Source organism: Xenopus laevis, chromosome 4S (genome assembly GCF_017654675.1).
Source record: "Xenopus laevis strain J_2021 chromosome 4S, Xenopus_laevis_v10.1, whole genome shotgun sequence".
Classification (NCBI taxonomy): Eukaryota; Metazoa; Chordata; class Amphibia; order Anura; family Pipidae; genus Xenopus; species Xenopus laevis.
Window position 1 is genome coordinate 49,039,538 of NC_054378.1, and position 72,089 is coordinate 49,111,626.

Consider the following 72,089-nt stretch of genomic DNA (forward strand, 5'->3'; position numbering starts at 1 on the left):
AGTTCCTAGTCGAATATCGAGGGTTAATTAACCCTCGATATTCGACCCTTCATACATCTGCCCCTAGGTATCTTACCATGGTTCTACTAAAAGGTGTTAATGTGGAAACCATAAGCAGCTTGCCAACCTTAATCCAGGCTTTGGGCAGTTTATAAAATAGTTACACCATAAAGCTTTTCTAAAAACAAACATTCTCTTCTAATGTAGTTCTTGATGTCATTTATTTTAAAATATAGATTTCGTTGCCCACTTGTCAAGCAACTGGCTGGGTCAGCACAGTTTAAACAAGTATATGCTCTATTAAATAAGCCTCAAACAAATATTTGTACAAGGCAAAACACTATCCAAAAATGGAATCTTATAAATGGAAATTTACTTGAAAGAAGAGTGGAAAAACCATGAATTGTCCTGTGGTTTATCTGATCACTTGGTGGTCTACATATTTACTGATGATGGGTTTTCCCATGGAAAATTTAGCAATTTTACTGCATAATTTTGTATTGTCGGAAAAAGGCTATTAGTGGAATTTTACATAGTAATCCATTTATACCCAGCAGAGTGCTTAATTAATAGCAGTCTCCTGAAAAACAATTCACTGCTACTGGCTCCTACCAATTATATTTATTTACAACCTAGAGTAAAATGTAAATGGTACGGTACAAACAAATGTGAGCCTAGTGGCTGCATGTAAAGTCAAGCGGCACTTAGTCCTATCATTTCTTATATCAATTTAAAACTATCATAAATAAGAACAAATATTCACATTTTGCAACTATTGAATTTAATTTTCTAAGTATTTTTTTTTTTCTAGAAGCAAAAATAAAAACCTTTTCAGTAAGAAGTTATATTCAATACACTGCACCCTGGTATGAACTATAGAACCATACCACACATGGATAAGGCACTTCAGTTTTCTAAAGCTTATATAAAATACATACATAGGAAAAAATGTTTGAACTGCACATATTTTTTTCTATTTATGACTTTTATTACATTCTTTACAGAGCAATGTTTACAAGGCACATGAATCCTCACGCTTAATCAGTACTGGTGGCCATATTTTATGGCCATGTCTAAACACTTCAAAATCGTTCACTGTGCGTGTGTTAATAATTGCATTAGAAGTCAGATTCACAAAGATGGCCCTTAGTACTTACCAACAATTCTGATGGCAATAATAGGTTTGCACGGTGCTGAACATTTTTTATGTGATAGTCGGGGATTTTTATGGATTGAAAAAGATATGTTAGAAGTTAAGCATGTACTGCATTTGTTAGCTAAGTACACTGACAGAGGTGTTAGAATCTGGTAGAATTTGTTAGCATAAAACGTGTTTGAAGGAGAACTACAGCCTAACTAAAGAAGTCTGCTAGAAATGTTGTACATTATGTTTTGGGCTTCTGTACCAGCCCAAAGAAACCACAGCCCTTTAGCAATAAAAATCTGTCTCTCCAAAGATGCCCCGTTAGCTCCCCATCTTCTTTTCTGCTGATTCACTGCACTTGCTCTGTGCTGCTATCACTTACTGAGCTTAGGGTCCCACTCACAATATACTGTATATGCTGCATAGAAATGTCACTATATAAGCCTAATTAGTACTTAATACAGTAATTACTACATATCAGCTCAGAAACCAGTGCAATTAGCATCCTAATTTAATAATCAGTCTTGTAGCATCAGTTTATATTACAGGCCAACCTAATTTTCTGCTTGTATACAGTATTTGTGACCCCTTAGCTTCTCAGAGCACATAGAGCATGTGAGTGCACTTTCCAAGATGGTGACCTCCTGTGACAAGTTTGTAAACCTTGATCATTGCCGCTAATAAGATGCTGAAACTTTAGGCCGGTACAATAAGTTCATATATAAAATATGATCATATTTTAGCCATATTCATTTTTAGGATTAGTTCTTCTTTAAAGAAAATTTGTAGAAAATTCTACTTGGTCAACTTTTTTTTTTCTTTTTAGAGCTAATTCATTTACACATTTTCTAATGAATACAGAATGAAATGTTCCTAGGAAGAAAATATTAAACAGCGAGGCCTTCAAAAGAAATGTTGCTGTCGTATCAGTTATAAAGATGTTGATACAATTTTACGTATATCGATTTCTGATTTTTTTTTGCAAATATCTTGTTTATTTTGAGACAAGCATTATATAGCCTTTCTGAGCTCAGTAACAGATATATGAATACATTCCTATATTCAGACAAGTATCCAAGGGTATCTAGGGCCAAATCACACCCTAAATTCACCTTTCGCCTTGGTTTCGGGAGCCTTCGGGAGCCTTCAACAGCCACTAGGGGGCCAGACCCACGATCTCTGTATAACTGGCTTAGCAACTATAATTAGTGATGGGCGAATTTATTCGCCAGGCGCGAATTTGCGGAGAATTTGTGTGATTCGCCACTGACGAATAAATAATAAATTCGTCAGTGAATGTGCGCCAGCGTCCAAAAAAACAGACGCCAGCGTCAAAAAACGCCGGTGCCGGTTCGCAAATTTTTTCCTGGCGCAAATTTGCCCATCACTAACTATAATAATTATGACTTTTTCATATCTGCTTATTATTATTATTATTGTTGTTAATATTATTATTAAAGGGTTCAAGTTAATTTTTAGTATGTGGTAGAATAGCTAATTCTAAGCAACCTTTCATTTGACTCTTTCCAGCTTTCAAATGGGGGTCACTGACCCCATGTAAAAAACAAATGTTCTACTTTTCATTACTCCTCTTTCTATTCCTCTCCTATTTATATTCCAATCTCTTATTCAAATAAGCGCATGGTTGCAAGAGAACTTTGTACCCTAGCAACCAGATTGCTGAAACTAGAGAGCTGCTGAATAAAAACGATCTCAAAAACTACAAATAATAAATGAATAAAAAATGAAAACCAATACCATTCTCTACATTATCCTAAAAGCTAATTTAAAGTTGAACAACCCCCTTTAAAAAAATCTGTTTGGTCATACAAGGAAATCGCAGTGAATCTGTATAGTAGTTACAATTTTAAGAAAGGGTAGGAAGCTTTGTTGAAAGCTTTAAAAGAAAGCAACTTGAACACAAATCACATGAAATAAAGAGGTATGGGGATTTGCCTGTTAAATTATGCAAGGGAGTTTCTTTGGGTCAAAATAATAATCTTTAGTTTTTATATTCTCAAAATGTTCTTGCAGTATGCATATTGATGGATGTGGAATGATGATCCCATAACCCAAAAGTAATTTAATTAGAAACTGTCATGGAAATGATAAGGCTTACCAGAGATATATTACTATAAACACAACATTTAATTTGGTAATTTTAAGGAAATTAAATTGAGATTATTTTAGGTAAAATGTTCAAATTACACCCTACTGGCTAAATAAGAGTTATTGGAATCTTATTGAACTGAGGTCCCTGTTTTGGAGATATTTAGCAAAGGAACTTATATGATGCACAATCTGAACTCTTAAAGCACAAAAAAAACAAGATGCTTTGATCTTGACAGCCAAATTTGGTCAAATTGCTTTACAGATTTTACACGCTTCTTTCTCTTCGAGCGATAGACATTAAACAGTGTCATATTTTCTAGACTTCTTGCTGGGGGTTCCAAGGGACATATGTGTGAAGATTATAAATAAGAAAAGAACTAAAAAACACAAATGGTTATTACAATAACTCAACAACAACATTTTTGAACAATGTCACAACAGTGTAGCAAGCTGACTTATTTGATTTCTAAAAATGGGCTAGGTCTGGACCCATAATGCTAAAAAAAAAATATTAAATGAGGTTTTGGATGTCAAAAGCAAATACCAGCTCAATAAGTAACAATTAAAAAGTGTCTGGCCAACCTACTTAAATCATTTACATTAAAAAAAACATCCTTTGCATCCTAACCTCATATGCAATATAGTACTTTTCTACAATATGTAGTAAATAATCTTAGTAGGATGTCCAGTCACTTTTTCATTGTAATTTATTGAACTGGTGTTTGCTTTTACAACCCAAAACCTCATTTAGTTTATTTTTTATTTTGGGTCCAGACCTAATCTAATGATTTATGTATACATGGAAGGGTTGTGGACTTTCCAGTTTTCACCTGAACAGTCCAGTTATTGTAAGGGCTGTCTGGGTGAAAATTGCATTGTGGATTTTTATTACACAGCTTTTTATGTGTGAGTGACAGGTCCCCTTTAACTGCTGTATCTTAAATTGAATAGCAGATAACATTGTTGGCATGCTTTCCATCTTTTCCACTTCTATCTTGCAGAACCCCCTGGTGCTGCAACGGCAATAGTCACTGGCAACAGGAAAGAATAACAACTACAAGTCTGTAGTTTATAACATAAATGCAATGCTATAGACAGTCAGTTCTACTCCAAAAGAAGATTAAGGAACATTTAATTATATGAATCTGAGATGTTAATGTGTCATATGAGACAGAAGACCTAATCTTGCTTCATGCTGCCTTTCTATTGAGGGAATGATTTCTCGTTTACTCATTTTACCACTGAAACTATCTCTAATGGGAATGACTGCAGGTTAAATGCTATACAGGTAAGGGATCTGTAATCTGGACATCTGTTATCCAGAAAGCTCTGAATTACGCGAAGGCTGTCACCCATAGACTCCATTTTATCCAAATTTTTAAAAATGATTTCCTTTTTCTCTGTAATAATAAAACAGTATATTGTACTTGATCCAAAATTAGATATAATTAATCCTTATTGGAAGCAAAACCAGTTTATTGGTTTTATTTAATGTTTAAATTATTTTCTAGTAGACTTAAGGTACGAAAATCCAAATTTCATAAATATTCGGAAAAACCCCAAAGTCCCGAGCATTCTGGATAACAGGTCCCACACCCATACTAGTAAAAGTACATTATGCACAATTACGTGACACAAATGTGCAGGATGAAGTATGACTATAAAACCGCCATACAAGCCAAGGGCACTCCTTGAGAGTCCATCAGAATAAATCAGTGTCAGAGGCACTGCTCTGTAGTTTGGGCAAAGTTGCCCATGCAAAAGCAAAGTATATACACTGTCACTGTCATATTATTTTTAAACATTTACATTAAATAAGATGTATTGCAGTTACAATGCCACTGCAATGAAAACATGTCTTGTCAGTACAGTTAAGGGTGGAATTCTTTATTGGATTTCTCAGATGAGAAGTGCTGAGATTAATACGTTACCAAGAGGTCTCAGATTAGAACTGTGCATGCTACATAGTAAAGCAGTCATAAATAGCCTTGTTGCCTTTAATTAAATCAGTTGTTAGTAAAGGTTAATGAAATGGAATGGAGCTTGGAGAGAGAAGTGCAGTGTCTAGTGCAGTGATCCTCAACCAGTGGCTCTCAAGCAACATACTATATTGCTCACCAGTCCCTTGAATGTTGCTCCCAGTATCTTAAATTTTGGTGCTTATTATCGAAGTGCTGGTTTGGAGGCAAGTTTTGTTGCATAAAACCAGGGGTACTGCCAAACAGAACCTCCTTTAGGCTGCCAGTCCACACAGGTGATATCAAGTTGGAAATCACAGCCCTTATTAGACACCTCCTGGAACTTGTTCATGCTTGTATTGCTCCCCAACTCTTTTAACATTTAGATGTGGCTCATGGGTAATAATGTTTGGGGGCCCTGGTCTATTGTATAGTAACTGTAAAGCAGGTTAACTCTGTGCTTTGCTTGTCTGAGGGACAAAGTTCATCTGCCGGGGCAACCCAGCACAAAATCACATTTTTATGCAGTGTAATCCAAGTCTACTGATAGAACAGACAAATTAAAATGTGCAATGGTTTACTGAGAATTTCAGTGCTAAGCCCATCAGCACATACAGTAGCTGATATGATATCACAAGAGATGCCTCACAGCAATGTGTTACTGCAGTCATCACTGGTTATCACAAGCCTGCACCTTACTCTTCACCTCCAACAACAGTCTATGGGAGTTACAGCTTGATACACTCCCAAATGACTGAAAGATGAAACACAATCTGCCAATCACTTCAGTGTCGGACTGGCCCACCGGGAACCAGGAAAACTGCCGGTGGGCCCAGGTGTCAGTGGGCCACTTGCTTCTAATGATTTGGCCTATTTCATGGTCATTACCTATTTCTTTATGGGAACAAAGAGGCTTAATAATGGAAGAATAGATTATAGTATGTAGAGAAAAGACACTAAGAGAATAAAGAGGTTGAGTGAGGAGAGGAAGAAGTTTGAAAAGTGGGCCCTCAGCCTAAGGTTTTCTGGTGGGCCCCTGGCATCCCAGTCCGACACTGAATCATTACACAAATACTGTATATCATAGTTTTTACTTGCTAGCAATGTAGTTCCTTTTGACAGACTGTTGCATAAATATTATCAATCCAATGGTGCTGACCATGTAGTTCAGCTCTTGCAGAGAGGCACACTCAGGCATATTCACCAACTGTGTACATTTTCACCTAGGCAGCAAAACATGGCATTATTCTATAGTAGAACAACAATAGTAATAAAATGTTTAGCAGTGTTTAAATCAAAAAGCTTTTACCACAGGTTTGTCAAAAGAGGTTCAGGTGGTAACACAGATAAGCCTTTCGCTTGCGAAAGGTTAAGACATAATTAGGAATCAGAAGGCTGCTGAAAGATTAGCTTAAATGCCAAAAAAATATGATTATTTTGTTATTGTTGAACTTAGTTCCTTGCAAGGATTACAATCCATTTGTGTTGTGTGATCCAAAATGTCAAGGCACTACTGGAAATTAAGTGTGGTCTCTATTATAATGAAAAGCAAAGTGCTGATGTTAAACACTTAGCTTTGCAATTATGGCCATATTAAAATTTCCACTTTGTGCAGAACTGCTTTTGTACATAGAAGGAATTGTATACAGAAGTCTACAACTGGACAAATGTTTTTTTTTTTCTTGGGAGATGGATTTAGGCAAGTAAGTGGTGCCATTGTTTTCATATCTACGGGGCTCCAACTTTCCTGCAGGAACACAATTCTTTTGCGATATTATAAAAATGATTACCCAAATAGGAAACACAATAGAAAATGTTCTGCCACAAAAACTATTGACATGCTTGTAACAATGCCTTAGTATAATTCTGTTCAACATGAGGTTCTGAGTTCATAATACTCTAATTCAGTGTTACATCTAAATCAACCACTGTTTTTCAAAATACTTAGGCTGGAACTACACGATGCATGTAATGTAATGAAATTCCCTTACAATCAAGGGAAACACTTTAATGAAAAGTCAGACAGGCATATTTCTAAAGTGGGGGTCAAAAACCTTTTTCTTACCTGTGAGCCCCATTCAGATGTAAAGAAAAATGGGGAGCAACACAAGCATGAAAAATGTTTCTGGGTGGTGCAAAATAAGGACTGTGATTGGCTATTTGATAACTCCTATGTGGACTGGTAGCCTACAGGAGACTCTGTTTGGTAGTACCTCTGGTTTTATGCAACTAAAACTTGCCTCCAAACCTGAAATTCCAAAATAAGCACCTGCTTTGAGACCACTGGAAGCAACATCCAAGGGCTTGGTGAGAAACATGTTGATTAGGAGTCACTGGTTGGTGATCACTATTCTAAAGGGTGGCCTTTGAAGACATTGTGATGTAAATTGGCAACTCTACTATATTACAGGTGAGGATGCTGTGTACTCTGTTTGGAGTCATTTGAGAAATTCACAAAAGAACGCAAAGCACTTTGAAGGACTTAGTTAGTTTCACAATGTTTCCACTGCTTTTCATAACCATGTAGAGACAATTATTCTCTGTAACAACATTCCTAATGCTTGCATATATATCTGACACAGCTTTCCATTATCCAGAAAGCTTGGAATTACAGGAAGGTTGTCAGCCATAGATTCCATTTTAATGAAATACATTTTAAAACAGATTTCTTTTTTCTCTGTAACAAAATCAGTATCTTATACTTGATCCCAAATAAGATATAATTAATCCTTCTTGGTGTGAAAACATTCCTATTGAATTTATGTAATGTGTAAATGACCTTTAACAGACTTTAGGTATCAGCCTCCTACCTAGCCTACACCAGGATCTATTGCGTTGCCCTTGGTGCAGACTCATGCATCAGATTTTGGTACAAAATCCAAACTTGCAAGCTTCAGTGAAGAAAACTGCTGCCTCTGGACACAATATATCCAGGGGCAGGCTAGGTAGGAGGCAAGCTGATGCCAGCTTATTCATATTTCATGATTAAAGGGATCCTGTCATCTGAAAACATGTTTTTTTCAAAACACATCAGTTAATAGTGCTACTCCAGCAGAATTCTGCACTGAAATCCGTTTCTCAAAAGAGCAAACAGATTTTCTTATATTCAAATTTGAAATCTGACATGGGGCTAGACATTTTGTCAATTTCCCAGCTGCCTCTGGTCATTTGACTCATGCCTGCACTTTAGGAGAGAAATGCTTTCTGGCAGGCTGCTGTTTTTCCTTCTCAATGTAACTGAATGTGTCTCAGTGGGACATGGGTTTTTACTATTGAGTGCTGTTCTTACCAGGCAGCTCTTATCTTGTGTTAGGGAGCTGCTATCTGGTTACCTTCCCATTGTTCTGTTGTTAGGCTGCTGGGGGGGGGAAGGGAGGGGGGTGATATCACTCCAATTTGCAGTACAGCAGCAAAGAGTGATTGAAGTTTATCAGAGCACAAGTCACATGACTTGGGGCAGCTGGGAAATTGACAATATGTCTAGCCCCATGTCAGATTTCAAAATTGAATGTTTGCCCTTTTGAAAAATGGATTTCAGTGCAGAATTCTGCTGGAGCAGCACTATTAACTGATTCATTTTGAAAAATATTTTTTTTCCCATGACAGTATCCCTTTAACATAATTCCATACAGGAGCTGCATCTGAATCAGCCCCAATGCTGGTCAGGAACTATTGCATCAGCCCAGGTATAGACACACTTGGCAGATTTCGGTGTGGAAATGCTCGACTTTGCATTTTCATTCTGAAATGTGTGGGAATATTTTGTTTTTAAAGATAAGCTAGCAATTGAGAAAAAAAGTGTCACAAGATTTGACTGATTTTTTTTTTTTCCCCTCGTTCCAGTTTTTATTTTTCACAAACTCGCATTTTGCTAAATCTGCCCTTTAAAGTATAATTTAAATGGAAAGAAATGGACATGCTATATTTCAATATGTTCTTGGGTTATGTTATAAATAAAGTAATTGTGGTTGTGGATATAATTTGGTGAAGTAATATATATATAGTAAATTTCTTTTCTCAATACAGAGACCACATAAAATTATATTTTGTCCATTGTACAAATCAGGGTAAAAAACACTGAAGGGTCTTCTTGTAATTAAAGCTGTCAGCCAGTATGTATAACATTAAATTACATTATGTATGGAGCATAAGTATGACTTCCCAATTTAATTGAAAAAAAAAAAGCTTCTTCATGGCTTGATCACCCAGCTAAACCTCAGTGAAAGGTCATAACATAGGACACAAGGGGATCCCCCTGTGATTAGAAGAACGGTCTCATGTTCAGCAGTGAAGGTTGTTTTTGTACAGTGAAAGTAGGAAAGCTATGGAATTTTCTCCCAGAGGAGCGCTATTTGTGGATAAGGATGATAGATTCAAGAAATGGCTAAGTGCCTTTTGTTATAAAAACAAAAACAGAAGATGCAAGGGTAATGTTATTAATTATAACATATTATAGGAAACCCGTGCTTCTATTTTTAGCTCTATTAGTGTCTCTTTTTTAACATATACAATGTGAAGATGGGAATTGATAAAGACACATACATCTGAAAGTATAAAGTGAATGACTTAATTGCATAGATGTCAATTACAATGATTACTATGAATTTTACTAGAAATAGAATTCAGAAAAAAATCGGCACCTAGCTAAGAAAACACTAAATTACTGTATGTTTTATGTACGTATACAAAGGAAATGAACTCTGTTGATTGCATTAATATTACATCAATAATCCCTGGTTAAGAAAGTCCTTTCATTTAACTTTCTTTCTTATTAAAGTTCACACTTTTTATTGAATGCATCTAAAGCTATAAAGATGTAAATATATGTTTCTGTTGCCTGGATTTAGTATAGTGAGTATGTTAACAAAACCCCTTTGAATATCATGAATATATTTGTTCAGTATTACACATGGAATTCCATGTTACAGGAGTATTGCAGTTAATAAAAATATATAGTGTCCTCATTTGTGAAACCTTTCCTCCATGCTGTTTTCTGCATTCTGTTGGTATTGACGTGGGAAGTTCCCCGTGTGAAGGAAACTGAAGTACTGAGAGGAAACTGTAACTTTCGGCACCCTAAATCCAGAACCAGTGCTAGGCTCCCTGTTCTCGGCTCTTTCTTCTGCCTTTAACAGCCACCTTTCACCACGGGTGAAGCCCTCAGCTAATTGGATGCCGCCAGGCAAGAGAGAGGAGCAAAGCAAAAGGTTCTGGACGAGCAAAGGGGCATGATCGTTTCACCAAGGATACTGGATGGCAGAACACAGGTTGGAAGACAGGCCAGAAAATATAAGGTGGACGGGCAGGACGGACAGACAGGGCCAGCACAAGTGGAGTAGAGAATAGACAGGCCGGGTCGGTACAGTCAGAGTTCAAGGAATGGTCAGACAGGCTAGGATGAGCTTGGAGAGGTCAGAATGAACAAGCAGGCTAGGGTCAGGATACAGAGTTCAGAATAGTCAGGCAGCAGGCAAGGTCAAAACCAGAGGATTAAAACAGGATTCACGTAGAATAAACACCTAGGACCTACCAAATGGAACCTATCAATGGGCAATGGGTTCAACACAGAATCCCCTTAAATACTATTTGAATTTAATGCCATTGTGCCGTGACGTCATCACGCAGGCAAATAAACCCAGAAGGGGAACCGGCACAGGAGGGTCAAGGTTGCACGAGGAGGGTGTCCCTACTGGAGGCGGGCATCCCCGCCGGCCACTAGACCACCGGGGAGAGCTATCATTGTTACAGTAACCCATGTAGACATGGGGAGAACATACATACAAATTTGCAAAAGAATGCACAATCTGGAGTGGAACTCAAAGTCCCAATGTTTCAAGGTAATAGTGCAAAACACAGTCAGTCTAAGTTGATACATTTACATTATTTACATTATCCCAGTATAGCCCTGTGTGTTTAAATATACAAATAAAATGGCCAATATGCATTATATGCTATTATATAGATAAGAAGATGTAAATAAAAGTGTTATTGCTAGAAGAACTGCAACATATAGGAAACAATATTCTAATTATTATTTATTCGAATTATTAATTATTATTTACCAAATATATACTGTGTGTGTATATATGTATATGTGTATATATATATATATATATATATATATATATATATATATATATATATATATATATATACACAGATACAGTATATAGCCATCAGTAAAGAAAATGTACTTACCAGGAATGTGCACGTGCTGACTTTGAGGAGGTGTCCCACTATCTGTTATGATGATTAGAACATAATGTACCCTAGGCTCCAGGTAACTAATTCCCATTGATAAATATGTCCCTAAATTAAATAAACAGTATTTTTACTACTGATACACAGGTTTCTGTTATTCATATTTTACATATGTGTAATAGATTGGACAATATTGTTATGGGTGAATATTTGATCAAGACATTTTCTCACAACAGACAATCTCCAGCTTTTGTTCTAAATCTCAGGTAATACAGGTTTTTACTTGTCTGCAGTTTGAGTATTACTGAGCGACATCAAACTCAGTGGTTGTCAGGAATATTCTTGTGCCATGATCATCTCCATGGCTGAGGTTGGTGGAGAGGGTCTTGACAAATTATGTTGCAGCATGGAGTAAATTTAAGTTCTCCACTTGGAGGAACCAAACAAAATACATAATTATGATACTTAACCAAATAATTAAACCGTAGCTCCAAACCAATCCATACCATTAAGTGCCTTTATTCTCCATCATGACTGAAGCGTTGGCTCATTTGAAAAGGTGAAGGTAAACAGGGCACTGTTTTCCACTGAGTCCAGGTGAAATGCCCTGATGATGATTCTCAGATTGTCTCTCCTTGGAGAGCAGAAATATTCTTCAGAATAGTCTCCCACCAAAATTGGGATATTATCGTTGACGTCCTGGATGTGGATGACAACTTCAGCTGTAGCTGATAGGCTGTGGTTTCCTAGAAATAGGCATCAGTAAACATTTATATTGTGGCAAGAATTAAAGGCACATTTATACATTTTTGCCGAACCTGGGGACAATAAATAGGACTTATATTGAAAATAAATTCAGCCTATTAATTTAAGTACTGATGTAAAATTGTTTTGTTTTTCCCTGAACAACGTTCCCTTCTCTCCCCTGTAAACAGGTTTGAATGGAGATAATGAACAGGATGATAATGATAAGGAACAGTTTGTTTTTAAAATGGGTTATCTGTGTATTAACAATTATTATAATTACCTTCTTTTCCTAAAACAGTGACTTGGACGTAATAACAAACACAATACATAAATAAGACAATTGGCTGAAAAGTCTGGTGTATATTCAGCACAAACCATATTCATTGAGTAATACGTTGAAAATGGGTGTATATTACCTCTATCAACATTTACAAAAGAACATACAGTAATACTTAAACTAGCTAAATCTCCTTTATTCATATCACACACACACACCGTTTGCATATATTTTGCCTGAGCTCTATAATTATCTGTGGGTGTTGCCCTCCTCCCTAAAAAAAAAATTAAAAACCTGCTTCAGAAAGCTGCAATAGTGCTGTCCCTCACTTTTGCTGCATGTGCATTATTGTCCTGTTTTGGGTTGTGGCCAGTTAGGAAAGATCCCGAGTGTGGCCAGGATTATAGCAATATCTGTAAGATTACAGATATATAATTATACTGTTTGTATGAAGGTTCCTAGAGCAATGGTAAAATATGGATATGTTGAATAAAAACAAAAAACTATAAGCATATGTACTTTGCCCAATAACTGAATAAAATGCATTTTCTGCTTGCACACCTCTGAGGACTCTGAGCAACTAGTAGCGTGTCATTCGGGCGTGAATACAGTCATCCCTATTGAGGTAATAACTTCAAGCTGTACATTGTAAGCAATCACAGACTGACTCATTGCTGCAATTATAATATGCATTGTCAGTAAGAAGAGAGACCATTTCAAGGCCCTCTGGTTTGCAAAACAGATGTTTATGGGCACAAAAACAGGGAGCTCTTGGTAGTAGACAGCAGTCTGGAGAGATTAATTGTACAACGATCTGCATTTAAACTCCTCTGTGATTATCTCAATTGTCTTTAATATCACAAACCACAATGAGTAACAGTGTGATTCGTTTGTGTTTTAACTTGCTGCAGCAATAACATTGGACAATAGCTGTTAGCAATTAGAGCTCTTTTATGAATGCATGCACAAGGAAAAAACTATTTATAAATGTACTGTAAATGTACCTCTACATGTCCTTGCAATGTGTGCCAAACTCCAGTCCTTGCAATGAATGCCTAGTCAGTTCAGCTTTGATGTATTGCATGCAATTGTGTGCAAGGTGCAAAGCACAGGGCACAATGATGCAAGGAAGCCCTGGAGTTAACATTTCAAGTGCTTTGACTGGCAGCCCCGAAAGTTAATTTATAGCTTATTTATTTAAACAAATTTAGATTTGATTTTTTGATTTTGAAACACACACAGTTGTTGCCACCACAGGGCTATGGTGCATTATATAATGACTATTTATTGGTATTACTGGCCCTTTAAAACTGTTTATTAATTAAACACAAAAAAAAAGTTGTTTTAAGAAAACCTTGAATGTACTGTATTTCTGTTATTTGGGAAATCTTTTTAAGCTTCTCGGACTTCTTATCTGGCAGGCTACCAACAGACTAGAGGAAAGCCAGGGTAATTTTAGTGCTCAAAAGTTTATATAGTTCACAAAGGGCAACATGGAGATAAAGACAATCCATAGATTACATCAATAAAGGCACTGTAGGATCTTGTTTATTTAGAACAGTGATCCCAACCAGTGGCTCGTGAGTAACATACCCAATCAAATGGGCATGATTAAGGGATTGAATCCCGAAACACGTAAGGCGTAAGATCCTTGCAGGAGTTGGCAATAAACCTGCTATTTGTTTGATCGGAGTGCCGTCCATCTTTTTGGCTTTTGATGTGGATTTTAGCAGTGGGGACGCTGCGGACTGAGCACCCGACAAGGAGCAAAAGGAACAGCTTATGGGAAGGTGAGCTTAGAGCAGTCCTTTTGGTTTGAGTGAGGTGTTTAAATCAGGAGACTCCAGAAAAATACAGGGCAGTTGACATATTTGTGAACCAGTACTGACCAGAATGTAATTTTAAATTCAACACAAAAGTTTTAAAACACAAAATGGTCTGTCAAGGAAATCACTTGCTTTCATTGTTCTAACTGCATAAATTATACATACTAACAGGTTGTTTTAGGTTAGAAGAGAGGGTTCCAAAACACAGTTTCCCAGGATGCCACCCTTTATCCAGGTGATTAATGGCAATGTTGCAAGGGGCAGGGGCCAAAAGAGGGGGTGAGGCTGTGATTTAAAGAGACAGGGCCATGAAGTAAAGAGTCAGGACATGGCATGGAGTGGCAGAGATTTGGTGAGTAGACAGGGGTATAGGAACATTGGGGAAATAGAGGGGGAAGGGATGAGGACAGATCAGAGGCAGGATGGTGGCAGAACAACTAGGGATTAAAATAAATACATTTGAAATATGGGCCCTAACCTTGGCTGGTATTTCACCTGCCAGGTGGCAACCCTATCCCAGGATCAACCCCCTTTTTTGAGACAAGTGTCCTGCTTCTTTCCCAACAGTTTGTTGTTAGGTCCTTTGTGTTTCAGTTATGATCCAAGGGTCCCATTTTGAAGTTTTATATACTTTCTCATTTTATTAATAAGTGGGGTTGGCAGGTGCAGTTTATTAGTCACTGCTTAGGAACATCTTTTCTTTTCACATTAAATTGATGCAGGCTTTCTCTTTGACAGCTCCAAATTTGCCATGTTGTGGATGTTTGCTGCTAATTAATTATTACCAAAAATAACATCTTATTGAATTTATATTCCTTAAATAGGAGCTGCTGTGGCTTAGTCAGCCTGTATCCTGCGTCACTCTTGAACCTCTTCCAAATGAGAAATGACCCCGATTCATAAAATGCACTGCCTAAGAGAATAGAGCATCTGGCTAGTTCTCTGTGAAACACATCTTTTTTCACTAAGAAGAAATCTTGAGAAAGAAAGACATCCCTGCAGAGGTATGAAGCTACATTGTTGCCCCATCTATTGTTATAATAAACAAATCTTTATTAGTCTTTAGTGCATTTCCAGGGGGAGGTTTGAAATTCATGCACAATGGTCTCATGTCTTTAAATGTTCTGAGTATGTTTCTAATAAACAATGCTATAAACTGCTATTCTCACCAGCTATTTCAAACCTAAAACTGGAAGAATTTTTTTTTAAAAAAAATGTAAAAGGCTTCTGATTAGACATAAGCCAAATTGCCTTAAATACTATTTCTTTGTAATATGTTCTCTTGCTGTCATGTAATGCAATCCTCATTTGGTTTAATTCAGTAACTAACAATATAAAAATCAAACATGATTGCAGCTGGTTTGCCTGCAGTAAAAACTGGTTTAAAAATATGCGGATCTAGTTGGGGATAAAAATACTGGCTGTATGCTTAGGCAAACATGATTATGATGAGAAATCACAAATTCCACTTAAATATTATTCATCAACCGTTGTGAAGTCTTTCATTTTAGTCCGACCCTGAATAAAAAACCTATAATAGTACTGGAACAATTTATTTTAATTCAGCAGAATCACATGAAAACAGTTGTCCTTTATTAACTGTTACTAGTGATGGGCGAATTTCTCCCGAATTTTGACGGACAATTTTGACGGCGACAATTCTGATGCGCATTAAAGTCAATGGGTGCCTTTAACTTTCGCCGGCGTTAGAATTGTCACTGGCGTCAAAGAAATTTTGACAACGGCGAATTTTCGCGCCAATCTTGTAAATTTATTCGCCAGAATCTAAACTCGGAAGTCCACTGCGAATTCGCAGCTGGTGAATACATTCGCCCATCATACGTAGCACTAAATGCCTGTTTATTTTTAGTACTCCTTTTTTTCTTATTTTTATTTTTTTTAGTAAAGCCATAAAGGCCCTGATCGACCAGGAGGACTTATTGAAGAACCTTCAATACGTGCAACTATTTCTACCTGCCAGTCTACCTAAAGCTGGCCATAGACGCACAGATCCTATTGTATGAATCCTCGGATCGTGTGTGGAGAGTGCCGACATCTTTCGTCCGGCAGAGATCCCGCTGCAGCCCATTGCGCATACGGCCGAACGTTCAGATTACCCCCGATATAGCCATGCTCGTTAATGGCATATCGGGGAAAGATCTTTGTGTCTATGGCCACCTTAAGTCTCATGAAAGAGAACATCAAGTTTATTCATCATACAATCTGTGGGGTTGATACTCCTGGCGGGGGGGGCTGCACTGGTGGCTGAGGGGTTCAACCTTAAGGCCAATTTTAATAATATTTAGAGAGAACACCAATCTTCTATATACTCATGAAAGCTTAGCATTAAGGTCAAACCGAAAGAGTATATTTATTATTGTACCTATGGCTGATTGGTTGACAGAGCAATGATTTCATATAGGTAACCTTGCTATGGGCTATAGGGTATCTTACCAACGCTTCAATCTCAAAGGGCAGCTTAAACCAATACAATAGTACTGTAACTCTGTTCTTGCAACATGAGGTTATTGGGTGGTTAAATCAAACCTAAGACACTCAATGTGATGAAATAGAAGGCCTAGTGCTGTATAGGACCCAGGCATAAAGGCAGCTTAGTGGAGGCCCTGGCTGACTAAAGTTTGAACTATATTTTAACATTTTCAGTGTATTTGTGCAAAACAGTTCACTATCCAAAAGACATGTGAGGGGGCCCAAATGAAAGTCTGGCAAGGGGTCCAATTCTGCCTAATGAAAAGTAAGCATAATAATTCTAAGCAACTCTCCATTATATATTCATTAACAATATTCAGTAGCTTTAAAGTTATGCGTAACTGTTAAAAGCAGCATCAATCTGGTGATTGCACAGTGACAGGGGGTTTGACTATTACAGTAGTTTAAAGTAAAAGATGTTCATTCATTTTCATACACACTCTGGATGACATCAGTGTTTGTGAATCAGCCTCCAAGTCACCGTCAGCTTGATGATCCATGCTAAATTATTTCAGATTTATAGCATGGGCTGTATACAAGGACAGTCTACTTACAAAGTTGTTTCCTTTTAAGAGAAAAAAACGGCATACTTCTGTGCAGCTATCACTGGCAATGAATAAGCTGAATGAGAGACATTTGAGTCTGAAACTCATCTAGCAAAATGAATCAGACTGAGGTCTGGAAAAAAATAATAAAAAATAATACTATGGAAAAATATACCCATATCTTTGAGTACTGTGTTGTAGAGTAAAGTGCTGTTGCCTTAAAGGAACAGTAAAATCCAAAAATAAAAATGTTTTAAAGTAATAAAAATACAATGCAGTGTTGCCCTATGTGTGTTTGATTCAGAAACACTACTATTGTTTATGTAAATAAGCTGCTGTGTAACAACGGGGGCAGCCATTCAAAGGAGAAAAGGTTTAGGTTACACAGCAGATAGCAGATAAACTCTGTAGAACATAATGATGTTATCTGTTATCCACTATTCAACCTGTCCTGTGCCATATATCCTTTTTTTAGTTTCCGCCATTGCTACACAGCAGCTTGTTTTATTTTGAATTATAGTAGTGTAGAAGAATACAGCCATTTACAAAAAAATAAATAATTCTTCCCTTTATGTACCATACACGAACATTCCCAGGGCAATTAAAGGAAATGGCTAACAAGGAAACCAATCTACAGATTTGAAGAATCACAGGAAAATAAAACAGGAATAAAAACATATCCCTAGAAAATAAAAGCTGCCATTTGACAATAGTAAATGTCAATCAATTAAGAGATACAATTTCCGGCATGAATCTCATGTAAATCAAGAATTTTAAATCACTGAAACTGCAGCAGGGCTGGGCCAGGCCGACCGAGCACCTGATTGACCACATAACCACCCATCCCCCATGTAGAAGACGGCTTTCTTCCGGGTTAATTTGCAGAATTACTTACCAAACTGAGGAGATTGGTGTATACTTTACATTGATATTGTTAACATGCAGAGAAAAAAGCACTATCCGAATACTACAGCCTCTGGAAAATTATCCTCTATGACAGGGTCACCAGCATTGTGTAAGTGATGTAGCATAGTATGAACTGTTCATCCTAGAATCCTGATAGGTTTTCCCTGTATCCTGCTCTTTTCTGCCTTCCCTATGCCCTATGTGTGTGCCATACTCTGCCTGCCCTATGCTCCCTGTGTGTGCCATGCTCTGCCTGCCCTATGCTCCCTGTGTTTGCCATACCCTGCCTGCCCTATGCTCCCTGTGTGTACCATACTCTGCCTATGCTCCCTGTGTGTGTCATACTCTGCCTGCCCTATGATCCCTGTTAGTACAAATTTGCGGACTCGGTGGACCCGCATAAATCTTTGGTGCAGAGAGCAAGAATTTTCTGTGTGATTTGGACTGAGCGCAGCACTCACACCAACTAGATAAATTGTACCATACTCTGCCTTCCCTATACTTCCTGTGTGTGCCATACTCTGCCTGCCCTATGCTTCCTGTGTGTGCCATACTCTGCCTGTTCTATGCTCCCTATATGTGCCATACTCTGCCTGCCATATGCTCCTTGTGTGTGCCATACTCTACCTGCCCTATGCTTCCTGTGTGTGCCATACGTTGGGTTTGTTAGCATTTGGAAATTGATGTTAGAGGTCCCTAAGGTGTTTAATCATATGTTGTGTTTTCCACAGGAGAGGATGTAGGGGAGGGTATGTTTATGGTATATTTTACACATATGAGATGAGTGATATCGCTGCAGTGAACACCAACCATTTGTTGTTTTTTTTGGTGTGTTACAACCATTAACATGGACATGGTCTTAAAAGTACTTGAGATAACATGGGTGTGGTTTAGAAGGGGTGTGGTACAGACTAAACAATTTGCTTTTCAGATACAGGGTTCAGTTCCATATCAGGTCCATCCAGCTGCTGGTTGGTTTCTATCCTACAGTAAAGGTGCTGAGTGCCACTGGCTCCCCTGCACAGCCTGGAAAAGGAGGCTGCAGGAAGTGGAACAGATAGATAAGACTAGTACGGGTTTTGGAGAAATCCAAGACACATTTTTAAGCACATTCCTTCTGTATTTAAAAGAGTTTAATGTACTGCCATATTCTTGTTTTTAACACAATATATCTCAATCAAATACCACATTTAATATAACAAATTTTATATATGCATAAGCAACAACAAAATAGCAAGTCTTTTTTAAGTTTTTGTGCTAATGTGATTTGGACATTACCTTCAACAATTTCTTTTTGATGTGTACCTTTATCATGATACAATATAGTATAGTGAATACATGGGAACTGGTGTTTAGGGGGGGGCAGAGGGATATACAGTCATATGAAAAAGTTTGGGAACCCCTCTCGTCTTAATAATAATTTACTCGACTTCCAACAAAAAAGATAACAGTGGTATGTCTTTCATTCTCCAGGAACATCTGGGATGTTTTCTGAACAAAGATTTTTAGTGAAGCAGTATTCAGTTGTATGAAATTAAATCACACGTGAAAAACTGGCTGTGCAAAAATTTGGGTGCCCTTGTAATTTTGCTAATTTGAATGCATGTGTCACGGTCGGCACCCTAAACCAGAACTAGTTCCTTGGTCTCGTCTCGGCTTCACCAGTAGTGTGACCGCCTTTGGCTTCGGGAGGAGCCCTCAGCTGGACTTTTCGAGAGGAGCAAGGCGAGGAGTTCTGGCATGCAAAGGGGCACGACAGTTGTTAAAGTCAGTTAGGCCGAAGGTCGCGGTACAACAGGATAAGACAGATTCATGGTCAGACTGGCCGGGTCGAGGCAGGCAGATAGCTAGAATCGTCAGGCAGGCAAAGGTCAAAACCGGGTAATCAATCAGATGGGATGTGGCAGAATTGGAGTCAAATAACAGGCAGAGGTCAAACCAGAACATCAATCAGGTGGGTTATCAGAATCGAGGTCGGTTTCAGGCAAGGGTCAGTTTCCAGAGATCAGAGTAGTCAAACAGCCAGGCAGGGTCAAACACAGAAATCAAACAGACTAGAAGCTTTTCAGCACAAGGTATAAGGCACGAGGAACAAAACCTGTCACGGGCAATCACTAAAGAAAAAATGTCCCTTTAAATACTATTTGAATTTCGCGCCATTGCGTGCTGACATAATCACGCCAGCGCGCATGCGCCTATAAAATACGGAAGTCCGCGTGCAGCGAACACTAGGAAGCCGGTATGGAAGGAGCTGGACGGCGCGGCGGGCGTCCCCGCCGCACCACCACTAGACCACCAGGGTGAGGATTTGTTACAGCATGTAACTGCTCAAAACTGATTACTGGTAACACCAAATTGGTTGGATTAGCTCATTAAGCCTTGAACTTTATAGGCAGGTGTGTCCAATCATGAGAAAAGGTACAGTATTTACAGTAAGGTGGCCCGTTTCAACTGTAAGGAATGTAATCAGGAAATGGAAGGCCACAGGCACAGTTGCTGTAAAACCCAGGTCTGGCAGGCCAAGAAAAATACAGGAGCGGCATATGCGGAGGATTGTGAGAATGGTTACAGACAAACCAAAGATCATCTCCAAAGACCTGCTGTGTGGCCAGTTCTGGGACTGGGGTCCTTGTTAAAGTCGAGGGTCGGATGAATTCAACCCAATATCAACAAATTCTTCAGGGTAATGTTCAAGCATCAGTCACAAAGTTGAAGTTACTCAGGGGTTGGATATTACAACAATTCCATCCCAGGATAGAACTGCTTTCTGGCAGGCTGTTGCTTCTCCTACTCAATGTAACAGAAGGAGTCGAAGTGGCTTTTTACTACTGAGTGCTGTTCTTAGTTCTACCAGGCAGCTGTTATCTTGTGTTAGCGAGCTGTTATCTGGTTACCTTCCCATTATTCTGTTGTTAAGCTGGCCATAGACGCAAAGATCTGATCGTACGAATCGAGGATTCGTACGATTTTCGGAACGTGTGTGGAGAGTCCCGACATTTTTCGTCCGGCGGAGATCGGTCGTTTGGTCGATCGGACAGGTTAGAAAATTTCTGTCGGCTGCCGATAATATCTCTGCGTGTATTGCCGATCGTACGATTTTCAGTGGGAGACTGTCACTAGCTTTGGTTGGACATAGATATCGTACGATTGCTGTCAGGGGCAGAACATTGCTGATCTGTTCTTTAACTAATCTGACTGGTAAGACTTTGATCTGAATGGTTAGTGGCGGGTCGGGAGATGGGAAAGTCCGATCGTACGATGATTCGTACGATCGGATCTTTGCATCTATGGCCAGCTTTAGGCTGCTGGGGGGTGATATTACTCCAACTTGCCGTGCAGCAGAAATGAGTGACTGAAGTTTATCAGAGCACAAGTCATATGACTTGGGGTTGCTCTTTTGAGAAATAGCTTTCAGCACAGAATTCTGCTGGAGCAGCTCTATTAACTGATGTGTTTTGAAAAAAACATGTTTTCCCATGACAGATCCCTTTAAGATAAAGACATACCTTTTTCCTGCACCATACCCTGCACAGTGTATGTGTCTTCAAGGACTTCTCTGTCCAAAGAATAAAGAAGCTGGATCTTCCCAGAATGCTCTTGGATGGACAGCCATTTCTTGAAATAATTCCTGATGCTGTAACTATATAAGTAACAAGGATATTGCTTTTATATTGCATAAATGTAGAGAGAGAACAACATGTGCTGGAGCACTAGGTTCTGTTCTAGACAGGGCACCATTTGCAAGAAGCTTGTTTGAGTTCCTCTAATTAATTCCTCAATTTAATTTAAATCAAATAATTCAGCATTCTAAACAATACCTTGTACATGATCCCAACTGAGATATACAGTAATAAATCCTTACTAGAAGTAAAACAATCCTACCGGTTTTAGTTAATGTTTTAAAGCTATTTTAGTAGAGTAAAGTATGGAGATCCAAAAAACAGAAAGACCCCTTATACGAAAACCCCCAGGTCCCATACTTGGATATAAACGAAAATGTACTGTGCACAGTCTAACATTTCCTTTGGCCAGGGCCGGAACTAGGGGTAGGCAGAGTAGGCACGTGCCTAGGGCACAAAGCTTGGAGGGCGCCAGGCACGTACCTTTCTTCGCTTCCTACCCCTAGTGGCTGAGTGCGCTCCTCTTCAGTCCTGCGTACTGTTTGTGCGCCTGTGCATGCGTGCGCGTACAGGAGGAGAGCTTACCAGAAGGGGGTGGCGGTCAGTCAGCGCACATGCGCAGGTACTTCCAGCACGCACGGTGGAAGGGGCGCCACGGCTGGCTGGGTTGCCTGGGGCGCCTGGCCGGCGTGGCCCGGCCCTGCCTTTGGCAACTGCCCTCATGCAATTTAATACCTACATTCATTAATGAGTCCTAAAATGTATTAAACATTCATCCAGTTATAAGCTCTGATCTGAATGTATAATAAAGATAAAAAATTAGGGGAAAGGTGTCTAGTCCTTCTTGTGATCACCATCTTCTACACAGTGTGGATAATAGATAATAAAAATGGGATGTTTCATGGAGATATCGGATGGTTCAAACATAAAATTACCCTTTTCATCTCCATACCTGGATTAGTTGTCAGACATACAGTAGTATATGCTTAGCCTCACAAGCACACCCATATTGTGTATTTCAAAATCACATGAACATTTAACTTCTTCATTCTTCTGTGACTTGTATTTTTTAGCTAATAGCTGTGCATTAGCATCGAATGACTCCAAGTTCCTGCAGTTTAAGCTTTTGTGTTTTTGTTCTGGCGCGTGGGAAATTATCAGCATTTCAATTTTATCCATGTGCTTTCTATTAAAGGGTTGTTCAACTTCCAAACACTTTGTCAGTTGAGTTGTTTTTTGATTGTTCACCCTAAACAAAGATTTTTTTCAATTACATTCCATGTTTTATTTTTTGCTGTTTTCCCAAAAATTAAGTTTAATGTTTAATGTTCAAGCTTTTCAATCTGGCGGCTCATTGATCCAGGAGCCGAATCTCAACTGTTACCATTTGCTACTTTAGTTGATACATTTAGTTGATACATTTCTCAGCAGCATCTGTGGAACATTAGCAACTATTGTATCAATTCTAACAGGAAGTGGGAGAAAAGAAATTCTCTAGCCAGAGTTTAAAGAGTAGGAAAACGTTTGTTGGAGATTTCTGTGCAAGGCCAGTGTGCAGTGGTGTAATTTGATGTTGACTGGGCCCCACAGCAAAGTACATTTAGGGCCCTCAACATATCAAGAAGTTATGCTGTTTTACCCATATATATTGAAGTTGCTCATTAATTAGGGCCTCATGGGGCCCCCTATATCTCCTGGACATCCTGCAGCCGCAGGGTCTGCTTCCTCTGTAGTTACACTCCTGCCAGTGTGTCCATGCTGTAAGAGAGACAGCAGAGATCCTCCTGCAGAGTTTTGGAATCTGACTGAAATCCAGCTAGAACCATTCCAAGCCTCCAGCTCAGTACTGAGAGTTTGGAAGACCAGTGCCATATTTACATAAGGGAACTCATGGGCCTTACTCTGAAGGTAGTGTTGAGAGGGCATTTTGTTCTCTTAAATCATGTCATGGCATGACAGGCAGCTTGTAGAAAATAATAGTTATATAAGAACATTTGAAATAATGTTTCTACTTAGAAAAAAATTAAATGTGTATTTCCTGTGCTATTTTCAGTTAAATGCACAGTTATTCGACAAGGAAGAGCTTTACTGTGCATTGAGCTATCACTCATCCATACCGATTCCCTGTATAACTTGGCTTTAATTTGAATTCTCTTAAAATATGTCAAAAAACATCTAAAAAAAAGAAATGAAGAAAATATGTGGAAGCAGGGACCCAAAGAATGGACCCAGAAATGTGTACAGGGGTTAACTGAATGCAGTATTATGACTGTAGCACGTAAATGTCATAACCAGCAGAATGTATTAAGTTTATCACAGAGACTGGGAAAGGGGATAATGATTTATAAGTCATGGGCACAATCTATCTTGATAAGTAGTTTACAACGGATTATTAGCCCACTCGCTATACAAATAAAATATGAAGACGGTCTTCACATCACAAGTTCAATCTACTGAAAATCAATAGAAGCAATGACATTTATGTGTGCTCGGTTTAGTAAGCTGCCTCTTACGTCTTGTATTTATTTCTTTAACAAGATGTTCTCAAATTAAAGCGGCAAAGAACAGGAACCTGTGGTTACGTTATTTATTTGGATAGATCTTTAATGTTCCAAAGCAAATTGAAATGCCTAGGCTGGAGTAAATCCAAAGATCAACCCTGAAGGAAGCCATGATTTGATTAGGGAGCCATTGGGGATCTATGCTCTGAACTGAGCCTTTTTTTTTTATAAAATTGCCCATATTGTCACATGGAGTTTTCATTGGGTTACCTTCCAAGGTAAACACAGGAATTTTGCTAAAGGTACAGTAAGTAAGCAGTCATTAGCCATAGTCAGAGCTATGCAATCTTGCCTTGTTCATGCTCATTTAAATGTCATTCATTTTCTAAAGAACTGGTAGAATTCTATTATCATAATACTTCAGAACATGCCCATGTCATTCACAGAAGAAATCTATTAATTTGGTCCTGATCAATGTTCTGGAAAATGCTGCATATCCTAAAATCAAGTTACACAAGATGTATTGTATGTCTTTTTTGTGCTCCTAGTCTAGATTATAGCTAATCCACAAAATCACTGAACATTGAAAATTATGCCAGACAAATTTTGTAAATGTACAGCTGTAATTTATTGTGGGGGATAAAATCTGGCATTTAGAACAAAAAAAAATCAATGTTTTTTTATGACTAGTTTTAGCTGAACACAAACATGTAAGTATTTTAATCAACCAGTCAGCATATGTTTAAATGTAGCTGTTTGGCAGTGTTGACATCCCAGTAGGCTATTGGCTTACTGTGAGTGCTTACTACCCGTTAAAGTCCACAGAGAAAAATTTCGAGTGATGGTGGGGGGGTTGACAGCTCTGAAGTAGGGGAAGTAGTTTCCACCCATGGAAGCTGACAGGAAGGAAGGCCCGCACAAGACGTGCTGAGAGAGAAGCAGGAGAAACAAGAGAAAGTTGGTGCTGCAAGGTACCAGAGCCAATGGGGAACCCAATTGGCAGGAAAACATGGTCTAGAAAAGAAAGGGGGCTCTTGTCAGGGCTCAGAAGAGAAAAGTGTTCTCTTCTCAGGGCATGGAAAGCCAAAGGGAGTCCTTCTCAGGACTCTGAAGAAACTGTCACATAAGTGGGGACAGGTCAGGATTGAGAATTAAAATAGGCCCAAACAGAGGTCCAAACAGCCCCCACCAGCCCACTAAATACTGACTTTCTATGGCACCTTATAGCAGCCCCTCTGGCATTTGCCAGAGTGCACAGATTGCCAGTCCAGGCCTGAGTGGGGATACCATCTGAAATATCATGTAGAGTTGCTCCTTGCTTTAATTATTTGTGTGGATAAGTGGGGATACCCCCTCCAGCCCAGTCTATCCTGACCCTGGGTGGAGGCATTGGAACAGGTTTAGAGCAGATGCACACCCTCAACAACCCCCAAGGATTGTAGCCTGGTGCTCAGTAATGGAGGATTTGGCAACCTCCTAAATATCCAATAGAACAAAGATACCGGCTTTTGCTTGCAGGGAAACCCTTGCTTTAATTATTTATGCGTAAGTGCAACGTTTCTGGGCCAAACCCCTTTATCATGGTTGATAAAGAGGTGTGGCCCGAAACATTGCACTTCCGCACAAATAGAGACCTAATTGCTGCAAGTTTGCACAGTTCTTCACATGCATTGAACAAACTCCCTTCCCCTGGAAATAAAACAGGCAGGTGGAATGCTATGCTTTAGCTAGTAGGCACCCCAAAGAAACACTTTTATGTTTACCTCTATATCCCACTCTATATTTCATTGGCTCATTAGATCTCATCCACTTGTGTTGCAGCTCATTGAGTGTGAAAGTAAGTCAAGTGCCTTGATTAATAACAAATGCTTTTTAGAAGATCTCCATTATTTGATCTTTAAATGTCTTATAGGTTGTATTGCTTTTATTGTGTTTCTAATAATTCCCTCTGTAATAGTATCCATGTGCTAATGATTAATTCAGAGAAAAGCACAGATCTAATTTCATCCTCTTTCAGACAATGCTGCGTGCCTGGGCTGCAGTCAATCACCACTCAAACATCAGCTTGTTGTTGGAGAGAAGTTTCCAGGAACACCAATCATGGGTCACAGTTTCCCACATGTAGTTTTAAAGCAAAGGAAAGAACACAGCAGCTTTTAATTTGAGACCATTTGAATACTATAATATACTGGAGCATTAAGATAGTCTATTAATCTCACTATGAACCAAATTAGGAAGGATATGTTTATAAGCTATTGGTGCTTAAACACGGCAAACCACAGACTAAGAAAATATTAAATTAAATGGTTACATAGTTAAGTTGTGTTGAAAAAAGACCAAAGTCTATTAAGTTCCATCCTTCCAAATGAAACCCAACATCCATACATACACACACACACTCACACTGACTCCTCCATATTCTAACATAAACTATATATTTACCAATATCTATACTAACTGTAGATTTTAGTATTACTATAGCCTTGGATATTATGCTTGTCCAAGAAATCATCCCAAGCCCCTCTTAAAGGCATTAACAGAATCAGCCATCTCATCATCATTTAGCAAGGCATTCCACAACCTCACTGTGAAGAACCACCTATGTTGCTTCAAATGAAAGTTATTTTCCTCTAGTCTAAAGGGATGGCCTCTCGTGTGGTAATCCATTTTGGAAACAAAAAGATTCCCTTCTATCTGTCTGAGTGACACAACCTTGACAGTGTACCCTCATAATTTAAATCTTCCATCCCCCTAACCAGTTTAGTTGCACTTCTCTGCACTCTCTCCAGCTCATTTATATCCCTCTTAGGGACTGGAGTCCAAAACTGCACTGCATACTCCAGATGAGGCCTTACCAGGGACCTATAAAGAGGCATAATTATGTTTTCATCCCTTGAGTTGATGCCCTTTTTTATGCAAGACAGAACTTTATTTGCTTTAGTAGCCAAAGAATGACACTGCCCAGAATTAGACAACTTGTTATGTACAAAACCTCCAGATCCTTCTCAATTAAGAAAACCCCCAACACATTGCCATTTAGTTTATAACTTGCATTTATATTATTTTTGCCAAAGTGCATAACCTGCATTTAACAACATTGAGCCTCATTTTCCAGTTTGCTGCCCAGGTTTCCAATGTAGTTAAATCCCTTTACAAAGTGGCAGCATCCTGCATGGAACTTATAGTTCTGCACAAATTTGTATCATCAAAAAAAATAGAAATGGTACTTTCAATGCCCACCTCCAGGTCATAAAATAAACAAGTTAAAAAGCAAAGGACCAAGGACAGAGCCCTGCAGTACTCCACAATTAACAATGGTCCAATTAGAAAATGTGATACAATCTTCAATACCAATATCATTCCATCTTAAAGAGATACTGACACCAGAAAATAATTGTTTATATACATCATAACATTATCTTTGAATGCTATTTATAATGTTGCCATAAAAGTATTTGATTGATGATTTTACATTACCTTTCTTACCCCCATGTCAGGTTTGCAAAACAGTCAGGTTTAGGAACGTGACCTACAGGTCACTTTAAATGTAGTTTAATATTTTGAAAAGAATATTTTTAGTTTCAGTATCAATTTAACCGTTATAGTAACTATGAACCTCCAGTACAGAGCTTTATACATGAAGCTATACAATTTTTATTAAAACATACATTTTTTCTATTTGATAAATACTTTTTACAAAAACAAGAGACCTCCATGAGGGCAAAAACTGTCCCTTCCTACACCAATCTATACAGGGAGGGACTGGAGCATCGGTAGCCCACCAGGATTGAGACAACAAGAGCCCTCCTGGCAGTCACCGGTGGCCCCCTTCGGATACCCCAAATTCCATGTCCCACCAGAGTACACTTGTACAAACGCTGGCACAGCGTGCGCATGCGTGAATGCTCTACGGCGAGCAAATGTGCAAATGCTAATTTACAAAAATACGAAGTTGCATCCAGGGAGCCGAACGCTGGCGAATTTTTGCTATCGTTACGCCTGCAATCAAGAGAAGATGCGCTAGCATTCAATTATGCCTAGCACAATTTCGTTAGAGGTCTTCGCTCAGGCTAATTTGCATAAGGCAGGAAATTATAAAGTTTAATGGACATATATGTTGCAGCAAATACATTACATTAACCTTACCTTAATAAAGAAAATATAGTTGTTATAATGCCCTACACATGAGCCCACTGTATAGTTTATGTTCCATATGTTAGAAAATATATGGGGGAACCCGGTTACCCAAAAAACCTTTTTAAGGACTTTTGCAGGCTATTGCTCTGAAAGAAGGAAAAGACGCCAGCGTTTTTTGGGACTTAGAAAAAGTTTCCACTAAAAATTGAGGAAGTCTTATGCATTCCATTGCACTTCACCTAGTCTGAGCTGGCGAAGGCAAGTCTGGTGAAAGAGATAACGTTCAGTAAAATCTGCATCTTAGTGAATTTGCGGAGTTACTTCCGTTCGTCAGAGAGAAAATTCTCCTGCCGTTAGAGTGTGAAGCAACGCTAGCATCTCCTTTGCTAGTGAAGTTACACCTGTGCCTGTTAGTAAATCGTTGAAGTAACGAACTGATGTCGCGTTGGCGAATCATCACCATCGTTAGTCACTTCGCCCTTTAGTAAATGTGTCCCATAGACCGAAGGGCTAATTTTTTTATATTTTATTATCTGTGTTTATTTTTTTTATTTGTATTATTTATTATTAAATAGTCCCTTTAGTAAAAAAAAAAAAAAAAAAAAAAAACAGAAAACGTCTGCAAGTGTAAAGATGCCTCACTTTGCTACTGTTATTTATAGACTGCTATTGGTTGATGTTGTTTAGGAATCACACCCATAAAACTGACTTGTAATTGTTATTTGCTTTGTATATGTGATGAAGAAGTTACAGCTTACCTTCAGGATCTCCCCCAAGTGATTTCCAGCTTGTATTTCTTGACAATACTTGCCTTTAAGCTGGCATCTTGCAAAGTCAAATGCCCAGTATGTTCCTCAAAGTGAAATAAGAAATACTTTGGTAGTTTAGGGTTCTGGCGTATAATTTTGTACCTTGTCTGGGCATTCTTGGTGTTCTTATCATCAGCATCTATGGCTGTTAGATGAACAAGAAGTGTACCTAGAAAAGATAACAAATGGATACTCATAGTGAAACTTCAAAGCTCTGGATTTCTGGGGATTAAAGAAACGCGTTCCCGTTATATACCTGTATATAGCAGTGATCCCCAACCAGTAGCTCATGAGCAACATGTTGCTCTCCAACCCCTTAGACGTTGCTCCCGGTGGCCTCAAAGCAAGTGCTTTTCTTTGAATTCCAGGCTTGGAGGCAAGTTTTGTTTTCATAAAAAATAGTTGCACTGCCAAACAGAGCCAGATGAATGAAGAATCAACCTATACACAGTGATATGCGAAATCCGTCCCAATTTTATTCGACTTATGCACAAGGGGAATATATAAAAGTGTTTCACGCATTAGTACAGGAGGATATATCCAAAATAAAAAATAATAGGGGTAACAATAATATAACTTCAGAAGAAAATAAAGCATTGAAGAACTTGCAGGAAAGGAAAGAAGTAGTTATAAGGCAGGCCGATAAGGGAGGGGGAGTGTGTATTATAGATACAACCAAATACATAAAGGAAACTGAAAGGCTAGTAGGTGATGGAGAAATATATGAAGTGCTGAGAGGGGATCCTACAATAAAATTTGTGGAGGAATTGAAAGGATTACTAGTAAAATCAAAGGATCAAGGGTATATCAATAAAAAAGAATGGGAATTTTTGGTACAAGGGAGCCCTAAGATCCCAATCCTGTACCACCTACCCAAGATCCATAAAGATATATGGAATCTCATGGGGAGACCGATAATATCGGGAATAGACTCCCTTACCAGTCCCCTTTCGAAATATGTGGATATTTTCTTGCAACCACTAGTAAAAGAACTTCCATCATATTTGCAGGATACATTGCATATTCTACAGATTATAGAGGAAATACAATGGCAGGATGATTGGTGGTGGGTAACGTGATGTGACAGCATTATACACTAAAATACCACAGGTAAAGGGAGTGGAAGCAGTGACATGTTTTTTTGGAAAAAGAAGGTATACTACCAGTAGGACAAATAGAATTTATCACGGAGGCTATTGAATTTATACTAAGTCAATTATTTTAAAGTGGGGGAACAGCAATGGGTTCACCATTTGCTTTATCGTTAGTAAATTTATTTATGGGGCAATGGGAGGAACAGGTATTATATAAATCTAATTGGTTTAAAGAAAATATCAAAGTGTATAAAAGATACATCGATGATTTGATATTCATCTGGCAGGGCTCTGTGGATAGAATAAAGGAATTTGTAAGGGAGATTAATCAAAATGATTGGAATTTAAATTTTACTATGAATTATGATAAAAAAACTCATTAATTATTTGGATGTGAGATTTTATATCTCTAGAACTAATGAAATAATGGTGAGAAATAATAGAAAAGAAGTGGATTCTAACAGGTATTTACACACAACATCACATCATAAAAAAAGGTGGTTGGTAAATATACCATATGGTGAGTTAAGAAGGGTACGGAGGAACTGTTAAAGTGATAAGGATTTCAAGGAGGAAGCAGATGTTGTAATACAGAAATTACTGGAGAAAGGGCACCTTAGAAATGAATTCGATCTGGCATACATACCATAAAAGAAATTCCAAGGGAAAATATGTTGAAATATAAAGAGTGGAAAGTTGCTATGAATGGGAAAATGAGATTTATCACACAGTTTAGCAAAGAAAAATAGAGCAAATACTGAAAAAACACAGGCACATACTCAGAACTGATCCAGTAATAGGAGACATGATAGGAGAGAGACCGGAAATCTTTATAGAAAAGCGAGAACAATTAAAAATATGATTGCACCTAGTGACATAATGAAAAAAGAACAAAATCCACAGAAAGGACTATAGAAAAATGAGATACCTAGTGGGATGTACAAAATGTGACAAGAAATCATGCATTACATGTGGATATCTAGGGGGGAAAAAAACAAAATTTCAATCTAATGTAACTAAACAGGAATTTGAGATTAAGGGAAGAATGAATTGTAACATCATATTTGTAATCTATTTGAAACAATGTGTGTGTGTGGTTTGCAATATGTAGGGAGAACAATTAGGAAATTGAAAACAAGGTTCTCAGAATATATAAAGGTCAAGGAAAATCTAAAATAGAATAAGGCTAGAAATGCTGTATTTTGTATACTAAACATAAGCATGAATTTACTGCACCACAAAGCCTATTCAAACAAATGATTTATGCTTTCAAATTTGGCCACAGGGGGCTGTCATCTTGTAACTTTGTTGCAAGACAAGACTACTGCACATGCTCATTGTGGTCTGAGCTGTTTAGGGATTGTCATAAATGATCAAAACCTTTGTTAAAAGGTTAACAGTAAGGATGTATGATCCCACTCACTCATGCATAATCCCACTCACTTGTGCATAATCCCACTCATTCAGGCATAATACCACTCACTCATGCATAATCCTGATCACTCGTGCATAATCCCGCTCACTCATGCATAATCCCACTCACTCATGCATAATCCCGCTCACTCATGCATAATCCTGTTTACTTGTGCATAATCCCACTCAATCGTGCCTAATCCTGCTAATTTGTGCATAATCCCACTCACTCATGCATAATCACACTCAATTGTGCATAATCCCACTCACTCATGCATAATCCTGCTCACTTGTGCATAATCCTACTCACTCATGCATAATCCCACTCACTCTCACTCACTCATGCATAATCCCACTCACTAATGTATAATCCATCATAATCCCACTCACTTGTGCATAATCCCAATCATTAATGTACAATCCATCATAATCCTGCTCATTCATACATAATCCTGCTCGCTCATATGCATAATACTGCTCACTCATATGCATAATACAACTCATACATGTAATCCCACTCACTCATGCATAATCCCACTCACTCACAGGCATAATCCCACTCATATTTATAATCCCACTCATTCATTTATGAGTGAGTGGGATTACAGGTATGAGTGGGATTATGCATATGAGTGAGTGAGATTGTGAGTACAAGTGGGATTATGCAAATGAGTGAGTGGGATTATGAGTATGATTATGCATATTTATGAGTATGAGTGGGATTATGCATGAGTAAGTGGGATTATACATATGAATGAGTGGGATTACATGTAGGAGTGAGTAGGTTTACATATACTTGCTAATAAAGTTACATTACCAAAAAAAACTAATCAGCAAGATCATCAGGCGTGGCTGGATATACAAATATAAATGATGATGTAGCTGATAGAAAATGGCCGCCTGGTTGAAGCAGATCTTGCATTCAGGAAAACACTACAGTGCAGGCTAACGGAGGGGATACAGATACTACCTGACCCAATACAGAGACAATGATGCATTTTGTGTAGTAAATATGTGCCCAACCTAAAAACATAGTAAGGGTTTATAGGGTTTACATGTCCTTTAATACAAACTTTCCCCAACTCTCCATAACCAGTGGCTGCAGCACTTAAGGTTATATGAAATGTATTATTCTACCTAATGGGTTTTAACTAATTTATTATAGGGTTAAGAGGTTTAACATTGATAAAGTAAAATACATTTTAAGATGGAAAGAGTTAATGATGACGAGAATAAGAAGGAAGCGGAAGTGATGTATGAGACAAGAAGTCCTTGAGAAATCAGATCTGAGCCAGCGAAACTCATTGGATAAGAGTGAGGAGTCCGTATGCCTGAAACTACTCTAAGAACGAGTGTGAACTGAGAGAGCTCAAAATCGAGACCATAGAGGGACTGATTGCTGGCACGGGACTGGTTCTGAGCACTAAACACACACGGAGTGGGACAGAGTGCGAAACATACAGACAGATAAGAAACTTATATGCGATTACTATTTTTTTTATCCTGTGATTGTAACTTTGTATGCTGGGATACATTGAACTATAACTAAATATAACTAAATACTGCACTTAGAAAAGATCCATTGTCTCTTTGCACTTTTATTTTTAACTACAGAGTTCTTGTATGCAAGTCGTATACATGTGTCTAAAAGTATTTTTAGAGGACAATTTAAACAATGTAAAACATACAATAATAAACCCTAACATAAAAATTAGATTTTAACATTAAAGCTTGCAGTGTCGGACTGGTCCACCAGGATACCAGGAAAACTCCCGGTGGGCCCAAGTGTGAATGGGCCTCTTGCTTCTAACCATTTGGCCTATTTCATGGTCATATCTCTATAAAGTAAAAAGGTTTAATAATGGAAGAATAGAGTATAGTATGTAGAGAAAAGAGACTAGGAGAATAAAGAGGTTGAGTGAGATTCCAATAGTTTGGAATATGGGCCCTCAGCCTAAGGTTTTCTGGTGGCATCCAGGGCCGGAACTAGGGGCAGGCAGAGTAGGCGCCCGCCTAGGGCGCAATTATGTGGGGGGCGCACTTTTAAAGGGAATTTTTTTAAACCCTGGTTTGCTTGGCCTTTAATAGTTTTTCAATTTTATAAACCACTTTTCCAACCCCTTCTTGCCCGTGATTCATACTGTAGGAAAAAGCATTCCCCACCTCCCTCTTGGCAGCTGCACAGGTACATATTTGTGGGCAATATCTTGTCTGCTGCTTGCACAGGTAAACAGATGATTATGGGCAATGTGATGGATTTTTGGCTCCTGCTGGCACAAGTTCATATTTGGGGGCAATATTGTGAATTTTTTGGCTGCTGCTGGCACAGGTACAGATTGGTGCAATATGAGGGATTGGCTTCTACTGGCACAGGTACACAGATGTTTGGGACTATATGATGGAATTTTGGCTCTTGTTGGCACAGGTATAAATTAGGGGCAATATGAAGGATTTTTTTGGCTGCCGCTGGCATAGGTACATATTCGGGGTAACAATATGATGGATGTTTGGGCTTATACTGGCACAGGTACACAGGGACTGACAGCCGTTGGCACAGGTACAAATGGGGGCAATATGATAGGTGCTGGCACAGATACATGCTGCAACATGATGGCTGCTGGCACAGGTACAGGGGGCGTATGAATGGAAAGGTGGGAAATGGTAATGCAGGACCGGGTTGGGGGGGCACTGATTGAAGCCATTGCCTAGGGTGCCAAAATACCTTGGCCCTACCCTGCTGGCATCCCAGTCCGACACTGAAAGCTTGTACCATAAAAGCAAAAATAATCAAGAAGAATCTGAAGAGAAAGCACACTGTGCTTGCATATTGGCAAAGACAGGGGACAATATGTTGTAATCAAAGTGGATACAGTAATATGCAATAAAAACAATTAAAAGCAGATCTGAACTGTTACCATGGTAATTATAGCCACAATCACTTGTGTTTGGACAGCCTAATTGTTAAATATGACTTTGTCTGCTCTTTTCAGATGAGATGGTGGCCTTCACCGCCCACACTGCAGAACAGCTCCTAACAAGGAGATAAACCTACTATATGGGACATGTGTAAATCAGAAATGGTTTTCCTAAAACTTTCTTGGAAGTGTCCTTCCAATTCTAATGTCTCATTTGTTTACTTTGCATCTAATGGCTTTTAGTGCTTGCTTTGCTTGGCTTCTGCTCTCCATCCTTGTTTAAAAGATATGTGCTGATAGAATGAAAGTTCTGTGAACAGAAGATGGGAAGACAGGAAAAAAGAAAACACATCAGCTCTAATAACACGTTATTGGCATACAGGAGATTTTCCAGGCAGAGGGATTCCCTTATCTTTCTTACAGAAAGGGACTGACAAAGAGGGTAATGTAATGAGAAGTGCAACATTTCTTGAAGTCTAGTAACTCACAGAAACCAATAACAAGGTAGATGTCCCAGGTTAAGGAAAATGAGAAACGAGAAATCTGTGGAATGCCCCTTGAGATGAGCATTTGCTATCTGGGATACAGTAAATGACCCCGAGTCTTTGTTCATCTTAATGCAAACAAAGATCTAATTTGTTGCCATGCATTACTGATTTTTTCATTGCATCTATTACATTTTCAGCTACCCTTCATTCTCAGCTGATGCTCATTTTCAAACTGTTCTAGTAAACCATAACAACCAATCAGCATTTTGAAATTAAGGAGGCTAACCCACCCTCCTCCACCCGCCTGAGCCCGATTTCCGTCTTACATATATAGGCCTGCGCCTCCCGGATGATGACGTCACAAAAGGGATGGGCCTATAAAACGCACGTCTATAAAAAAAGGAAGTCATTAGACCAGCAGTGCAAGATGGCAGGTTGGGAGAGCAGGAAGAAGAGCTCAACCCAGACCCGCAAGGGGGTGCGAGGTCGACCCGAACCCTGCCCACCATTAAATGTTTATCAGGTGTCCATCAGGTATCCAAACTGGAGGTGAAAAATGTCAAATGTCAAATCTGAAGTCCAGGTCAAAGATCTGGAAGATGAACCTATGTAAGCACAATGTTGCAACCATAAGATAAAAATGCTCATGATGCAGTCAGTCTTTTGGACACAAAACAAAATGTTTTCTTATAAAACAGTGTTTATTCTAGAATTATGGGTTATGAGAATATAATCTGCCACACTTTACAATAGAATGATACATAAATCAAGCATACAGATCACATAGAAAAACTAAGCCCTGCTTACAGTGTAAAAAGTAATGGGAGAATGAGACACAAGGGGTGAGGCTGAGCAAGATCAGCCAAATGAGAGATATGGTATGGAGTATTGTACTTAGCAGGTTGTATGAGCTTATAGTATATCATGAAGGATTGCTAAACTAGATGAAATCTCTTGAACATACTTTTTTGCCTATTATGTTAATTAGGAAATATGTGTAGTTTTTGTAATTTCTTGAACTAAACATGGCAAAATCTGAAATTGAAAGTAAAGTCACATTCTACTTCCTGTCCTGCCGTGCAAGGTAAAGACAAAACAGCACTGCTAATAAGCAAACCTCTAATCTTTTAGATAAGGAGCAGCTCATTAAACAAAGACTATGTGGACTGCTGAATCCTTGGCATGGCAGAAAGGAGAATGTGACTTTCCTTTCATGTTCAAAATATGCCTCTTAAGCTGGCCATAGACGCAAAGATCCGATAGTACGAATCATCGTACGATCGGACTTTCCCATCTTCCGACCTGCCACTAACCATTCCGATCAAATAAAGTACAAAAGAACAGATCAGCCGATGTTCTGCCCCTGACAGCATCGTATGAAATTTATGTCGGACCAAAGCTGGTGACAGTCTCCCTCTGAAAATTGTACGATCGGCAATACATGTCCGATCGACCAAACGACGTGATATTAATGAGGAGGCTTGACGTTCCAGGATGGAGTGCATTTACAAGATGATGAATTCTGAGCAATAATAGAGTCATTTTTGTGACATTTATTTTTGCAAAAATTACGGTTTCCCATACAGTCTGTATTCTATGATTCATTTTATTTTGTGCAGAGAAATAAAGTAAAACTCGGGGCGGAGGCAACAAAACTGTTTGGTTGATTTGCTATTTGAACTACACCTAAGAATATTAGCTAAAATTCTTTTGTACTGTGAAATGCTTGTGTCCTTGGCATTTCAAATGTATAAGCCTTGCAGAAAAGAAATGTATTGTACAGCTCAAATGAATTCATCACATGTCTGACACACCGTTAAGAGCAATTAATGTAACAGTATATTGTTAGCAGCACAAAATGCTGTGTGCCATAGTTTTCAAGAGCGACTGATTTTGTAGCATGTCAAGCTGAGAACATTGCAAAATATGCATATGTTAATGTACTGAGCTTTTGTTATAAGTGGCTTGGCTCCATAGAGAGTTTTACCCAAATATGGAAAAACATTGTTTTTTATTATGAAGGTTTCACTTTATTTTTATATTTGATGTTTTTTGTTGGTTGTGTTCTTGACTTATGTATAGTTATATGCATTCATTGTAACCATTGCAAATATTGTAGGGATGCACCGAATCCACTTTTTTGGATTCGGACGAACCCCCGAATCCTTCGTGAAAGATTCGGCCGAATACCGAACCCTAATTTGCATATGTAAATTAGGGGTGGGAAGGGGAAAACATTTTTTACTTCCTTGTTTTGTGACAAAAAGTCACGAGATTTCCCTCCCGCCCCTAATTTGCATATGCAAATTAGGATTCGGATTCGGTTCGGCCGGGCAGAAGGATTCGGCCGAATCCAAATCCTGCTTAAAAAGGCCGCATCCCTAAAATATTGAATTTATTTCTTGAGTTTTATCATGGATATATAGGAAAATATTGGGCAATTCCTAACAGTTTTTTTTCACTGAAACGATATGTTCTACCACGGAAACCCTTCATCAGTTGCCAATGTAATAAAGATACATTTCCCCCCTAATTTGCATTAGTCTAAATTACATAGTTAAGTTGAGTTGAAAAAAGTCCAACGTCCATGAAATCCAACCCCTCCAAATGAAACCCAGCGTCCATACACACTCACACTGACCCCTCCATACACTCGCATACACTATAGTTATATTTACCAATATCTATATGAATTGTAGATTTTAGTATCAAGAAATCATCCAAGTCACTCTTAAAATAATTAAGAAAATCAGCCATCACAACCTCACTGTCCTCATTGTGAAGAACCACCTACACTGCTGCAATTATAAGTTCTGTTCCTCTAGTCTGAAGGGGTGGCCCCTGGTGCAGTGATCCATTTTATGGAAAAAAATATTTTGTGTGATGCCCTCTAATGTAAAAAGAGTAATCATGTCCCCTCACAAGCATCTTTTTTTCCAGAGAAAACAACCACAGCTTTGACAGTCTACCCTCATAATATAAATCTTCCATCCCATTCCATACCGGTTTAGTTGCAAGTCTATGGGGGTTATTTATCAAACTCTGATTTTATCTCATCATTTTCTGCTAAAAACCCCAATCAAATGCACTCTGGTTTTTCACACATATTTATTATTACATTTTCCCGAAAATTATTTCTTATGCTTTTTTGCCAGAAAACTCTGAAAACGTAGGAGTATTGCACGAAACCCAGCACACATTAAAAATCATTGGGACTTCTCCAATTGACTTATATGCAACCTCGACAGGTCTGAGATGCGGATTTTCTAATTCTGACTTTTCCATCCTCTGGGTTTAATAAATTCCGAAAAATTCGTGATTTTTTAAAAGTCCACCGTTATTTGAAAAAATCACAAATTGTTCCGGATTTTTGCATTTGGAGTTTGCCCTACTCTATTGCTATTGCTTCTACTCTCTATCTCTCTACTTCTATCTCACCAGCAGAGTATTTAATGTTGTGCATTTTAACCCTTTAGTTTTGGGGAGATAGTTCTACTCTGTGGGGGTTATTTACTAAACTCTGAATGCAAAAATTCCGAAAAGTTTGTGATTTTTTAGTATAAAATCTGACTTTTAAAAAATCACGAATTTTTCAGAATTTATTATACCCAGAGGATTTAAAAGTCCGAATCAGAAAATCCGGCATCTCAGACCTTTCGAGGTTGCATATAAGTCAATGGGAGAAGTCTCGATGATTTTTTTGATGTGCGCTGTGTTTCGTGCAATACCCCGAAGATTTCTGAGTTTTCAGGGAAAAAGCAAACCCGAAAAAATCGACCCATTTAAATTGTCACTCTGGTTCTTTATCGAGCCAGTTATATACTGTGTAACACAACACACTCACACTGACTAAGAAGAGCTCCTGATGAAATTAGATAATCTCTGCAGAATTAATTGTTTTCACTTTCTCATTTCTAACAGTGCCAACAGGCTTTTCTCCAGAAATGGCAGAATGTGAATGTCAACCTGCCAGGAACTGAACTAGATGATTAGAAATAATGTCTACTATATTATTATTATACTATTTTAATTTATATATCTCAAGCAGATCTTGCTGTGTCTGCAAGCAAAAAAGTACTTTAAATGCAATAATATACTTTGGATCTTTGAATTCCATATTTTATTCTGTATGTTCTTGCCTTGCTCTGTTAATGCGATTGCTCCTGTCTTTGGATCTATATAAAACATTTTTTTCATAGGATCTAGCAGGGTAATGAGAGATCATTTCATAATGCTAATCAGCATTGGGTGTTGAGGGGTCATCTAAATCTGTTGCAGTCATATGCACAAAAGCAACTTCTGCAAAAAAAAAATGGAATTTGTGTTTACTTCAAGCCATTTGGAAAAATAGTTTTCATACAATGAAATAAATGTAGCTTTAGAGTGCCTATGACATGCATAGCACAAACATTACTTGAATGCAAGAGCATGAAAAACTCCCACCATACTTTAAATCAGGGCTGTCCAACTGTCGCCCCATGCTCTGTGTGTGTGTCATACTCTGCCTGCCCTGTGCTCCCTGTGTGTGCCATACTCTGCCTGTCTTATTATGCTTGGGTATGCCATATTCTGCCAGTATGTGCCATACTCTGCATCCCTTGTGCTCCCTGTGTGCCATACTCTGCCTGTGGAACATAAGCCTGGTAGGGGTTTGTTCTGGGGGTTTGTTAGCATTTGGAAATTATTGTTAGGGGCCCCTAAGGTGTTTAATCATGTGCTGGGGAGAGGGATGCTGTGTTATCCACAGGGGAGGAGGCGGAATATGCATTAAAGGGTATGTCTTAAAATAACAACTTTTTTCACATAGGAGTGATATCTCTGCAGTGAGCACTAACCATTTTTTGGGGGTTGGGGTCTTATAATGTGGACATGGGTTAACATGGATGTGGTTTAAAGTGGGTGTAGTCTAAAAACAGGGAGTGGATAACACTGGCTTCCATTATCGGCCCTCCATCATGTAGACCAGAAAAATTGCGGCCCTCTGTACCACAGAAGTTGGATAGCACTGCTCTAACTTCCCAAACTGTGGAACTGGCCAAGAGCAGTGACAAGGAGGCCCTGTTTGAAGGCCAGTCAGAATGCTATTTGAGAATATTTCCTCTTGTTCTCCTATACACACCTGAAAGCCCAGCTTGAAACATACAATATGTTGTGACGTTACTGGAACTGAATGGCTGTCTTGGAACTGGAGGAGCACACAGATGTATAGTACAGAGCTAAAAGACATGGGTATGGGTTGGGCATGGGTCCTACAATGGTGACATTTAGGGTTGGGTGTGGGTTGAGGTATTGCGGGTTAGGTGTTGGTTAAGGCATTGCCAAGGCTGAGTTTTTCCTGATCTGCACATCACTATAGGGCAGTATATTTGTGTGGGGATTCTGCATCGCTGCATTGGGGTGGGGAAGCAAGTGGGCATTGGGAGACAAGAGCAGGCAGCCAGCAGAGTAATGCTGTGTTTGCTGTGAATGCATCCACCCTCATAGAATGAGTATCATTTTCCTCAGTCTACAGTTTACATGCCTTTTTATACAATTCATTGTTTTAGGATCTGTGTTGCAGAGTTGTCATCAAGGGAAAAATATTGGATATGTGGCCCTATCAAAAATGTTTGACATTTTATATTTTGCATAAGAAATAACCCCTTGACAAATCTGGATGACAAAATGCTAAAGAGGTATCAACAGAGCACACAATTCATATATGAACAGGGCCGCCATCAGGGGGGGACAGGGGGGACAAGCGTACCGGGCCCGGGCATGAAGGGGGGCCCGGCAGCGCTGCATTTTTTGAAGATCCGGGCCCCCCTTACGAGCGCCCGAGCCGTACGTTTTGCCTCTTGCGTTGCCGAATGCGGAAGTGCCGAAAAGCCGAATGCGGAAGTGCCGAAAAGCCGAAGCCGATGCGCCGAAAAGCCGAAGCCGATGCGCCGAAAAGACCCGAAGTCACGAAAACAGCCGAAGCCGAAGTCCTGAAGTGGTGAAAAGACCCGAAGTCACAAAAGGAGGCGAAGTTGAAGTACTGAAGCCATGAGTTCAATCCTACTGAACACCAGTTTGTGTTTTTTTTTTTTTTTAATCCCCTGGCCACCAATGTATTATTTTAATATTCTATAGGCCCCTGCCACCAATCTTTTTTTTAAAACTTTTTTTTTGGGGCCCCAATTTTTTTTTGGTGGCCCCAATTAAAAAAAATTAATTTTCTTTTTGGTGGCCCCAATTTTTTTTAACTTGTAAGGGGGCCCCTGCCGCCAATGTTTTTTTTTTTTTCAAATTTTTTTTGGGGCCCCAATTTGTTTTTAACTTATAAGGGGGCCCCTGCCACCAATGTTTTTTTTAAAAAAAAAAAAATTAAATTTTTTTTTTTTGGGGCCCCAATTTTTTATAAGGGGGCCCTGACCATCAATAGCTTTTTACAACTTGTGTGGGGGGGGTTACTTTTTTAGCATTGATGTCTGTGTGGTCTTTTAACTGCGATGTGGAGTGGGCAGGATATGGGGTGGAGCTTGGTCGTCAGTGCGGGCGGGGCCCAGGGGGCCCCAAAAATTTTGTTGTACGGGGCCCCGTGATTTCTAATGGCGGCCCTGTATATGAATATAACAAATCTTTCTCATACACAAATAAAAAAACTGTCAAAATACACTGCAGTTCTATGTATTCTTTGAGAGCTAAAAATTATCACAGAAACTCTTCTGTTTTTGTGTTGCTTGGAAACCTGTCTCCTGACCCATGGCAGCAATGAATCGGCTTAAATTTAGAATGTGATTTCTTTGAAGTATATCTGCTATGTACAGCGATCATTATTGTTAACAATAAAATGTTTCTAAACTTCTGCTCTGAAATGTACTAAAATCCAACTTTCATCTCCCTCACACTCTTGGTCTCTACATTCCTGTTCTGCCAGCAGTTTAGAATGGGGAATCCCAGCAGGGAATGATGTTATTCAAACATGTCACTTCATTTATTTTATATACGAAAGACCAGTGTCAAAGTCTTCTTGGCTTGTTTATGTGACTTAATAGCAATGGATTGCAGGGATTGGCTCTGTATAATGTGTCTCCAGTTCTGCTAGTTATTTTTTAACTGTTACAGTGGTTAGCAGTGTTTTAATAGCATTATCAGTGTTGGGTGTGAAAAATATAAAAAACATAATCGTAACATACATCAAACATCATATAAAACAATGTTTTTTAAGGAAGTTTATTATATCCATTAGACCAATTATTTGTAAGCTATTTTAGACATTATTGCTAGTGTAGACTGAATGTGTGTGTTTTGACACTTGTATGACACAAATTATATGAAATATGTGACCTAAACCATATATACCATTATATGTAGGCTAATAATATAGGCCAATAAATAGACTCATGAGTAGTCTGTTTAAGCTGTTTGTGGCAACTTCGGGCGACTTCGGAAAAATAGCCGCTGCGTGTGATTATTGCCGGCGTTTTTTCATTTTAGCCGGCACAGAGTGAGGGAAGGCGTTTGGGGAGACTGGTCGCCGCAAAGACGAGGCGATTAGTCGCCAGGGACCAAATCTCCCCAAAACACCCAGTGTGGCCGTACCCTAAAGGCCGAAGGGTAAATATAAGAAAATTGTAAGTAGGATTGAGATTCCATTTGATTTTATCTTAGATGAACAGTAAACATAAACACATAAAATTGTTTCTCTGCATTTGAGTTAGTGTATATTTATATATATATATATATATATGTATATAGTAGGAATATACTCAAATGGCAAAAGTGGTAATAACTTTTCCAAAGTTAAAGGCACCAACACCAAGGTAATTTCAAGCAGTATTCATCTGTGTTTTATTCACAGCAGGAAATTTTCACAAATAATTTTAGTGGCAATAACATCAAAATTCATTCCTCTGAAACCAGAATAGCCCAGTTTACTGGCAATCTGCATATACAGTATAGGAAACCTTCTCTTTAATCATATTTACCAAATAACATCATGACCCTTTATGATAAAAGTACACCACAATAATAGATTTCTGTTTAATGGTATAAATTGACATCATATCATGAGCCCCCTGGATGGCTCTGTCTGGGCCCCCATATTTACTCCACTTTTTTCTATTTTAACAATGCAAGCCTAATGTACTACATTGAAGTAAACCACTAAGTTATATTTCTGGTCACATTTCACCAGATACTCTGCTGCTCTGTACCCAGACCAGCCATTTCTTTTTTTTAATAAATATTTTGTTCGGCTGGATATTTCCATATCATTGGATATTATTATCTGAACTTCGGAAGCTCCAAAAATAGCCATCAAAACGCGTCCCTCAGTGCAAAGCAAGAATCCCCTATAAATGAGGCACACTGCCCTGTGCATAGCTTGGCACATCTCAGCCTGAGCTTTCCATGGTACATAGTAATATGTAGCTATCACTTCATGATAAACCAGTCCAGCTCAAGAGATAAGCAAGCTAAAATAAGACAGTGTATCTGCCCTGACATTTCAGTGCAGAGCATTAGGGTGTGGGAAGTTTTGTAGTGACATCTGAAAGCAGATCCCCAGTTGAGGAGAGGACTTGGAATAATCAGTCACATGCTTTCTAACTTTTTGTCCTTTGTTTCCATCTCTAAATGGCAGGTGAAAAGGATTAAACTCATCCTGCCTTTTTTCTCCTATCCACACAGATAGTTGCAGTTACTTTGTCTGGGAAATGCTGTTGTATTAAACCTTGGTACAATGTATATTGCTTATATCTGTTCTAAATCCTCCACTGTGTGCTCCTTTCAAAATCTTGTTTAAATAATACAGATGTTTTATTATCTGGTAGAAAGGAACAGAGATAAACCCAAAACATTTGTACTTTTCCTATATGAAACAGAAGCAAGCTAATAAGCAAGGAAGCACACCAACATCATAAAGATTACCAGTGCTATGTGGTTAATAATAATAATAATAATTAATAATAATTCTCAGGACATTTTGCGTAACTTTTTATCTACATGTTGCCGATGTCTTGTGATTCTAAATTTTTTTGGCAGGTGTGACTTCTCAAGTAAGAAAATGCAGCTGGATCAACTAATGCTGTAAATAATAATTTGTGTTTTTATAATTATTACCATTAGGCCTTGTTCACCTTTATATTACAGTTTAGCACTGTACACAGCATTATTCTAAGGCTAAGGGGCAGATTTATCAAGGGTCGAATTTCGAAGTGGAATATACTTCGAAATTCAACCATCAAATTTAAATATTTCGACTTTGAATATCGAAGTCAAAGGATTTTTTACCGAATTTGTTAATCCTACGATCGAAATAAAATCGTTCGATCAAACGATTCGAAGGATTTTATCGATCAAACGATTTTACTTCGACTTTAAAAAACAAATGCTCTAGAAGGTCCCCATAGGCTAACATAGCACTTCGGCAGGTTTAATTTGGCGAAGTATTGAAGTTGAAGTTTTTTTAAAGAGACACTACTTTGATTATCGAATGGTCGAAATATTCAAACGATTTTACCTCGAGTCGAAGTCGAAGTAGTAGTAGCCTATTCGATGGTCGAAGTACCCAAAAATTTACTTCGAAATGCAAACTTTTTGAACTTTGAAAATTCGCTCGAATCCACTTCGACCCTTGATAAATCTGCCCCTATATTGCTCTTCATTTTTGATGGTTTTTGGAATATTTATTATTTTCAACTGTTAGCACCTAGATTGCAGTTCTGCAAAATGGAAAAATAAGTAATAAAAATATAGCCGTAAAATTAAAAGCTCACATCAATCTGGGGTTGTTGTTTTTTTTGTGTGTGTGTGTGTGTTCGCCATGGGTTTTTCCTGACAATAATATATTTTTAGTTGCTGGAAATAACAAGAATAGGAAGTGTATTCATTAAACAACATCAAAATTACATAATGATGACCAATAAAAAGACTGCTTAGAATTGACCCATCTATAACATTCCAAAAGTTCTAAAAGCATAAGTCTGCAGTATATTTTTCCTTTTACAATATTTCACATGTATAGTATGCAACAACCATCATACAAAATCCATTTTAGATTGGTGCAATTGCAGCTAAACCTTTGCCAGAGGTAATGCAGTCACAATGTCGAAACAAGGCTGCAAATCTTCATTTTGCTATTGAGGTAAAAAAGCATGCAAAGTTTTTCAGCCTTCTCCTGCCCTTTCTTAAACTTCTTTTTCACTTTGCAAAAGGAAAATCTGCTGTGTCGTTTAAAAGTCTAAAATAGAATAAGGCTAGAAATGCTGTATTTATTTACTAAACATAAGCATGAACTTACTGCATCACAAGCCTAATCAGACAAATGATTTATGCTTTCAAAGTTGGCCACAGGGGGTCACCATCTTGTAACTTTGTTAAACATCTTTGCAAGACCAAGACTGTGCACATGCTCAGTGTGGTGTGGGCTTCAGTTGGTAGGTTAAGCTTAGGGATCATCATAAATGATCAAAACACCACAATTTAAATAATATCTGCCAGAAGCCGATACAGCAAGACTGATTAATAATCATAATATGCAGACTGCACTGGGCCCTGTGTTATCATGTAATCTAATGTTCAGTGGCGTAACTAGATATTACTGGGCCCCACAGCAAATTATTTTTCAGGCCCCCAAAATTTTTAGCAGTTGACTTGTTTTACCAATATTTATTTAAACTGTATATGAATTAGGGCCTCGTGGGGCCCCTATACCTCCTGGGCCCCCCTGCAGGCGCAGGGTCTGCTTCCTCTATAGTTACTCCCCTGCTAATGTTGATTTTATAGTTTAATACCAACTTTCTCCAACTCTGCAGAACCAGTGGCTGCAGCAAAATAATCCTCCAAATAGAATTCTAGTTTATCTGTTCCAGTTTATCTGTTATCTGTTTGTCCCTGCAGCAGAGTTGGAAACAATAAAGGGGATGTAAAGGCAAAAATAAAATTCAATACAAATCTCTACACAGTCGCTGACTGCTTTACAGGGAAACAAACAAAGCTGCTTGAGTTCTGCATGGCTGGGAAGTAAGACAGGGGCTCCCCCTGCTGTTCATAAGTATGATTGTTTCTCTGCACAGCAGTTAGGGACAACTGGCAATTCCTATCCACAGCAGTAAATGAAGGGAGAATTTCACTGCATACAGTCAGGTTTCTTATACAAATGGTACACATTTTCTAATTAAAATATATTGGAGATAGGTTTCTTTTTCATTAAAGATAGTAAAAATTGGGTTTTATTTTTTTGCCTTTAAATGCCCTTTTTTTTTAATGCCCCCCCCCCCACCAGCCAGCTCTAGGCCACCTGCACCAAAAGGGAGCTCTCATTCAAGCGGCTATATTTGGGGGGGGCCATGTGCATAATGAGTGAATGTTGCAACTTGCTCATTATGCGCATGACGTCAGGAGCACATTATTTGCATGCGCTCTGACCCACACGGCCGATTGCACCGGGAGCTCCCTCCTGGTTCTACAAATGCTAGATGTATAGCATAATATATATATCGTAAGGACCTTCTTGGCTGCAATAAAAATTTCTTCCCAACCAAATAACCTTACCAGAGTTTAGTTCTCCTTTACATCAGGGTTGAAGACATAAAACAAGGGGAGCTAATGTGGGAGGAACATATAGTAAGTCTGAGGCCCAATAAACAAGAACATGCTGTGGGTACAGTATATTAAATGGAGAGACTTTTTAACGTTTTCTGTAATGGTCACTAAACACTCTTCTATCTGTCAGCACTTCAGTAAATCTAGGCTCTTTACAATCTAGTCAAACTGATTTTTCCATAAGCTCAAAGTGTTCTATTTTCCAGAAGCTAAAGAACAAGATTAATGTTATCTCCAGTCTTACAAATAAACAGTTTTGTAATGTTAATGTGCTTTCTGTAAAGAAATGCACATTGTCATTCTCATCTTTTACTGTTATATGAATAGTGACCATCTGGGATATAATCTTCCCCTCCGCCACTCTTCTCAGAATTACCTGTACAATAGAATGAGTGCAAGGCAAGACGAGAATTATTAGTGAGTTCTTTCCTTTGTGAAGACCTTCCTACTGTTTTTCTTTTACCGTTTTTGGTATTCAAAAGTTCTGAAATTTTTGACGCTCAGGACTCCAGAATAAAACAAAACTGCTTTCAATCTAAGTAATAGACCACCAAAAACAATTGTAATTATCATAATATATTTAAGTAGGAGGCACATAATTCATTAAAATTACAACTTGTGAGTAAGGAGTATTGAAAACCTACCAGCAAAATTATCAACATTGTAAATGTCTTGGTCTTGCATAAAATATCAAAAGTACATCTACTAGTGGTTTTGGGCTTTGGCATATGAGTTGTTTTGATATTGTGTTTTTTGGGGGAGAAACTGCAAGCGCAAGGTGACCCATAGCTTTGGTGAAGCAGCATCTTGCAGACTAGTCTGTTCAATACCTCTTGTTCCCCATGTTTTATATAATTAAAGGGATATTGTCATGGAAAAACATGTTTGGCACTGAGATCCATTTATCAAAAGAGCAAACAGAATTTTTTTATATTTAATTTTGAAATCTGCATGGGGCTGACATATTGTCAGTTTCCCAGATGCCCTAAGTCATGTGACTTTTGCTATGATAAACTTCAGTCACTCTTTACTGCTGCACTGCAAGATAGTGTTATCACCCCCTCCCTTCCCTCTCCCAGCAGCCCATTAGCAGAAAAATGAGAAGGTAACCAGATAACAGCTCTCTGTAAATATAAGAACAGCACTCAATAGTAAAAATCCATGTCCCACTGCACTCAATAGTAAAAATCCATGTCCCACTGCAACTCCTTCAGTTACATTGAGTAGGAGAAACAACAGCCTGTCAGAAAGCAGTTCCATAGTGTAGCACTGTATCTTTCTGAAAGCATATGACTAGGCAAAATGACCTGAGACGGCTGCCTACACTCCAATATTACAACAAAAAAACTATACACTTTGAGTTAGAAATGAAATTTTAAATGGTAGAGTGAATTATTTACAGTGTAAACAGTGTCATTTAGAAATAAAAACAACACCATAAAAAATAAAGTCAGAGTCCCTTTAAGCTTTTCTACATTAATATAATTAGTATATTATTGTTAATACAACAGATGCTAGAACTATAAAAGCTTGGACTGTTATTGCATTGTAAACAACTGGTTATCTTCAACTCTAACCACAGGTTTGTTTGTTTAAGAAATCCATTTAATAGCGATTCGATGGGATTTGTCGTACCTGGAGTGTATAGAATGCCTTCCTTTCCCGATCAAATGGTTTAAGGGCATAAAGGAAGTCTGACTCTGGATCAACTCCAAATATGTATTCATCATTTCCAGCAAGCTCTGCATTATACTGACCATCTGTTGCAAGAATTATCTAGAAAACAGTTTTACTGTAAGGTTAATTGGTAGAATATATTTGGCAAGGTAAAAACAGGATAACGAGCAGGCACCTAGAATGAGAACACAGCTTGTTCCCATGTGCCTATTACTAATACATGCTAACTCATTTCTAATCTCTACAGATAGATTTCACTGCAAAAACATAGTGTCATCCACTGTTCAGATTGATAATGGTTATGAAAAACACAATGAAGATGAATCCGGAAAGTAACATTCATGCATCTCTATAATATATCAATGTAGCCAGGCAGCAGAAAAATAGCAGTAGGTGCTGTGCTCATTACATAAAACCAGGAGTGGGCATGGCCTATATATAGCATAGCTTTTCTTTTTTGACTCAACAGAAAGAATTCATTAATATATACTAATAATATTCTATGATGGCATAGAGGTCCTTTAATTACATGAGTTATCTTTATAGGCTTAAGGCAAAGGATTACTATGGGGTTCAGGACAGCCATACGCAACACACTTTTCCTCTTGCGCCCACATGCACAGCATAGCGTTCCAGAATGGTAAAGCAGCCCTATGCACTAATAAACAAAATTAATAAATTATTTTTCTAGGGATTAAAGTTTAAACTGTATGTTATTTATATTAGTAATGAACTAATCTGTCTCGTTTTGCGTCTCCAAAAAATTCAAGAACTGTTCAAAAATTTGCAAAATGCACTGAAGTCTATAGGCAACAATTTTTTTTTTAAACATGTAACTTTTTTCTTCCTCCAAATGCATTAAAGGCAATAGACTTTCTTCTTGCGGCAGCTTTTTTGCTGCAGTTTGGAAAAATCGCAGATGATGAAATGCAGAATTTCGACACAAATATAAACCTGGGAAAGAGTGGAAAATCTACGTCAAGCTATTATTTGTATTTGCCTGTAGATATAAAGCAGCCACAACGACGTCTCTGGAAAGGCAGCTATTAGATGCACATATTACCAGTTAGGAAAAGGAAACAATTACATACACTGTTTAAATTAAGAACCAAGGGATCAGAGAAAATTGAAAAGAATCGGATTCAGACGCATATCAAATAGTCAACAACAGATATGTCTGTGCACCAAACCAACTTTGAACCCTTATTAGCATGTTCAAATATGAGTCAAATTTTAAAAAATACCACAAAATATGAATAAAAATGTGTTGTCTTCTGATTTTCATTGTGTGGCTTTGGTTTCTGCTGCAAAAAATGCCTGTGATCAGGTGATAACCTAAATTCTATACATTCCTAGAACAGGTATGGGATCCATTATCCAGACACTCATTATACAGAAAGCTGTCTCCCACAGACTCAATTTTTTTAATGATTTCCTTTTTCTCTGTAATAATAATAATAATAATAACTAAGATATAATTAATCCTTATTGGAAGCAAAACCAACGTGTTAGGTTGATTTAATGTTCACTATATATGATTATATAGTAGGCTTAAGGCATGAAGAGCTAAGTTACGGAAAGTAAAAAACACAAAAATGGAGACCGCTCAAACTCACCGCTAAGTCCCCCCCCCCCGACAGGTGCTCAGTCTCCTATGTCCCCACTGTATTGTATGCAAAAACTAGAAAGTTGACGGCACTTCTGGACTAGTTTTATTGTAGCAGGTAGCTGTGCAAACCTAACGCGTTTCGGGATAAGATCCCTTAATCATAGGCTTGATTATGATTAAGGGAACTTATCCCAAAACGTTTTTGCGCAAGTTACAGAAATACCCATTATCTGGAGTCCCAAGCATTCTGGATAACAGGTCACATACCTGTACAGGTATGTGATTCCTTATCCAGAAATGCACTATTTATAAAGAGATGCACACACTCCACACTCATTTATATGCAGTTGGGGAGATTACATCATTTATTATTCCACCAAAGGATCAACATTTCGGGGGTGCAAATCTCCCTTTGTCAGGATTACCCTGACTCAATATAAATAAGTGTTTGTGGCTCCGTATAAATAGTGCATTAGTACCAGGACCTGGCCAGGCAAATGGACAGCTTGCACCACCAGTGCAGTGCATATAAATAAATGGGTGTGCAGTGGATCAACTGCAATTAACACGTCAATGGGCTCAATATCCAGAAACCCATTATTGAGTAAACTCAGAATTAAGGGAAGGCCATCACCTATAGATTCCATTTTAATCAAATAACTCAAGTTTTTGAAAATTATTTTATTTTCTCTGTAATAATACAACAGTATCTTGTACTTGATACCATAAAATATAGATTTAATCCACATTGGAGGCAATATATACGTAATCCTATCGTATCATTATTTTTTTAGCAGATTTAAATGGAGATCTAAGTGACTGAAAGATTACTGTGGTGTTTATACAAATGGCCTGTAGATGTCACTGTGCTCATACTTATATTGTGCATACTTCCTGGTAGCTTAAAAGTGAAAGTGAAAGCTTACTGTTGTGTAATGCCTGCATGACTCTGCTAATAAAGCACTGTTATACTCTACTCATCCTCGGCTACCCAAAACATAACAATTACATACCCAAAAAAACCCAGGTCCTGAGCATTCTGAATAACAGGTCCCATAGCTGTATAATTACCTAATCATTGCATACCACCTATAGAGAAATAGCAGGTTTTACACAGTACATACTGGCTTCTCATTTCAGTATATAACCGAGCCTTTAACAGAATGCAGGCAGACTCTGACGTGGCTTGTAACTAATACAAAACCTTGATCAGTTCACAGGTTAATGGAGGCATACAATTTTTGTTGCTATTGGGATAATGCTAAAAAAGTTCAGCCTTGAAGCCAAGAAGAAATTGCAAGTTAGCCTTGTATATTCAGTGACAACAATGATAATTTTTCTTGTTTTATACTCTATAACTTTTTTTCACTGTTCTGTATCTTTGCTGGATTGTGAATGTTCTCAGAGCTACACTGACAATACTTTTTTTAAGTTAAGCCATTCTATCATTCCAGTTTTTATTAATGTAGCAGTGAGCTACTCATAGAGACAACATTTTTTCCCATGACAGTATCCCTTTAAGGGAAATCAAGCGAATTGATGTAAACATATTGCTGATTCATTTTCAGATATTCAGATAATTTTAGAGATATTTGCAATTTAGATTTTTTGGGATCAAGATTCACAAGTTTTACATTTGGAAACGCAAGTTGCAAGTTGCAAGTAAAAATGTATCTCATGGTTTTTCATCTTAAAACTCAAATTGAATATGGCCCAAAATTTCCTAATGAACTTATATTGACATGGATAAATGCCAGTGCCAGTGATCTCTTTACTGTCTGCTTCAATTTTGTGATCACACCCTCATTGCACCTTCTAACTAAAAAGAATGAAATGCAAAACCAGACATTAGGGTGGTCTGGAGATTAACTTGCCTGATATACAGTATGTCCAGTGGTTATTATGGGAATAATTATTTGTACAAAAAATATCCTACTGGAAACACCCAACAACCATATAAAAAATTTATTATTGTATGCACTTTAAGGAGTGTAAGAAGAAGTAAAATATAATGACAATTTTTTTCATGTTTAATTATTGTAAGGAATACTCACCGCTCTGGTCCTCTTCGGCAAGATGGCGGTTCCAGTCCTCTTCGGCAAGATGGCGGCCTCCAGGATTCCCTCGTGGCATGTTCTGACGCCCACGCGTCAAACATGCACTACGGCTTGGCGCCAGAGCATCAGAATGGACGCATTGTCAGGACCCTGGCACGACAAGGTGCGAATCATCAGCACGCGCGTCCATTTCGCACCAAAACTGGCCTATTGAACAATACAGACCTTGCCCAAATATAGGTTCATCTTTATGAGTTCCTGGGTGTTATCTATTGCTAAATTCCATGATTCTTGTTATTGACCTCAGCCTGTTATTTGGATTACGAACCTTGCTGCCTGGATTGACCCCTTGCCTGGACTTTGTTGACTCTTTTACCTAACCCTTTTGATACCGTGAAATGTATTGAACTAGTAAGCTTCCTCCTTGGTCCGCAAAATCCCAACAGAGCCTTCGGGCCCTGACAATTATATTTTTATAATTTTGATGACCCCTTGCTTTATTTATTTTATTGCTTTGCAATATTTATAAATGGAGCAAGAAATAAATATGTATGGTTATGGTGTTTGACTATATTAGACTAATTGTTAACTGACACTTTAAAAGTGTTACTGAAACATTATGCCTACCTCAGATGGAACGAGGAGGAGAAGAAAGAAGTAAAAATGGTACCTTCCAACCATAGCTCTGTAACAACAAAAATACAAAAGCATTTTACATTAACCAAAGCTATTAGAAACTGTTACGTAATTTACTACTTGATCAAATCCATATCACCTGATGGGTTATATGAAATATATAATAATAATATGGGTGCCTGTTACCTTTTTATTTATTTTTTTGTCATTTTGGTTTAAAGGAAAACTATACCCCTCAAACAACGTAGGTCTCTATAAAAATCTATTGCATGAAACAGCTCATACGTAAGACCCTGCTTCATGTAAATAAACCATATTCATAATAACACATTTTTTATGTGCCATTGGGTAATCATCAATAGAAAACTGCCATTTTAAAAAATAAGGGCAGCCCCCTTATTTTGTGGGTAAAGTTTTCCTTTAAAGTGTTTTTGTTTCTTAATTCATTACATAGATCCCAACTGGCTTTTAAAGTGTCAACCAGTCTATGTTTTTGCATGACAGCTGTACAACGTTTCCAGCTGAGAAATGCTTTAGTGAAGTCAATGTTTTTTGTTCTGCCTGCGGCAGTCTAACATTTCTTTCACCTAAATGCAAATGGCTAAAACTAGAGTACAGTTACCAATTACTGCCAATGGATTTCAGGAACATATTGGATTCTGCCAGATCAGTTTGTCCTCAATCTCTCGCACAATGACAATGGCGTCTTCAAGTTACATTTACCGCTAGTGAAGCTCTGACTGCACAGATTAGGATTCTGTTCCATGTAAAGAAGACTACTTGCAAATCCTTATACTTTGCTAAACTGTACAGGGAAAGCTTTCTCCTTAAATGACCGAATGACTCGGTGCAGCATCCAGAATTAGAGAATAATATATTAAAGGTGCTCACTTTGAAAGATTTTGAAATCACAAATGTTCTATTAGTCTTTGATGATAAATTATCTTCTGAAGTGCATTGACATTGACCCAGTTGTGCTAACAGTGGTGCAGGATGCAATGTGTCAAAAGCACAGGTCCTTCTCCTATTTTATGTACCTAACAGCCTGCTGCATCATCTATAAATTCATTTAATGCCATTTGCAGAACACATGATAGATTCATTTTAAGCAATTTTCCAGTATACATTCATTACATACATTCGATCGATTTTGCTATTACTTCAATTCATACGATTCAATTTCAATCAAAAATTGACCAATTCGATTGAAAATGGACCTATTCGGCCAAAAAAACTTTGAATTTTTTTTTAACAAATTTCGGTTGGTCTTTTTTAATTCGAATTTCAACGTTTTTCAAATTCGAAATTCAACCTTTCATAAATCTGCCCCTTACAATCTACATGTCAGAGGGGGCAGACACATAATTAAGACTATAGATATTACAAGTACGGTAAAGCAACAACAAGGAAAACAAAGGATTGATTACTTAGCTTACAAAGAGCAGTTCCCCCAAAAATGAGATATATCAGTAATAAAATGATGCAGGCTGGGTCTGGAGGTATCACAACAGCATCAATAAAGGAACGTTTCTGCCCTTGGGATCGAAAATTGTTCATGCTACTTAAATCCCATAAGACAGGTGTATATTATGCAAGTCCGGACTGAGATGATGATAAATGATTTGCTATTAATTAATCTATCAGCTATCTGTCTGTCTAGCTAGCTAGATATCTCTCTGTGTCTATGTACTTCTCTAACAAGTGCATTGACATTGACCCACTTGTGCTAACAGTGGTGCAGGATGCAATGTGTCAAAAGCACAGGTCCTTCTACTATTTTATGTACCTAACAGCTTGCTGCATCATCTATAAATTCATTTAATGCCATCTTTTTTGCATAACAAAAGAAAGGGTCATTCTAAGTAACTTTCCAGTATTCATTAAACATTTTCAATGGTTGTAGAGTTATTTGTGAATGCTAGTGCTACTGAAAGCAGACTTGTCTATCCCTTTTTATTCTCTGTGCTGCTGATTTTGACTCTTGAAACATTGTTGCAGAAGGGAATATGAGTCTTGGCTGGAGAAGAACTGCATTGTTTCAAGAACCAACATTGCAGGAATAGACAAACAATTATTATTGCCAATAATGGTGTTTTCCCAGAAATATACTGTATTTAATGACACACTGTGAAATGAACAAGGGTTGAAAGGGTGTTGAAATTATATGCACACATGGTGAAGATCATAGATAGATACAGTATCCAGAACATAATTTTAAAAACTCTCGTTTGCTTAAATGTGTTATTGTGGTTTTTAGGCTTGTTGTTCCAAATTAGGCAATACACATAAGGGGCAGACATCATCAGATTAGAATTTATCACAGAAAACTCTCCCACTTTCTATTCATTCCTATGAGATTTTTGCTATCGCATTTATCAGTGGGTGAAAGTTAGAGTTCACCCTTTGATAAATACAATTCTAAAAATCCCATAGGAATGAATAGAAAGTGGGAGCGTTTTTCTGTGACAAACTCACATCTCACATTTGGATAAATATGCCACAAAGATATTTAATTCATCCCACACAATTTAACAGCTTTCAGGGCAAACTACTTCATGTTCAGCAGTGGATTAAAGTAGTTGGCCACAGAAGACAGATAACCCTGCCTGTATTAGATTAGTCAATAAAGAATAGATTGACTGCTCTATGAGCCAACCATATGGACAGTGATACATTCCTTTCCTTCAGACTAAGACAATTAGGTGCTCATATTCATAACAGATGTTGTACAGGAGGAGCAGTTCTGTCAAGTTCTCCCTGGCTACAACATCTCAAGAACATTCAAGGTATACTATTTATACCTATCTATATTTATAAAACTATCTATACCTATGAATCCTCTTCATGAATCTTCTTGGTGAAGTGATGTAAACAATATGATCTATTTAGGCCTATATTTGGCCATACACAGTGAAACATTAGTTACTGACTAAGCCACAACTCATTAATGCAGAAAGTTGCTGTCTCTTTATGGGGATGTGCACAGACCTTTATGGCAGGTATAGTAACAGACAAGTTGGTTATAATAACACGTTACACAGCCTCTAATGGAAATGACAAGGTTCTGCTCCTGATTCCTTCAGAAGGCTTTAAGTTTGCACTAAATCTTATCTATGGGAGATTTTAATTGCCCAGATACTGAGTAAAGTAATGGTACGGCCAAAACAGGCACTGGAAAGCAGAACTCCTAGTTCCGGGCCTAGTACAAAACATTTACGGTCTACAAGTCAGAAGGGACAGACACATAATTAACACTATAGATATTACAAGTGTGGTAAAGCAACAAAAAGGAAAACAAAGAAATCAAAGGATAGATTGCTTAGCTTACAAAGACCAGTCCCCCCAAAATTGAGATATATCAGTAATAAAATGATGCAGGCTGGGTCTGGAGGTTTCAGAATAGTATCAATAAAGGTAACTTTCTGCCCTTGGGATCGAAAATTGTGCATGCTGCTTAAATCCCATAAGACAGGTGTACTGTACATTATGGCTTGTCTTTGGTTAAAGCCTGCACATATGGTTGCAACTTTTTGTACAGGTAATACAAGTATTTCTTTATTTGTTATTCCCCTTTATTCATATTGCTGGAAACAATCTAAATTTTGGTTTCACTTCTGTTAAAAAGTGATACAGTTAAACAGTTACTACTCACAGGTTACTGGAAATAGGAAAAACAAATGGGACAGAGCAGTTTAAAACTAAATTGTTTCATGTTGGCACAGAAGCAGATGCATAACTCTCCAGAGCTGCTGTATACAACTCCTTTTCAGTAAAATCTAAAATATACTTGCGTGACACTGAATGAAGAGCCTCATTTAAACCATCTATAAACAGGGAAGCCATTCTATACTGTATCCCAGTTATTTCAGTTTCAAATAAGCAAATGAAAGAAGCAGAGCATTTTAAGCTTGTATGGATTTCAATGGTATCACATATCTCTGATGACGGCAATGGTGTAGCATACCAGAAAAGTGTATAGATTTTCTTATTTTAAATTCTTTTAACATCAGTTTAGAAGTAAACCTTCCAACCTGCCAACTGTCAATGCAAGATGCTAATGAAAAATGCATGCAGGCGCAGTACTAATGCGAACCGGTAATATGGGATTTGCTTTAAATGGAAAAGATAGTCACTATTAAATCAGCTCATGCGGGAGGCTCAAATAACCTTTGTTTATGAGATTTCCTTTGTATATAAAAGCGCATTCTGGGATCAATATATACCCACAGAGCGTCTTTTATATACAGTATGCACATTCTTAAAGGGATACTGTCATGGGAAATAAAAAAATTTCCAAAATGAATCAGTTAATAGTGCTGCTCCAGCAGAATTCTGCACTGAAATCCATTTCTCAAAAGAGCAAACAGAATTTTTTATATTCAATTTTGAAATCTGACATGGGGCTAGACATATTGTCAATTTCCCAGCTGCCCCAAGTCATGTGACTTGTGCTCTGATAAACTTCAATCACTCTTTACTGCTGTACTGCAAGTTGGAGTGATATCACCCCCCTCCCTTTTCCCCCCAGCAGCCAAACAAAAGAACAATGGGAAGGTAACCAGATAACAGCTCCCTAACACAAAATAACAGCTGCCTGGTAGATCTAAGAACAGCACTCAATAGTAAAAACCCATGTCCCACTGAGACATATTCGGTTACATTGAGAAGGAAAAACAGCAGCCTGCCAGAAAGCATTTCTCTCCTAAAGTGCAGGCACAAGTCACATGACTGGGGGCAGCTGGGAAATTGACAAAATGTCTAGCCCCATGTCAGATTTTAAAATTGAATATAAAAAAATCTGTTTGCTCTTTTGAGAAATGGATTTCAGTGCATAATTCTGCGGGAGCAGCACTATTAACTGATTCATTTTGAAAAAAAATGTTTTTTCCCATTACAGTATCCCTTTAACATAAAATCAAGCCTTTCTGTAATAACAAGCAGGGTCATTGCTCACCTTAGCTCATGCTGATTTATTAAATGGCATGGCATATTAGTATGATATAAATCAGTGCATTCATTTGACAGCTTCATTCCATTGCTAGTCTGCTTTTGCAGCAATAATCTATTGATGTGTAACCTTGAAATAAATTAAAACTAATCTGGAGTAACAATAACGTGTTTCGTGTTAATCCTTCCTATTTATTGTGACCAAAACAATATTTCAGTTCTGTCATGCCTTAGCAATTGGAAAATGTATCAACTAGTTATGTGCCAAAGCCTTTCAAAACAGAGATACTAGTTTGTGTCCATTTCTAGCGGAACAGGGAAACTGTTATTCACAGTCTAAGAATAGCCATAGAATTAAATGCTACTCTTATTTATAAAGTGCCAGTGCTGAACAGATTGGTACTCATGGTACACAACTGTTTCCAGTACAAACATGGCAGTCGAAGAACCCATTTGCTGCAGACAAGCATTTCTTATGCTCTTGAATGGGTAAAAGCTCTGTCTATTGCTGTTATTGCTTCTGATAGGTATAGCTTGGAAAGCAGACTTCCACTTCCCCAACGGGATACCTGCACATTCCTACAATTGAAATGCAAAGAAATGCATTTTGCTGGCCACAGTTACCCTTGAAAGAACTAAGAAGAATTAAAGAATGTCCCTGTGCCACAAGCATAAGAAGTACAAAAACAACACAACCGAAAATATGGGACAACATTTGCTGCCCAGGGATGTCCCACACAATAACTTTTCTCGGGCAAAAATAATTTTCCCCTGCAGCTAAAATGCTGCAAAATCTATTAAACAACAAATAAAAATTCATCCTACCTCCTTTGAGTCTTGAAGGGGAGAAGAGAAATGTACTGGAGCAATATAATGGAAAAAGGCTCCACTGTTAATAATTTACTTTATCTTTAAAACCCACCAATCACTAACTGCTTTGCCCCAAGGCTCAGTTTAATAGCTTGTGAGTATTTGCAAACTATAATTGCTTTCAAATTAGATTTTTTCCTTATGTGTTTAAAACAAGATAATTTATTTTATTAAATGGGGGTCCTCACCCCATATCAAATTATTAATAAATGTAAATTAATCAGTGGGTGTAAAGGTCAGCCAGGAGGGCTGCAAACTAGGAAGGGTCTGTAACTGGTAAGTACCTGACTGCAAGTATGCAGACCTCGGTGCACAACATTTCACATGTAGTGGCTAACATATTTATTCAGAAATTGTAAGATAAATGGATTTTAAAGTACTGTTGTTTAACTTTGAGCTCTCTGTGGCCCAGAATTATCCAATATTTAAGCTATCATCATATAAATCATAGCTTCTTTTATAAAATGATCTGTCACAATGTCTTGAGTGGCAAAAAAAATAGTTTAACTTACTTTTTAAATAGCAAATTTATGAAAGAGGTTGTTCACCTTTAGTATGGCATAGAGAGGGATATTCATTTTCTATTATTTGTGGTTTTGAAGTTAATTTCGGTTTTCCAGTTTGCTTTTTTTCAGCAATCTGGTTGCTAGAGTTTGAATTGCCCTTGCAACCATGCATTGATTTAAATAAGAGACTGGGATACAGTATGAATAGGAGAGTGGATGTGCACAGTAAAACAATACAAGAAAAAATTGCATGCATTTAAACGTTATTCACATGTCCCTCTAACTGATACCTTGCATCAAATTGACAGTTAATTGCGCCTTTTTTTGCATCATGTACAAGATTTCACATTTCTGCTGGCCAAGAAATGTCTGTGAGCCCTGTACAAACTGGTAGTATGAAGCAAGATGCAAGTATAAAAGAATATATATTAATGCAAGAACGAACGAAAAACGATTAAATCCTTTGAATCGTAGCCCATAGGCTAACATTGACTTTGGTAGGTTTTAGGTGGCAAACTAGGGGTTCAAAGTTTTTTTTAAAGAGACAGTACTTCGACTATCGAATGGTCGAATAGTCGAATGATTTTTAGTTTGATTCGAAGTCGTAGTCAAAGGTCGAAGTAGCCAATTCGATGGTTGAAGTAGCCAAAAAAAAACCATTCGAAATTCAAAGTTTTATTTTTCTATTCCTTCACTCAAACTAAGTAAATGGGCCCCATAATGTACTGTTGTGCCAAACTGTTAAAACTGTTTGCTTCAGAAACTCTACTCTACTACTGCTGTGTAGCCATGGAGGCAGCCATTCAAACTGAAAAAAGAAGAAAAGGCACAGGATACACAGCAGATAGCAGATAAGCTCTGTAGCATTCAATGGGATTCTTCAGAACTTATCTGTTATCTATTGTATTGTGTGCTTGAATGGCTGCCCCATGGCTACACAGCAGCTTGTTAATCTAAACTATAGCTGTGTTTCTGAAACAAACACACTAGTGCAGTGCAACACTACATAATATTGCCATTCCTTTAAGACACTTTAAGTTTTTGGCGTTACTGTTCCTTGCGTTTATAAATGAGCTTTTAGGACTTGCCATTTCATGGTTATTTAATTTGTGAGGATATTTTTGTGCTATAAAATTGCATTGCTTTCAGTCCCTGATATGTAAACTGAAGATGGCTCAAGTAGCAGGAGTTAAAAGGAAAACCTCAATTAGTAATTTGCTGGAACACTGGGCTCAGAGCCTAACTATAGCCTGGGCTCAATTCCCAGATCTGTGTCACCTTGGGCAAATGACTTTACCTCTCTCTGAATAGTGCAGCAAATTATGTTATAGATTCTACTGGGTAGAAACTTACTAGGACACAGAAAATTTGTGCAGCATTAAGCACATTGGAGGGAGGGTACACCATGTGCACATTCATGCAGACAAAATAAGTATACGGTTTCATAAATGTTACCACAAACACAAAATTCCAGTTCCACTCACTTGTAAATATTATGCACTGGGTTAAAGGTATAAAGTCAAAAAAGTCAAAATTTAAAATCCCCCTTTGCCCTTGGGGAACCGATATAAGCCTTTTTCTAATTGCAATCAATTATTTTTTATTAGCAGTTTTCGTTTGTGCTTCAGTTTAAAGTTGAGCGCAGTCTGTTCCCCCACATACCTGCTCTTTCAGCTGCGAGCAAAACCTTCACAGCCCGTGGCCGTCTCTGCTGTTCGAGCACCCATCTCTTCTGCTGTTCCCGCCTGCATACATTATGCACCTCACTTTGTAATAATCAGTGAGTACCTATTGTCACATTGAATTTTCTAGCACAGGTATATACAATTGGAAAAGTCTAGGTGAACTAGGTTTATTATAAGGTAGGTCTAGACTGGGATTCATAATAGGCCCTGGCATTTCAAGTACACAAAGGCACAAACAATACCCACAGGCCCAATAGATAGTGATTGTCTGTGGTTTCTTAGTACAGACCCCTGGTATTTGCCAGAACCCACAGATTGTAGGTTTGTGTTTGATATAAGTATCCAATATTTATGTAGATGATCAGTTTATAGCAATATGTGCCCAAAACATGGTGACATCAAATTGAGGAATTACCCTTGCACTTGAATGAGCAACTGCATATCATATAAATACCCTGTGATGGGATATAAACTAAAAAAACAAATAAAAAAATCAGACTTTTAAAAAAATCACAAATTTTTCAGAATTTATTAAACCCGGAGGATGGAAAAGTCAAAATCAGAAAATCCAGCATCTCAGACCTGTCGATGTTGCATATGAGTCCCAAAGATTTTTTGATGTGCGCTGGGTTTCATGCAATACTTTCAGGCAAAAAACATAAGAAATCTAGAAAAATCTGAGTTTTCGGGTGAAAAATATGAAAAAATCTTGAAAATCTGTTGTTTTTTTTCCGCAAAGCAAATTTTTTGGGAACTCGTAATAATAAATAAGCATGAAAAACGCGAGCAGATTTGATCAGAGTTTGCAGCAGAAAATGTTGAGATAAAATTGGACTTTGATAAATAACCCCTTTTTGTAGAAGACAGGAAGCAAGACGTCGTGGCGAGTGGGAAGCTTTAACTAAATTGTTGCAGGATCTATGAAGGTATCAGGCTAAATAAATTGAGTTACACCAAAACAAAAACAAAATCAATACAGCTAGAGAGAAAATATAAATAATTGTGATTGTCTCAAATTTACCTTTATATCTATTGCAAAGTGCACTCAATGTTCTTGTATACATTTACTAGTTGGGTTAGGTAGCCATTTACACATGGTTGCTGTCATTGAAACAATTTTCTTATGTGAGGATATGGTTTTGGAAGATAGCATGGGAGGAAGAGCTTAGTGATGGAGTTGGTTGTTGTGCCTAGAGCAGTGATCCCCAACCAGTAGCTTGTGAGCAACATGTTGCTCCCCAACCCCTTCGATGTTGCTCCCAGTGGCCTCAAAGCAGGTTCTTATATTTGAATTCCTGGCTTGGAGGTAAATTTTGGTTGCATAAAAAACAGGTGTACTGTAAATAGAGCCTCCTGTACCTGCCAGTACACATAGGGGCTACCAATAGCCAATCATAGCCCTTATTTGGCACCACCCAGGAACATTTTTGGTGCTTGTGTTGCTCCCCAACTTTTTTTATATTTGAATGTGGTTCACGGGGGAGAAAGGTTGGGGACCCTTGGCCTAGAGTAAACATTCCAAATACACCACTATACAGTACATTACCACTCATACAAAGCAGAATCCTAATGTCTGTGTAGCTGCTTGTTCTACCTGCAAGCTTTAACAAAGGGGAAAGTACTGCATGCTGTGATTGCGGGTCACTTCGTTTCATGATGTATGTAGGTTCACCAAGTCAATTCCTATAAATCAGCCCATTAAAAAGTGCAGGTTTTAATGGCAAGTCAATGATACTTGGCTAAAATGTAAACATGTGCATAGAAAATTTTTCATTTTCAGTAATATGACCACTCTGGGGACAATAGTGTGGGCTGTTGCTGTTGCCGCCACAGGAATCAATTACCTTAACAGTCCAGGCATTTGGTTGACCAAAGATTTGGTTTACCCAAAACATTAATTGGAGTGGTTCACTGAGCAACTTTACAATTTCTATAATTTTTTTTCAGTGGTTTATGGAATAGTAACAGTTTTAGCCAGTTTTACAACGCTAGGCAGACTTTCAGCTCAAATGCTCTTTGAAGGCCCATAGTGTCAGTTGTTTATACAGGTTCAATGCACTAGGTCCCTGTATTCAGGTAACCCTTGGGTGCTGTCTCTCAGTTGAGCCAAAAGTCTTCTACACTTATGGGTGGTACGAATGCTAAATTTGCAAGCAGTAAAATAGTAAATAGTTTATTATAAAATCTTTATGTAAACAAAATGTAAATCCATTGATAACAATTAAGGAAAGTGCAATTACAATTCAAAAATGTTATTAGCCTGCAGAATAATTTTATACAGAAGTCCTTATGTGCATGTGATTTCCAATACATGGAAAATTAGGATGCATGTACGAGCCTGCGCACATATTTTCAAGTTTTAACACAGAAGTAGATGAAAATCTTTTTTTTTTTTGTCAGATCGAACCGATTTCATATCTGGATGTTATACGTGGGCAGGAAGCAGTCGCTTCACAAAGTTTTTCATTTGCCACACACCATCAAAATTACAAGTCCATTCCAAAGCCAAAGTCCTTATTCGGCTTTCGAGCCCAGCTTATTAAGGCATTAAATAGAAATGAAAACATGAAAGTTATAGATCAGTATATATTCCATGTAGATCTTCATTTCATAAAGAAAATCCTGATATCTTTCAGTTCTGAAGGGCTGCATGTGGCCCTTTCAAAGGTTTTCAGAGCACTGATAAATCATGGCACGATTTGGACTTCTGCTTGAATGCCATCTTTTTGTTATTTTTGGCTACAATCTTCCCAAGGAATCGTTTGGCTTTTTTCCCAATGCTTTCTCTCCTTTTGCTACTAGCCATCCGTCTGGCGTTGTCCTCTTTGCTATCTTTGCGAAGTCTGACCTGACGCACTATTCCTTCAAAAAGGTCTTTGACATTGTGGTGAAGGGATGCTGACGTTTCTATGAATTTACAGTCAAACACAACGGCACAAGCACGTCCCTCTGAAACGGGAAAAAGGGTCAATTAAAAATATGCATTTAGTAGATCGGCATGACATTGTACTTTAGTATCAGTGCATCCTTGCATTATTAGATACATCCCTTATTTTTTTATTCTGCTGTTCTTACTGTGCTATATAATATCTCTATAAGTGATGATAACATCCATTATTTGGTCAGTAACATTGTACAGTGTATATATTCAGTGTATATACAGACAAATAATATGTGACAAAAGATGAACTGGGCTCATAGATAAGCAGCATGTACTATATGCAGTATATCTATTATTATTTGTATTATTTGCTCTGGTGAAACAGTAGCAATGATAACCTATGTGTTCATATATATAGTGAATAAAGTACCCCCTCTTGTAAAATATAAGGATATTATAATTATAATTATATGTTTTTATACAGGTCATGGAACTCCGAGGTAACTTCTAATATCCTCATATTTTGCAACTGGGGGTACTTTATTTATTATAATACACAAGTTTCAGTGAGTCATGTGACAGAAATGACATCAGAACTCACCGTTTATAACTGATGACATCAGAACTCACTGTTTATAAGGATATAATTTACAAGATATTCATAGCTTTTGTGTATTATAGGCTGTTATATCTATAATTTATTGCATAACAAATTCAGTTTTTAGTATATCATTTTGGATTTACCTTCTACTGATACTTCTCGTGATCGGACCAAGTCGCTTTTGTTGCCAACGAGAATTATAGGAATATCCTCTGATTGTCTTGCTCTTCTTAACTGTATTCTGAGCTCAGAAGCCTTTTCAAAACTTGTTTTGTCCGTAACAGAATAAACAATAACATAAGCATCTCCCATCTTCATGCACTGGTTATGCAGCCAGTGATTGTCATCCTGCAACACAACAAAATATAAGCATCTTGCTCGACTCTGGCAATAAAACAGGGGTGTGAACTACAGTACATTCTGTTGCTGCTGAAAGCTCCTAGCCTAGAACCCAACTGGTCATCATAAGGTTCTCCAAAATCTATGGACAAGTTATAGCTGAAAATCACAGTTGTCCCTTATTCTAGAATGGCTCAATCCTGATTCATATTTATATGAATCTATTGTATCTGAAATTGGTTAAAAAAAATGTTGCTGTTTATGCATATGGATACTTTAATTTGCTGGTGCTGGGTAGCAGTGTTACTTGTAACATACAAAACCTTTCAAACTTGTCATTATAGTGAAATATGACATACCTGTTCCCATATGTCAAATACTAAAAGACAGGCTTCTTCCCCATCCACCACTATAGATCTGTCATATGTATTTCCTGGAACAAAACAGAGAACAAGAAATAAATTTACAGACTTGCATTCATCAGTGTATATGTGATCATGTTATGTTTACATTGTAATAGCATATACAGTAACTGAATATGAAACCCATTAAGGAGCAGTTTAGTACATATTAGTCTAAATTATCACAATTTAGTACATATTAGTCTGTATATCAGTCTATCTCTCCATCCGCTCTCCATCCATTTTCTCAGTAATATTCTCACCTGCTTCCTCTACATCATGTAAATCCTCCACACCCCCAAAGATCCTGGCCAGGCTAGACTTTCCTACTCCGTGTTCACCGAGCAGGATAACTTTGTACACATGATCCTCAGAGTCACTGCCAGAGGAGATGACAGAGTCAGAGGAATCCGATGCCCAGCTCTCTCTGTGTTCATCTGAAGGGTTGTACGAGGGGCAGCGGACCAAGCTAGATAGTTGAGATGCTGGGGTTTTGCCATGCAATTCCTTATCATCCACGGGCATGCTTCTCCTGTGCAACTGCTGATGCATAGTGAATGGCATGCTGCCTCTCCTCTTTTCCAGGCTCTTAAATCGGTCACTTCTGTTGAGGGTCATTTCTAACTGTTGGAGAAACCAAGCAGACACAAGACCTTATTAGTCAGCCTGAACTGACACATCTCCAAGGCTTGAAAAGTGATAATCCTAAAACCACATGATTAAAAGCTTTCTTAATGTATTGCAGACAGGAATTTACACTCTCATTTTAACCCCTTTTTCAACTTTCCATCAGAAACATTACACTTAGGAACCTAGAGAACTGCAGTACTGTGCCATTTTCATTGCTTCATTATTTTACCCTTGACTCATGCGATGGTGGGAATTGTAGTTCTGGGAGATTCTCGTTATATTGAATCTATATGAATCTTTATGGTTTTAACTCAGTGAGATATTTTATTGTGTACTGCTGTGTGAGATGATGTTGAACAAATCATCACAAGAAGCAGCTAGATGGTTGTCCATTATGGACACAAAGAGATTAGAGCTAATGATTTATAAAAAGTTATGTTATAATGGTTTCAGTAAGTTCTGCAGTGAAGCCAATCAATGATAGTATAATAATAATAATTGTGCAGTGTGGATACTCCTGTATCTACTTTACAGCACTTTGGCACCAGCAGTGAAATGGTGTAAATCAGCCAAGCTCAGTCCAATCCATAAATATCTAAAAACTCACGCACTGGTTTGCAAAGCTTATCATCCATCAGATCTATTTATTAACCTTTCAGGATAGTAGAGACTGGGAAAAGGACAGTTAAATGAAAAAGTAAATTCCTGACACGGGTCACGGAATATTGATCCCATATACAGTATGTAGCCAGTTAGCAGGTTGTTGTATCCCCATGAGGGTACAGCTGTCGGCATGTCTTCACAAACATCAGTGCAGAATTACACAGCAAGGAAAGGAGCAGAAGCACATGATGACTTACTTGGTAGAAGTGCTCAGCTGTTGAAATATCCTCTCAGTGAAACAAGTGTATATTCCTTGCAGCAGTTGCTTAGTTTATGGCTTTGGCTATGTCCCCGTCAGGAGTAATTCCCTTCTGTTCATCTCACACACAGCCTCGCTATTTAAGTGTTCCCTGGGCTAACACAGCATGTGACATCAGCATCGGCTCAGCTTATGGGAACCCAGGATCCTCCCTGCTTCCATATCTGGTGCAGGCTGTGACATCATCGTGGATAGCTGCTTAGTCAGTATATTGTAAATGGAAGCTCATAAGACCCTATTGTCTTTGATGTGAGTCAATACCCCCCCCCAGCAAAGCAGAGAGGGGAGTTGTGAATGAACTAGTGCAAGGATTGGCAACAGACACCCTCCACTGTGAAACTGATGGTGTCAAGTTACAATAAAAAGACAGCAGTGTGTGTGGGGGGGGGAAGCTATTTCTTTCTTTGTGTTTCAGAAGTACAATACAGAGGCAACTAGAGGACAGATCTCCCCTCTGAGGAAGGACAGGTAAGGACGTCATGCTTTACTGACATCTCCCTGTTGCAATGGCAGCAGCTTCCCAGTAGAATCAGGTAGGTAATTCAGCACCTACATCTTACATCCCAACTCCACAGTTCAACTGGCTCCCTAATGCATGGATTTCTCATTTGGATGCCCCTAGACCAGACATTCCCCCTACCCACTCTGCCCCCCTCGCCCACAAACCTGTGTGCATCTGCCTAACATTCACCCCATTCCTCCAGCTGCCCCACCTACCACTGGTATGGGTGCCACTTGTTCTAGCTGGTACCACCCAATGCCTAGGCCAGTATAACAAATTTACTAGCAATGTACTTGGTGATCAATTTGTAAGCCCTAATTGTTTGGCCCCCAGCCTGCCTCTGACCCACCCCAATGGCATCTCTTTACTTCTGCTGTATGCCCCCAAACCTTTTCTACTCACTTAATTTTCACCCAGTTAGTCTAGCCCACCCCTGCAATGTCACAATTCTGCCCCGCAACCTCATGACTCTGTATATTCTTGGAACCACCCACGGCTTTCATCATTGTCCAGTATGAGCCAGAAGAAAGGTGGCAATCTTAAACTCTGCCCAGAGACTGCTCAACTCCCCTGCTTTTAATTATACCCCTTACCAGGACACCATCACCGAGGTACAGAGGGTTCCCATGGCAGAAGGGGCCTATTCCTCCGATTCAGGAGTAAAATTCGAGCTTTGTTTAGTAAATGGGGTAAATGGTGTGACCAGGGCAAATTAGGAGAGTCACCATGCCACCACTGGCAATTCTTTTTTAAACTCCAAGCCCACTCAAATATCTCCTATCAAGATTAAGTGCTTTAAATCCTTTCAGGGGAGCAGTTCATTGGGTGTGATCCAGGCATGAGTCTGTATGTATCAAAAAGCCACACATTTTTTTAATCTCTCACTGTTTAAGCAGACACACCAGTCCTTTATATCCGAAGCCACTACAGGAGAGTGAGACCAGGTTCAAAAACATTGCAAGATTCAGAACATTGCAACACCAAATAACAGAAGATCACCATCTCTTAAAAAGATTCATAGGCTTGATTATATTTGAGTTGCACATTAGCCCCTAGAAATACAAGATACCAACACTACAGAATTTGGTGTCCCATATAAGAAGCAAAAGACAGAAACATTGGTACAAGTATGGGATCTGTTGTCCAGAATGCTCAGGGCCTGTGGTTTTACAGATAATGGATCTTTCCATAATTTGGATCTTCATACCATGGGGCAAATTCACTAAGAATCGTAGTTGCGCCAGGCGCAACTTCGCCGCACTTCACCGCACTTCGCCACACTTCGCCAGGCGTAGTTTCGCCAGCGCTCCGCAAATTCACTAAAATCCGAAGTTGCGCACAGGGGTAGCATAAGGTTGCTAGCGTTGATTCGCTATGCGAGGCGAAGTTACGCTAGCGATGGTTAATTTGCATACGGCGCCAAATTCAAATTTCAATGGAGGAATACGTAGAATCACTACAAATGCCTGGGAAACCTTCAAAACATCAAATAAAATTGTATTTTGCCCTACACATGTGCCCAGTGTATAGTTAAGTTGCCATGAGTTAGGAAATCTAGGGGGGAAGGAGGGGAGCCCCAAAAAAAAATTCGATCTTTTTCAGCCTATCACCCATAATATAGAAAAAACGCCAGCGTTTTTTGGGACTTAGAAAAAATTTGAACTTTTTTTGAAGCAATCCCTATCTACTCTATTGCGCTTCACCTGGTCTGAGGTGGCGAAGGAAGTCTAGTGTAAAAGGTAGCATTCAGTACACTGCGCGCGTTAGTGAATTTGCGTAGTTACGTCCATAGCGAAAATTTGCCTGGCGTAAGGGTGCGAAGTAACACTAGCGAATTTACGCCAGCGTTCGTTAGTGAACTTGCGAAGTAACGAAAATGCCCAACGCTAGCAAATTGCCGCTAGCGTTCGGCGCTTCAGCGCTTAGTGAATTTGCCCTCATAAGTCTATGTAGACGTTAATTAAACCCAATACGCTGGTTTTGCTTCAATAAGGATTCTTTTTATCTTGATTTGTATCAAGTACAAGGTAGTACATTATTATTAGAGAAAAAGGAAATTGTTTTTAAAAAATTGGATTATTTTGATAAAATGGAGTCAATTCCATTTCCATAATTCTGACCTTTCTGGATAATGGGCTTTTGGAAAATAGATCCTATAATTGTACTACCATAAAGAACATCACAATATGTTTGAAGGCACATAGTATGCCTAAGCAAGAAAGAGATCACAGGGGTTCCAGATTGTGCTTCCTCTTGTAACATCACTTGAGCAGACAAATATCAACAAAAGGATAGAACACCTAGAGACGTCTGCTATATGCAAATGGTCGTTTCTCAACAACTGCTGCCAGGGCATCATGAGACAGTCTCAGATAGCAGCAAGGCAAAAACTAATTGCTGAAAGTTGCATTGATTAGAATGGAGGGTAAAGAAAAGGTAGCCTCTGTAGGTGACACATTGCTGTGGGATTTGTCACTGGACAATCACCTAAGAAACTGTGTAAAATACAGTTGTTAAAGTTAAAAGACATTTTTAATTTACCAAAGAGGCTCATAAAATTAAAAAAGGTCTAAGAATATCAGTGCCTGAATTGTTTAAAGGGGCACATGGTTTTTATTAGTTTTGAGCTGAGATTGGTGAACTATCTGTCAATCTTGTTAAACATAAGCCTATATATACAGTACTGATGTGACCTAGGTTGAATTTCTTTGGGGTCACATATAATATAGAGTACTAGGGAAATTTAGAGGACAAAATGAGCTATGAACAAAAAGATATGGAACTATAGTTGAAGTGAGTAGGACCTGAAAAGAAGGAAAAGAAACCAGGGTATAACAATCTGAAACAGGGTACAATGTAGACAAGAACAGCACCTTCTTAATGTAATTAAAGGCCTTTATTCAAACACGGCACAGACCAATAGTAGCAACGTTTCAAGCCATCTCTGGCTCTTTATCAAGCTGTAACAGGGTACCTCAGGTCAGGTCAAAACTTAAAAGATTACTGGAAATAAATGAGAAAAAATGGCATAGGGATTAACTTGCAAATTGCAGTTACAGTGGCTGCAGTCACCAAGCACCTAATTCCTTCCACCTGCAGCAGTTCCTTTCAGGATAATAAAGTAACTTATTCAGTTGATAGAAGAACTGTATCCAAGCTCAGGTGTGGATAAAAAAAAACCCAGTGGGGAAAATTTTTAATAAGATCCCAACATGTTAATAGTAGCTAATGAGACAGGGAATGGGAGAGACCTGCGGTACATGCAATAAAGAGACAAGACACCAGAGCTTGAGCGGAGGAAGGCCGCAACATTTATTATAAATCAATGAAGTTTTAACAGCAAATTATTTCATGCCAAATAAATGAATATGAGCACGTAACTGAATCTGTATGTATTTATGGCAATGACTGCATTAATCGGTGTGTGTGCGGATCCGTTTCTTTTACACATTGGTTGCTAAGGGACCCGGCCGGGTCAACGGAAGGAACGCACCACCAGCTTGCAGGATTGGTGAACTACAGGTGTGCGGTAGGAGAATTACATTGTAATCAAGTTTATGGCAATGACACCATCATTACAAACAAGGGAAAGTTGTGCTCACCACTAATTTTTAAATTACTTGCTGGATTCAAGGTTAAAACTCCCAAACATGGTTGACCTTTTATGGGCCACCATTGGGATCACCTGACTATAGCTGGAAAGGGTCGGAGCTACAACATGAAGCTGGCCACTGCTCCTTGTGTTAGATAACGCTTTGGCCTATGGTGAATTTACCCAGAAAAATGTTGTGCTGTGTTTTAAATGGTTTAAGAACGAGTATGCAAGGCAGGCATTGTATTAAAAGTAGAGCTATCAATGATTTTAGGATATTTAGGACTTATTCCTTGAGCTTAACTTTAGACAAAGGCTTTGGCCATCCTTAGCTATGGGCACGGCCACCATCAGGGGGGCACAGGGGGTACTCTTCTACTGGGCCGGGCATAAAGGGGGCCTAGATGTGCTGCAGTTTTTGAAATAGCCGGGCCCCCCTTCTTAACTTATAGCGCGCCCTGACCACCAATGATTTTTTAAAAACTTTTATGGGGTGTCCTGGCGCTAATGTTATTTTTTTTAACTTATAGGGGGCCCTGGTCACCAATTCTTTTTTAAAACTTGTAAGTGGGCCCTGACCAAACTTTTTTTTTTTTTTAAAGCTTTTATGGGGGGCCCTGGCGGCTCGATTTTTTTTTTAACTTATAAGGGGGCCCTCACCATCAATGGATTTTTATAATTTATATGGGGGCGGTTTTACCATTTTTAGTGCTGATGTCTGTGTAGTCTTTTAACTGTGGTGTAGGGTGGTTGGGATCTGGGGTGGGCGAGGCCCAGGGGGGCCAGAACATTTTGTTGTACGGGACCTCGGGATTTATAATGGCGGCCCTGGCTATGGGTAATTCCCTTCTGCTCATCTCACACTCAATATCCCCGGGCTAAAATCTGACGTAACTATCACCCCAGAAAATAGGAACCTGCTTTCATATCTGTGCAGATTCTGACATCATCGTGAATAACTGTTTAACCAGACCCACTAAATAAGCATTATTTCTAATGTCGTATGATGGCAGAATAGGAATGGTATTTAGTGATCTGAACATCTGTCCCCCCCTGATGAGCTGGCACACTTATTTTCAGATCCACTAAATACTATAGGGGAACTTAATCTTGCAAAGCCCTCATAAATTAAAGCCCCTACTAATGCACATAGGAATTAAGACTGGATTATTATTTCACTCGATTCTCTGCTTATCTGTTATGTATTTTACTGTCAGAAGAATCAGTGGAAAAGTGATTTTACATAAACAGAACTTTTATATTTCATCTATTTGCATTGTGCAGGTTTCCAACTAGAAGTATACAGAGTTATCACATGCCGAGGTCTCTTCCCGTCCGAATGAGTTGTTGCTTGGTTAGCACTGCTAACATTAGCTTCTGACAGTGGACTCAACGTTTATAAATCATAACTGTGTTAATGAATTGCCATTTGATGAAGAGCGTTCTGGGAGTGTGTGATTCAGCCGTGTATTGATCGCCT

The 72,089-nt window shown here is 38.3% G+C and overlaps 1 protein-coding gene and 1 pseudogene across 1 annotated transcript; both read right to left on the reverse strand.

Moving 5' to 3' along the window:
• Positions 1-3,553: 3,553 nt before the first annotated feature.
• Positions 3,554-52,173, reverse strand: LOC108704064 (annotated as a pseudogene).
• A 10,725-nt stretch (positions 52,174-62,898) lies between these two features.
• On the reverse strand, positions 62,899-66,607 carry rrad.S (Ras-related associated with diabetes S homeolog). Its single transcript, XM_018240473.2, has 5 exons — positions 66,454-66,607; positions 65,227-65,587; positions 64,922-64,995; positions 64,367-64,571; positions 62,899-63,690 (listed from the first exon to the last, which is right to left on the reverse strand). Exons 2-5 carry the CDS (start codon positions 65,579-65,581, stop codon positions 63,413-63,415), a joined length of 912 nt encoding a protein of 303 aa, XP_018095962.1. The 5' UTR covers positions 65,582-65,587; positions 66,454-66,607; the 3' UTR covers positions 62,899-63,412.
• Between the last annotated feature and the right edge of the window lie 5,482 nt (positions 66,608-72,089).

What these genes read in the sequence shown, in the direction of transcription:
- rrad.S (XM_018240473.2), bottom strand. Translation starts at nt 65,581, where the DNA reads ATGACCCTCAACAGAAGTGACCGATTTAAGAGCCTGGAAAAGAGGAGA. An exon ending in TATTTGACATATGGGAACAG is followed by an intron (nt 64,572 to 64,921) that starts GTATGTCATATT and finishes GTTGTGTTGCAG; the next exon opens with GATGACAATCACTGGCTGCA. An exon ending in ACGAGAAGTATCAGTAGAAG is followed by an intron (nt 63,691 to 64,366) that starts GTAAATCCAAAA and finishes TTCCCGTTTCAG; the next exon opens with AGGGACGTGCTTGTGCCGTT.